The sequence below is a fragment of the Dipteris shenzhenensis genome, chromosome 14 (assembly GCF_047967505.1).
Source record: "Dipteris shenzhenensis isolate YYH24624 ecotype China chromosome 14, Dip_SZ_1.0, whole genome shotgun sequence".
NCBI lineage: Eukaryota > Viridiplantae > Streptophyta > Polypodiopsida > Gleicheniales > Dipteridaceae > Dipteris > Dipteris shenzhenensis.
Genome location: NC_141609.1, coordinates 27,099,197 through 27,171,285, shown reverse-complemented (window position 1 = coordinate 27,171,285; position 72,089 = coordinate 27,099,197). Strand labels below are relative to the sequence as shown.

General features: G+C 41.6%; 2 protein-coding genes across 2 annotated transcripts; both read right to left on the bottom strand.

Moving 5' to 3' along the window:
* Positions 1 to 37,013: 37,013 nt before the first annotated feature.
* Positions 37,014 to 38,323, bottom strand: LOC147894403 (transcription factor MYB15-like). The gene is made up of 3 exons (XM_087385304.1): positions 37,992 to 38,323; positions 37,783 to 37,912; positions 37,014 to 37,698 (listed from the first exon to the last, which is right to left on the bottom strand). Exons 1-3 carry the CDS (start codon positions 38,089 to 38,091, stop codon positions 37,014 to 37,016), a joined length of 915 nt encoding a protein of 304 aa, XP_087241430.1. The 5' UTR covers positions 38,092 to 38,323.
* A 26,333-nt stretch (positions 38,324 to 64,656) lies between these two features.
* On the bottom strand, positions 64,657 to 66,974 carry LOC147894402 (uncharacterized). Its single transcript, XM_087384828.1, has 7 exons — positions 66,757 to 66,974; positions 66,144 to 66,606; positions 65,875 to 65,974; positions 65,462 to 65,634; positions 65,346 to 65,373; positions 65,147 to 65,252; positions 64,657 to 65,016 (listed from the first exon to the last, which is right to left on the bottom strand). The coding sequence occupies exons 2-7, from the start codon at positions 66,405 to 66,407 to the stop codon at positions 64,935 to 64,937; spliced, it is 753 nt and encodes a 250-aa protein (XP_087240954.1). The 5' UTR covers positions 66,408 to 66,606; positions 66,757 to 66,974; the 3' UTR covers positions 64,657 to 64,934.
* Positions 66,975 to 72,089: the final 5,115 nt, after the last annotated feature.

Here is a 72,089-nt window from a genome sequence, read left to right as displayed (position 1 = left end):
ATCTCTAATATGTGAAGTTGAGACCTTCAGGCTAAACTAGCCCGGTAGTTGAAATTGTGACTGTCCTAAACCGTCTAATGGTTGAAATTGTGACTGTGTCCTAAACCAGCTCAGTGGTTGAAATTGTAGCGTGGTGGTTGAAATTGTTTTGTTTTGCTAGTAGCTTGATAGTTTAATTATTAGACTCATTATATGTGACTGTATTAAACCAGCCTAGGGGTTGAAATTGGTTTGTTTTCTCATAGGTTGATTGATTCAAATAGACTGCATTTTTGCATGTACTATGTTTTGTTTTGTTCTCCTCATAGTAGTACAAAAAGGGGGCTCATTGTACTATTGTTCCTATGTTGGGTCAGCAAACGAAGCTGTATCTCAAGTTTATGGAAAAGAATTCTAATATTTCAACTAGACAGAGGAGCTTTGAGCATTGTAAGCCCTGGTATGTCTGGATACTCAAAGACAAGAATGTTTGTTGTTGCAAAACTGGGCACACATAGACTTAGACCTAGCCTAGCAAGCTATGAATGACTTGATATCTGGTCGCATTGGAGCATTGCTCCATGGGGATCAATGCCCATGTCTTCCCAATGAATGTGCAATCTATAGGCCACCTGGATCCTCATCATGTGTTGCAAGGGAGACTAGGTTTGAGACTAGGCTTTGCAGCCAAAGGTCTCTATGGGAGCCAGTGGTTTGTCCAAAGGGAGATCGTGAGTGGCACTACATTGAATGCATGCGTGGCACATGCAAGCATTGTACTAAAGGTGAAGAAGAGGCAATTTCATGTCTGTCCAAATAAAATGAGGGAAGACAACCATGTTGCTCTAAAATGGAGGAGATTTGAAAATAACAATGTTGAAGGATTCGATAAAATGAGATGGCTACTATCATATAAGAGCACTCAGCCGAGGGATCTTATAGGTTAGTTGGTTCAATCCATCCCAAAATATGTGCTTCACAATTTCACGGCTAGCTGGTAGGATAAGCAGTTCAGGACATGCCTTGCCAATTTTCCCCATGACACTATTGTCTCTGTCATAGATTTTGCAGAAAATTATTCATTTCAAGAACAAGATGAGATACAAAGTGCTCACTGGTACCACAAGTAGATAACAATTCTGGTGCATATCACATACATCCATTTCCTTGATTCTTATACAACTGATGCTAATCTGCTTGTTGACTCATAGGAGTCTAGGTCAGTGCAATGCACATACCATTTCTATGTTTCAGATGATAGGGAACATGACACCTTATTTGTGTAGCATGCTTTTATACTGCATTGGGAATGGCTGGAAAAAGAAGATCCCCATGTATAAAATATAAAACAATATTGGGTGTGGTCAGATGGTACTACCTCTCAATTTAAATCAACCCATGGATTCTACTTTATCTCAAGGTTCAAATCCCTGACCAGTCTAGACATGATGTGGAATTTCTTTGGGTCTAGCCATGGCAAGGGTGAACATGATGGATGTGGTGCTATTATTAAGCAAGCTCTATTTAAACACCAATTAACATGCCCTCAAGAAAAGTTCAATGATTCCTGTGATGTTGTAACATGGCTTACAGCCAACCTCTCCGTAGGCACGTATTAAACATACAGTAAACAAAGCCTTAAGAATAGTGTAGTGCGCAGAGTGTTCCATGAAGTGAAAGTGGATGAAATGCAAAGGAGAAGCTGGCACAATTGCAATAAAATTAAAGGAGGTCGTAGTTTGCACAGCATATGGGGCTTTTCAAAAAACCACCTGATCAAAACAAGAAAACTTTCTTGTTTCTACACTCATGTATCATAGGGGATCATGAAAATTGTGAGAACATTGCAACTGTGAAGACATGGGAGCAAGTTCAAGTTTTTACTCTACATTCAGATGGAGTGACAAACAATGGACAAACAACCACCAATGACTCACCACACAGTTTGGGGAGAGTTTCAATGACCTCATTGACTGTCTAGAAGAGGGGGATAACTTTGCAATTGTCACTACCTCTGGGGAGAAGAAGGAACATGACCCATACTTTGTGTTGTAGTGCACAAAACCTAACCACAAGGTTGAGGAAGCATTTAAGGATCATTGGGGAACAACCTATGAAATGTGGAATGTAGTAGCTGGAGCTTTTTGGTACAAAAAAACATCCAAGAGAGGCCACAATTACACTCTATAACATAAGAGTCCTCAACTTTTGTGTGCTCTCATCTAGTAAGAGCTATTAAGTTCTTGATGCAACTTGTTCCACAATGAAACAAGGGCAAGAGTGTCTTCACATTGGATTTAGACACGCATGAGCACATCTTGGGGTGTCTTGGAGGTAGTGGATGAGGACGACTAAGATGGTACTAAGAAAATGTAGTCTCATTGCAAGGAAACAATATTCCACTTATCTTAGAAAATGAAAAATGTATTTGAGACTACACTTCTTTTAGTAAATCCCAAACTAACCACTGTGCTTGTTTTTGTAATTATTTTTATAAATCCCACGCTTGTTATCCCAAACAACGACCATGCTTGTTTTAGTAAATCCCATAACAAATCCACAAATCCTAAATGAATGAATTATATGCCATTCATCTTGTAATAATAGAAGCAAACCACCGTGCCGCAGTGGCAGTTAATATCCTAGTGTGCAACCAACCACCGTGCTGGCGATCACTTATCCTGCACTACTACCATGCTGCAACATCTACTTTCTCACTTCTGATAGCTATAGCAGGCTAGCAAATCCTGATAAATGCAAAGTTAATTTGCTACTTAAAACTCAAGTATTATTGAAAAAGCCGACTATATTAGAGAGGTGGTCAGTCCGTAAGAAAGAACGGGATAATATAAATCCAAGATTTACTGTTATACAAAAATTCGGAGTAGCCAAAGTTCCAAGAGACCAAGTTTAAGATCTTTGAAGAACTTGTGATGTGAACAAGGCTTCAGGAAATGCGCTCGACATAGAGCACAGTGGGAGCCTTCAGCAACATACTTCGCAAACTGTGGGTCCTTATAATATTGAAGGCCTTCCCACTGCAATCGATCCATCTTCCGAGTGACAATATCGGGTCAATGTTGTGGAACACTAAGTACCTCCTCCAATCAATCAATCTCATGTATGACAATCTCAGGTTGCCACGGGACCCATTGTGAAATGGCTTCATCTTTTGTAGGACAATAGGATGAAGAAATGTCATTGTTGCCGTGGCTTTCCATCTTTGCTCCTTCATTGTTCCTTCACTGGTTTTGTATTGAAGAGCATGCAACTGATTTGTATTGAAGAGCTTGCAACTTTCAACGATCTTTCTACAACATCACTTCAATCACTTTGGAAATATTTATAATATTGGATCACTTCGATCACGTTGGATCTTTTTACAATCACTTTGATCACTTAAAAAATATCTATAATATTGGATATATACAGACATGTAGATATGTGTAGATATTTGGAATCTTTCATTTGACATTATGGTCATTGGCTTGTCAAAGGATACCATCCAGACTTAGAGCATTCTCCTCCCGTACTAAGTGCTACCATCATCATAGCAACATCTCTTCCTCTCTCATTAGAATTATCCAACCACTTTATTTCAAATCTTCAACTCAGTTGAATCAAAATCTTTTGTCTCACATTATGGTCCTTAGCCTGTCAAAGAACACTATCTAGTCACATTGCTGAGAAAACATCACTTCAATCACTTTGGAAATATTTTAATATTGGATATCTGTATATACATATATTATTATATGTACATATATATATATATATCTTAACAACTGCACTTACATTGAGAAATAAAGCAAGATACATGGAGAAGTGTAAAGAATGAATTTACATTGACAAATATTGTACAATGTCAATCCTCTTGAATTCCCTTTTAAAATTGAGTGGAAGGTCTCCACACTCGTTGAGGAGGGGGTACCAAATCAGGAAGGGCATTGGCTGGGTGAATCTGAACTTTGTTGATGATATCATCAATGCACTTTTCTCTGAACACCTCCACATCTAGTTCAGAGTAGAATGTACAACATGTGCCTTAAACCATGTTTAAATGATTATCTGGATGGCACCACTAGGCCTCTAGTCATCACAGTGGTTCAAAATACTTTTGCCCTCATTTAGGATTTATTGCAACAAGGACTAAAATACCAATAAAGTAGGAAACATCCACTTATCTTGGAAAATGGAAAATGTATTTGAGACTATGTTCTTTTAGTAAATCCCAAACTAACCACTACTTTTTTGTAAATCCCAAATGATAAATCCTACGCTTGTTTTTAGTATATCCCAAACAACCACCATGCTTGTTTTAGTAAATCCCATACCTAATCCACAAATCCAAAAATCTTAAAGGAATGAATTGTGAGTGAATTTTATGCCATTCATCTTGTAATAATAGAAGTAAACCACCACGCTGGTGGCAGTCTATATCCTAGTGTGCAACTAGCCACCGCATTGGTGACCACTTATCATGCACTCCTGTCGTGCTATCCTAAAATTGTTGCAAAGTGCTATACTAAACAATCCCCTTTAGACTGGTTCTCTTTATCTATTGTCAGATTTGAGCCACCACGGAGTTGGTGACCACAAATCCTAAATGAATTAATTGTATGCCATTCATCTTGTAATAATAGAAGCAAACCATCACACTAGTGGCAATTAAGATCCTAGTGTGCAACCAACCTCCGAGATGCAACCAACCAGTGCTATACTAAAACAAATCGCATTGCTGCAAAGTGTTATCCTGAAATAGATACATTGCCCAAGTAAACTCTGGAGAACATTAATAATTCAATAGATTACATAGATTACATCTCAAAGACTCATTTCCTTCAGAGGGTTGGTTCCACATTGCTTTGAGCAGGTTGCCTTTTTTAGCTCCCTGACTGTAGGCTTGGCCCTCCTTGCTCCTTTTCGAAAGGAGGTTGGTTCCTCCCTTTAGGGGCTGGTTCCACATTGCTTTGAGTAGGTTGCCTATTTAAGATCCTTGATTGCAAGCTCAGCCCTCAGTCCTTATTCCTTTCCTGAAGGGGGCAGGTTCCTCCCTTCTGGGGCCCCGGCCCCTCCCTTCATGTTGCTTCCTCTTTCCTTGGTTTGAGCTCCTTGGTTGTAGGCTCGGACCTTCTTGCTCCTTTCTTGAAGGGGGTTGGTTCCTCCCTTCAGGCTCCTTTTCTTCACAATCTTGGGCTTCTTAAATTCAAGCTCCTTGTCTTTTGCGATTTTTGTCCAAATGGCAAATTGATTTGCAGCATCTATTTTCTCACTGTGGAGCAGGCAGGCGCATTTGATCAATCCATGACCTGGGCAGTGGCACATAACATGCTCTATATACCAAAGCCTGCATGTACAAACACCCCAAAGCAAAAGACATGCATAGGGTGGAAGCACGCAAGCCATCGGATCATGCACGCATCTATGATGGGGGTATGGCAGACCATGCATTTTGGACCCTGCTGCATAACATGATAGGCATCCGATCTAACTATTGCAGCCGTCAATACCACAGTCTGACTATGTACATGAAGAAGTTTCTTCTTGATTCCTTCCTCCCTCATCCTAAAGCTACAGATATTCTCCTTCAGCTCCTCCACTCTTTGCTCACTCCGTGCAACAACTTCATCTGATTCCCTCCGTGCAACAACTTCATTTGATTCCCTCAGCATCTCTTGAAGCTACTTAAATTGATCAATAGAGTCAAGATGGGCCATTTCTAAGACTTCCACTCTAGTTTGAAATCTCTCATGATGATGGACTACTTTTCAAAACTTTTGAAAGACACTCGAAGCTCGTGTGGAACCTTATCGTAATCTTGTTGTAGGGTCTTGTGCTGAACTTCCACTGTGGCTGCTACAACTTGCTCCATTGTGGCTACTCTCTACATACTTCTTAGTTTTTAAGTTAATAATGCATATTTTTATTAAAACTAAAATTTAATATCTAGTTAATAGCAGGAAGAATATTGTAGAGATTTTTCATATTAAGAACTACCTTACAAATACATTCACTAATTCTTCATTGTTTGAAGAATAAGTATTATATAAAGCACATATGCTAGAAGAACTCCCTTTCAAAAATATTTTCATGGTTATATTTTTTTAATTAATGTAATTATATAATATTTATATTAATTTATAAGATTTAATGCAAAAGATGGTTTTTTGAATTGTTGCATACATTAATAGTGTCATGAGAAGAGTTTTTGGAGAGATTTATGGTTAAATTTTGTTTTGAAGTTATTGCGTACACAATAGGTAGGGAGGTTTGAGTGGTTTTGAGGTTGAGAGATAAATTTATAATAGATTGTTTTTTAATTTATTTTAAAAAAAATTTATTGCGTGGCCAATAGGCTGAGAGAAATTTGTGACAATAGGTTGTGAGAGTTTGAGGTAAAGAGGGAAATTTGTGGGAAAAAAGATTTAATGCAAAAGATGGTTTTTTGAAGTTGTTGCGTACGCAACAGGTTTTTTAGAAAAGAATCAAATACAAAAACTTGATTCTTAGAAGTTCTTGTGTACGCTTGGAAATGAACTCACCTTTTGCAACATTTTGAAAATTTTGAGAATCCTGCAATAGGTTGATGAGAGGAGAGAAGCGTGGAGTGTGAAAGAATGAACTTTGAATGAAAGAGAGAATGAAGAACGTTCTACTTATAGTGAACCTAAAAGAACTAAAAAAACCTAAAAAACTAAAAAAAGATGACTTTACCTAAAAAAGCAGACTTGACCTAAAAGCTACCCATTTTTTATAAAACTCTACTTCTCCTCATTCTCTCTCACAACTTTCCTCGAGCTCCTCCACCACCTCCCCACCCAGGTACTCCCTGCCTCCCTTCCTTCCCCTCTCCTCCCTCCCCTCCCTCCCCTCCCTTTCCCTCTCCTCCCGCTCCTCTCCCTTCCCCTCTCCTCCCGCTTCCCCCTCCCCTCCCTCCTCTCGCTTCCCCCTTCCCCTCCCTTCCCCTCCCCTCTCCCTCCCTTCCCCTCCCCTCCCTTCCTCCCTCCCCTCTTCTTCTCCTGCTTGCCTCCTTCGATTGCGAATCCTCTCCTCCCTCCCATTACTCTTTGGTCCTTTTTTTTTGTCTTTTTTTTTTGGGAGCGGGGAGGGCGAGGAGCGAAGAGGCGGAGGGGCTTTTTTTTTTCTGGGGAGCAGGGAGGCGGGGACGGAGGAGGGGACATGAAGGCGGGGAGGCAAAGGAGAGGACGAAGGTGGGAGGCGAGAGGCGGGAGGAGGGGACGGAGGTGGGAGAGGTGAAGGCGAGGAGGCGAAGGAGAGGACGGAGGTGGGAGGCGGCGAGAGGGGGGAGGCGAAGGTAGGGAGGCAGGAGGCGGGAGGGGGGAGGCGAAAGCGGGGAGGGGGGTCAGAGGCAGGAGGGGGGAGGCGGGGAGGAGAGGAGGGAGGAGGGGGGATTAACCCCCCCTAACCTGTTACGCGCGCAACAGGTTAGGTTTTTAAATTTATCTTATTTATTTAAATTATTTTACTTTTAAATCTTTTTTTTAAAAAAAAAGGCCCAAAGGCCCCCCGAGTAAGGCCCCAAGGCCCTTAAAAAAAAATTTTCGTCCTTTTTTTTTTTTTTTTGGGTGGAGGCCCAAAGGGCCCCCTTAAGGGAGGATTAATCCCTTCCCCTAAGGCCCTCGCGGGCCCCTATTGCGCGCACAATAGGAGGCCCTTGGGGCCTTGGGGGGGATTAACCCCCCACCCCTAACCTGTTAATCCCCTCTCCTAAGGCCCTCGCGGGCCAGGTTAGGGGGGGTTAATCCCCCCTAAGGCCCCAAGGGCCTCCTGTTGCGGGTGCAATAGGGGCCCACGAGGGCCTTAGGGGAGGGGATTAACAGGTTAGGGGGGGTAAATCCCCCCCTGTAAGGCCCCAAGGGCCTCCTGTTGTACGTGCAATAGGGGCCCGCAAGGGCCTTAGGGGAGGGGATTAATCCTCCCTTAAGGGAGCCCTTTGGGCCTCCACAAAAAAAAAAAGACGAAAAAAAATATTTAAGGGCCTTGGGGCCTTACTCGAGGGGCCTTTGGGCCTTTTTTTTTTTTTTAAGATTAAAAATAAAATAATTTAAATAAATAGGATAAATTTAAAAATTAAATTAAATTTAAAAAATTAAATAATTAAAATTAAATAAATAAATAAAATTTTAAAAAATTAAAAAAAATGACAAAAAAATAAAACATATTAAATTTTAAATTAAATAAATTAAAAAAATAAATTAATTTAATTTAAATTAATTAAAAAATAAATTATATTATAATATATTCTATTAAATATAAATAAATAAATAAATAAAATTTTAAAAAATTAAATTAAAATTTTAATATATAAATATATATATATCTCAATTTAAATAAATAAAATAAAAATTTTTAAAATCAAATAAAATTTTAAAAAATTTAAATTAAATTTTCTTATCTATGTTTATAAAATATTTTGAATTAAATTATTTATGTAAAAAATAATTAGATTAAAAAATAGTATTTAGAAATATAAAAATATATTTTAAAAAATATATTTGAACTTTTGAAATTTCAATTAATTTTCAATTTTTAATAGTAATTTTTTTAATATTTTGAGTTTGAAAATCATTATAATTCTCATTTTTTGTTTTTTATTGCTTTGCAAAAAACTATGCTTTCGAGTTTTGGTTCTAAGGTGTCTTTCAAATATCTTGAACATGCTTGGTATTTTATGGAGCACAAATCAAAGTATTTTTTGGTGATCACAGCCAAGAATGTGTCAAGCGTGAAATATTCTCCAGAGGCAGTAAGAAATGGTGGCATGGTCTCAACCATCAACATTAAAGAATACAATTTGATAGAAGTTATGTGCAAAGGGAAGAATGACAATGTGGTCTACAAGTTATGAGTTACACACAAGCACTTCTTGAAGCCCTTACCAGATTCAATTGAGGGATCCCAAGAATTACTTAGTGCCTTGGAAGCATTGAAGAAAATGTGGGATGTATTTCCAAGTGGTGGTGTTTTACCTTCAACAGTAGTAAGTACACCATCTATAACATGTAGCCCTCAAGTTGTACCGCCAATATCTGTGGTGATAACTATGGTATCTCCGGCAAGAGTAACTACAATATCTGCGGCTACACCATCGACTACTGCAACTACAAGAACAAGGAGTGATCGTGGAGTAGATTCAAGTTTGACAGCTATTCCCAGAAAGAGAGCCAAAATAACTCCTACTCCACGTGCAGATCGTTCAAGTGCAGGTAATTTAAAACCAGGCAAAAAATTGGATAGTGATTATCAGGAGGATCCGCAAGAAGAAGATACAAGTCTCGCACACTTTTCTATAAGTGTGGCAGACTTACATCCTCCATAGGATAAGGGGTACATTTGGGGATTTTCACAATTCAGCATGGCCACAATGCTTATTGATCGAGCTTCGTTGTTCACAATCAAAGAAAGCTAGATAAGACATTTGCACGCAAATTGTATGAAGATACGAGGAAAACAAGAACTCTAGTTGCCACTAATATCACTCTTCATCCTATGGCATTTAAGAGACTTCAAAAAGATGATCCTACATTGCTTGATGTCACATTTCAAAAGCGTGTGGACTTTCTTGATGCTTTTGAGAACTTTAGAAGGAGTGACTTTGTTCGTGAAGAGGTTTTATACCAAAGCCGATATGGGGCTGACATCGAGAAGAGATACATGGTGGCAAAGAATAGATTCTTGGAAAGATGCAAGTTTGAGCCCATTGATGGGCAACACTTTTGTGAAGCTTGCAGGATCGCCCTTGATGAGGGAAGAAAAGGAAACTTGCCATAGATTGAGTGGATGGAAAAGTTTCAATGGGTCATTTGTCGTGTATGCATATTTAACGATGACTCGAAGTACATTCTATCAGAAAGGCTGAATTCTACTTCATTTAGGTTGAAAAAAAGCTCTTCTCTTTCTGAGATCCTGATAAAGGCAAGGGAGTTATGGGTGGGCTGTGGAAAGCCACAAACAGTGAAGGATAGGAGACCTACATCTGAGTATATGGCAAAGAGGACTCGGTTCTATAGATGCTTGAAAGGTGTTGTAAGCAATACACAAGGCATACCAAGTAATAAGGTTGAGGCAAAGGATTTGAACGCCACTGTTGCAAGATACAGGGATGTTACTTGCATTGTCTTCCGCGAGGACTCAGTGTTTCAGAGCATCGTGGATGTTTGCCAAGCATATGAAACAGGAAAGATATTCTTTGAGGCACCAAAGCACACTGCAACTCAGAGGAAAGAAATAATGAACCAATGTCTATTGTTTGGTGGAGAGCATTAAGGTTTGTTCCAGATGCAATAACAGAAGAAGTATGCAAGAAGATCCTAAGCGGTGACTGCTTCTTTGGAAAGAAGAGCAAGCATAGTAACTTGGATGAAGTCGCTACCCGAATGATTCAAAGTGAGGCTGCTCTCTCAGCACTATTGTGTTTATTGAAATCTAATGATGAGTTAGATGGCAAGTCAATTGATGTGGATAAGAAGAAAGCACTTAGCCTAGGTCAACTCCTTGATAAGACATGGGCTAGAAAGTGGTTGGCTTCAATGGATGCAGATGCCACACCAACAAAGGATCTAAAAGCTAAAATGCCAAAGGTTGTTGAGATAGAATATATGGACATCAAGAAAAAGGCCTTGCAGTCCACTGCCCAAGGTAGAGCAATTGCTGGTTTACATGATGGTTCTCCATTCAGCTTCTCCTATGATATCTTGCTATCGGAGAATGATACAAATTTTGCACACATTAATGGCATTGATACAGAGCATTTCATAACAATGAGCGGTCATGCTTGGGAGAAGCCATGTGTATTTTTCATAGATGAATTGCAAGACCTTGCAGTGTCATAGATAGTTGAACTTGTGCAGATTATCATAGAAGGTCCTATGGCAGATAAGAAAAGATCAACATTGGTCCTGTTCATGACAGAATCACAAAGAGATGCCTTGTATGCGAGTTTGACATCTGCATTTGGGTATTTACTTTCAAAAGTATACCATGGTATAGTCCTACGCAATCATATGACTGTCTTGGAAGGCACTGCCATTCAAGTCTTGCAGCCTTTCTTGATGTGCTTCTTATGCAGGGGTGGTGGCAATCTAATCAAAATTCCTTTAAGGACTCTCGAGCTTCATTACTTTGAGGACAATAAGGTTAAGCTTGATGCAGCAATGGTGGATTACATAAAGCCGATGCATTCTGATGAGATACTAGAGATGACAAAGAATTTACTGAATGATGGGTGGGAAGTAGCATTGTATCGAATGGGTTTTGCTGCCGAGAAATTGCTACGCCAAGGTAGAAATGTAAATGTCATTGATACCCCCCATCAAATTGAGTTCTTTGACACATATTACAGTCGCACTACTTTCTTTGAAGAGGAAAATGTCAAAGACGAGGGTAGTGAGGAAAATGTCGAAGACGAGGGTAGTGAGTCTGAGGGTGATGATGAGGATGAAAGCTCTAAATCCAATGACTTACACCAAGAAGAAATCTGCACAAAGAATAAGGGTGATCAATTGTCAACTAGAGTCAAGGAGGTTCCACTCATCATACGAGAAGGCCCGCGGCAACAAGAAGTAGTAGTACAACACGTCATAGGAAAAGGTAAGGCTAAAGAGGTGGAAGCACTTCCCTTGAAATTAAAAGTGAGGAAGGCACCCTTGATCTTGGGTGAAGGACATGCAAGTGGATCAAGCAAGGAAGCCTTACCGAAAGAAGGTATGGATGAGGCAAAGCATCACAAGGAGGACTTACCACGAGGCATAGATGGTTCTTCAACCATGACCTTATAGACTCCAGAGCAGCCTACTAGTCAGGTGCTTGGAACTGAAGAGCAAACTACTGAGGACCTTGCTACTAAGACTCTAGTCTTAGAGCAGCCTATTAGTCAGGACCTTGGTAGTCAAGGGTGCATTGAGGACATTGGTACTGTCTTAGAGTAGCCTATTATTCAGGACCCTGGTAGTCAAGGGCCTAGCATTGAGGACATTGGTATTGAGGAACATGATGGCTGACGGCTTTGTAATCACAAGTTTTGAACTTCGCAAGTTTTGAACTTCTATGTAAAGTGAATATTTAATAAAAAGTTAACTACTTTTTTTATTTCTTTACTCTCATTATTGTGTATAAAGATTGTTTATGAGGTTCATTTTATACTTAATGGTGCATTTTAAACTTTATGTCAATGTATTTTTTATAGTTAAGGGTGTTTTTAAATACCAAGTGAGGTGTATATGTACACCACTTACACATAAAAGGATTTATGTACACTACCTTTCTAAGGGGTTTATGTACACCACCTTTCTAAAAGAAATGGTCATAAAGGTGTGTGCACACCACTTATACATAAGGGTGTTTATTTACACCACCTTTTTAAGAGAATTGGTCATCTATTGATGTTCTTAGGTGATAGTAGCTCAATTCATAAGAAGTTATGAAGATGTTTATGTAGACCACCTTTGTAAGAGATTTGGTTATGCATTGATGTTCTTAGTACTTAATCACCAAATCATTTGTTTTGAGTTGTCAAATCTAGTTCAAAAAACAACATTACTAGTATATTCAAAAATTTTGGACTGTTTTTTAGTCCATTTCTCTAATTGGACTTTACACAAGTCCAAAAATTTTGAAAAGTGTATTGATCGTGGTATTTGGGCACGACACTCAGAGCACCCATGGCAATGGGCTGGCAAGACAAATACTTAGATCATGGTATTTTATACCTCAATCATGGTACTTCATACCTTGATCGTGGTGTGCATGGATGACACATCTTGCACCCGTGGTAGTGAGTTGGCATTCCAATTACCTCAAACAAGGTATGTTGATGTGGCATATCTTCAACATTTGGCGAGGCAAATCCTACGTGGTATTATTGCATGGTTTTTTCAAAAATTGATTTGTCACAAAAGTACCTCGATCGAGGTGTGTTGGCATGCTGAGTTGGCAGAAAAAACCTCGATCATGGTCATTTCATGGATCCTTCACATGCATAGGTGTTGCATGCATTAGGGGAGAATTGGGGTCTCAAAAGGGCCTCATAAAGAATGGATTAAGAAATGGATTAGTCCTAATGAAAGGGCCAAGGTAGGTCCCAAAAAGTCCTAACCCCCCCTCACCTAGGTGGGTTAAGCCCAAAAGTGACCCCACCTCTTACACCTCTTACACAACTCTTACTCCTAGGTGGGAACCAAAAAATTCATAATTCAAAATTCAAATTTTGAATTCCCTCCCTCCTTCTCTCTCCTCCCTCCTTCCCTCCCCCTCCCTCACTCCCCCTCCTCACTCCCTCCTCCCCCTCCCTCCTCCTCCCCCTTCCTCCCTCCCTCCCCCTCCCCTCTCCTCCCCTCCCCCTCCCCCTCCTCACTCCCTCCTCCCCCTTCCTCCTCCTCCCCCTCCCTCCCTCCCTCCTCCACGCCTGCTCCTCCTGCCCTCCCCCTCCCTCCCTCCTCCACGCCTGCTCCTGCTCCCCTCCCCCTCCCTCCTCCTCCATCGTTGCTCCTCCTCCCCCCTCCCTCCTGCTCCTCCCGCCTCCCTGCCTCCTCCTCCATGCCTACTCCTCCTCACCCTCCACACCTATTGGTCTGCCCCCTTTCCTCCTCTTCAACTACTGGTCCTCCCTCCCCCATCCCTCCTCCTCCTCGCCCTCCCTCCTCTTGCGTGCTGCTCCTTGAAGCCTGCATCTCCACACCTTCTCCTTCTCTAGACTCCTTTAGTCATGGCACCATTCGAGGACGTCTCCAACAAGTACCAGGTTCACTTAGAGTTGGAGGCTGAATATGCAAGCACACATAGTCTAGGATTGAGGGGAGCTTCCAAAATCCACAATCTTCGTTCGCAAGGAAAGAAGCATCTCGACCTTTGGGTAGAAGGATGCTTGTATCCTTTAGATCCTGCCAACCAAAAGAGCCCTCCTTTCCATACAATGCATGAACTAGTTCGGTTTGTTGGAAATGGACATGCGAGGTTGCTTGGTTATTCCAATCGGTTAAACAATGCTTAGTCAATGGCTATGCAAGCAAGCGAGATATGCAGAGCCCAAGCAGAGATGCTAGCACATTTAGGAAATAGCACCATTGTTGCAATGCATAACTCTATGCAGGATCTTCAAAGGAAGAACCAAGATCTTCATGATAAAGCCAAATCATTGGACTTGGAGTGACATAAATTAGAAGTCACTCTATAAGCTAGTTGAGTCCAAAAAAGGCTTGGAAAGATCTATATACAATCAAGTTCGACGAGTCGTAGAGAAGGAACGAGAGAAGGCAGAAGAACGAGTGCAAAAGATGAAAGAAACACCTTTGGGATTGAAGGAGAGGAAAAGAAGGTACTTACATAACATGGATACATTGGCACCCACTGGTGGTGCTAGAAAGAGGAGAGTCCGGGATACAAGGTTGGTTATCAAATGTTCCAATGAGATTACACTCTTTTGTGCTACACTATTTGTGACTAAGTTTTTATTGTGTTCTTCTTTAGGAACTTCATGGAAGATGTGATGGGAAGAACAGACGGGGACGATATTGACTGTTCATATGCTCTAGCTAGTTTATTGAAGTCAAGCGATGTCATTGGGATACTAAGGGACCTAAGACACAAGCGCCTACATGTGCAAGTTGCTGAAGAGGTGATGAAGGACTTCAAGGATATTGTGGATGCAAAGGAGATGCTTGCAGCTTGTGATACTGCCAATGTAAGTCATGAAGCTTACACATCTGTTTTCAAAAATTTCAAGTCTGCTATTTTGGGAAAGTATATGAAGTCTACAGTGCCCCTACCCACACCTTGGTCTATGAGATGTGCATGGTGAGAAACAAACCAATATGCAAGAGAAATGCTTGGAGGGTACCATTGCATAAGGGGCACAATGATTTGGAAGAGTAAAAAGAAATCTGGCTTGCAAACCTTTGAGATAAATGCTTTCAACAATGTCTACTTAGATGTTGAGAAACTGCAACAAGTAATGGTCAAATTCTATGGCATGAGAGAAGATGGTAAGAGGAAATTCTATATAGCATTGCACTTTACTTAGTTCATTTCCTATATCATGTTTATCCTAATGATTTTTCTCTTTTGTTGTATAGATTGCAATGGAAAGCTCATATTTGTCATCAAAATGGATGGAGCTCAATTGGTGAAAGAACACAAGTTAGAGAGAGTCATCATCTGCATTATGAACAAAGCCTTAGCCTTTGTTCAAGGGGACAAAGAAGTAGAGCAAGATTTCTCAGTGCAATCAAAGAAAGATATATGGTGGCTTGCAGCATTTGAGACTTCGAAAGAGTGCCATGAGACATTGAAGTGGGTTCTAGATAGAACAGGAATCCCATCGATGATCCGAAGACAAGAGGAAGGGCAAACTTTGACAGTCGATGGCCATGGAGCCTTTCAAGTTGAATGGCATCTTGCTGGTGATTTGAAAACCCTGAAGTGCTTACATGGTTGTGATACAGGGGCAAATGCAATGAACACATGCCTTTATTGCATGTGTTCGCAACATAAGCAAAAGGCTGGCTTACAATGGGAGAATGGCATTCTACTTTACAGCCAAACGCAAGCTCCCAATTGCGACAAGAAGGATCCAAAGTGGGATCCCATCTTGCCCATCCCACTTGAGAGAGTACACATATGTACTTTACACACAGAACTGCGTGTACTTGATAAGTTGTTGTATTTGCATCTTGTTTATGCTTGGAATTGAATTCCGCAAGATGTATCCACACGGTGCATTGCAAAAGCTAAGAAGTTACTATCAGATATGCGATTCCATGGAGGACATGTCAAACTTAAGGAGGATAAGAAAATGTCTAGGGCAACACAGAATCTTCTTGCAAAAATGTCCATGGGTGGAGGGAAGGCAAGGAGATTCCTATCGAACCCTCATCAAACCACAATCTCGACAAAGACAAACATACATTGTCTCAAAGTAGTTTGGGTTGGGAATATTGGAAAGCATTGTGTGAATGCACGAACAATAAGGCTTCTCATCCTCAAGTAGCAACTTTGAGAGCTAAAGTATGGACAAAGGTAGATGCATTGATAAAATTGCTTCGCCAGGTTCAAATCGATGAGATGTATTATGAAAGGTTCAGGATGGCTATGAAAGAGTTTATGCAATTAATGATGAAAGCATGAGGGGAGTCACACATTACACATTACATGGTAATCTTGGCATCATTGTAATATATAGCACTTGCTTTATAAATAGTTTTTGTTGTTGAAATGAGTCTCATCATGTTTGTAGCATATTCTCTATGCACACGGACCATGGTTTGTACAAAATTGGGGTCCTTTGTCCATTTGGAATACACAAGGCATGGAGAAGTTGCACTATAGAGCCAAGGTAGCCTACTTCAAGAACTCAAGGCATGGTGGTGGTGTCACTCATAGTAATGCATTGCATGAGATGTTCGATTGGTTTTTTAGATGTTTACTAGGAAGGACTTTGAAGTCTGAAAAGGCAAAGGCATCAGAACTTGCAAAAGCAGTTCAAATTGTATCAAAGAATAGAAGGCATAGTGCTTGGAAAGCATCCATAGGGAGTCAAGGAGTCACACATTGGTTGCAAGCTAGAGTGAGAGAAGGGAGCAGATGGGTCTAACCACCAACAGAAGCTATGGTGTAATTGTATACAAATATGAAATAAATATATTGCTTATTTTGACCACAATTTGTGTACTCACTCTTTAATATCTTGCTTATTTTGACCACAATTTTTGTACTCACACGACGTTGGGGACAGTGGGGACATGGTGAAGGATGGGGGAGAGAAGGGAGGGGCGTGGGGTGGGGCAAGGGGAGGGGTGGAGTGGTAGCAAGGGTGGGGTGAGGGGGGGATGGGGGACCACGATGGGTGTGGGCAGGGCAAGTAGGGGGAGGGCAATGGGGGGGGAGGGCGACGAGGGTGGGGGGGGTTAGAGGGCAGGGGTAGGTGGCACGATGAAACCCTAAATGTAAATGAAAGGGATGTCAAAACATGATGGGCCTAGATAAAACGTTAAAAAAACCCTAACTCTCATTATTCAATGGCAAGAGTGAAGAATAGTGCTAGACCCACTGGACACCACCTCCACCCTTCCTCCTCTAGCTCCACCACCTCCATGGCATTTGCACACATAGACCTATACGAGTCTGGTGGTGCCTCCCCCAACTCTCGTGAGCCCTCCCCCAACTCTCGTGAGCCCTCCCCCAACTCTCGTGAGGTCTCCCAGGACTCTCATGAGCCCTCCCCCAAGTCCCATGAGCCCACTCCCTAGCCCCAAGAGCATGAGCCTTCCCCTCAGCCTTCCCCCCAGCCTTCCCCTCAGCCTTCCCCTCGGCCTCAGCCTCAGCTTGATCCTCAACCTTCCCCTCAGCCTTCCCCTCAGCCCTGACCCTCAACCTTCCCCTCAGCCTTCCCCTCGGCCTTCCCCTCCCCATGAGAGCCCTCTCCCGATCGAACAAAATGTGTTCGATAACCTCTCGGACATAGAGAGGCTCCCTGAGGGCCAACAGACTGCTAGGAAGAGCACCATCTTCCCTTTCCTGGGGATACAGCCCATCGTAGAGATGATCCCTGTGCCCATGAAGAGGGTAAAGTAGACGCCGAGGAAGCCTCATCCCAAAGAAGGACAAAGCTCAAGACGTCCATGAGAGGAGGACTCGAAGGAGGATCAACACAGACAAGAGCAGCAAAAGAAATTCAAGGCAGACAAGAGGCCGTGGGATCATGTTCGGGTACCTGTAAAGCCTCCACCAAGAGTCAGGAAGCTATACAGAGCAAAGGCAGGAGTGCGGACCCTAAGGGAGATTAGGCAAATGCAGAAGACCATCGACAACCTGATCCCACATGCTCCCTTCCAATGTGTGGTACGGGAGATAGCACAAGGATACAAGGACGATGTGCGATTCAGCACAGGAGCTATGGGGGTGCTCCAAGAGGTTGCAGAGCAAGTGACCATCGCTCTGTTCGAGGATGCCAACTTGTGTGCCATCCATGCAAAGTGCATCACGGTCATGGATAAGGACATGGCTCTAACGAAGCGGCTATAGAGTGACCCAAGTTTGAAGCCCTAGATTCTCTTGCAGCCCACTCTTAGGACTTAGACCACCCCCTGCCCTTGAAGGCACTATCTTGTATCTAAGGCCCAAGGGCCAATCTTTTTTAATAAAATATATCAACATTATCTACACTATAGCATTGTTGTGTATTTTCCATTTCTATGACTGCAATAATAACTGATCATTTTAATGTAAGTTTTGAATTCTGTCAAATCCTAAAGGAATTTCACTGTCACGTAGAAGGGGAAAGTGTTTGGCACGTCGCTAGGACCCCAGAAAGCCCAAAACCCGCCACGATGTGAATTTGGGCATTCTGGCAAGTACGATGCGAATTTGGGCATTCTGGACTTGCCAGAATGCCCAAATTTGCACCGTGGCAGGTTTTGGGCTTTCTGGGGTCCTGGCGATGTGCCGGACACTTTTCCCTTCTGCACGACGGTGAAATTCCTTCAGGATTAGACAGAAATAAACTTTCGATACCCAGAATTGGTGAAAATGATACTAAATTGGCTAGAAATGTATTAAATTAACACAATTAAAATGATGGAGAAAATATATCATCAATGACTTAAACAAAATACAATGGAATTCATGACGAGCAATGATAACTTAAAACAAATAATAAAGACATGTAGTCATGTATCCAGTTAAATATATGTTTATATATACAAAAGGCCTCACAGGCTATCTTTCTTCTTAGCTAATTTGAGTACATCGAGAATAGGGGTCTTTGAATCTCCTAGTGGATTCCTAGATATAAATCTGGCTGCAACAGCACTAACATCCTCCTCTCCTACTGCAAATACATAGCCGTTGCCGTCAATGCCCTGCCATGAATGTTCAATCCAAAGGCATTAATAGCAATAGCCAGGCGGTGTACCAAAATGACTTTGTTCCGAGTAATGTTGGAGTATCTGATAGCGCGTGACAATGCCTTGCACTTCAGCAGCTCCGAAGGACCTCGAGGAGAAAATTTGCTGTGAAAGACCACGATATGCTCTGCGACTTTGCCAAGGTAATGGGCCAAAGAATGATCTCACCCAAATGCGCTGCGAACATTACCCCATCGAGATGAGAATTCATCAAGCTCAAATGCATCCTGCAACAATTCAACAACCATTAGAAGACCGACAAAACAAATTATACTGAAAGAACATCAAAATAAAAAATATTGTTCGAACTTACCACTACAACATCGTCGGCTTCTATCCTTTCCTGATTTGCAATGTTGATGGAACCAGGTGTTGTGTGATGTTCCATTTGGGAGGTGGATGCTTTCTCCTAACCTGTGTTGGAGGTGGAAGCTTCTGCATGAGAGGGTTGTGCATCGTATACGGACATTTCTGCATCCCTCATTAAAACCAATGTCATCAAGAGAAAGTCTCCCATTGTCTGGTCTTCGGTACCTAAAACCTCAGGATCTTTGACACTTGTGTCAACATCAAACCCCGATAGGACTCCGAGTGCCTCATCGTCTCATAGTCCAAAAAGAATCTCTATGTCATGGGGAAATACGTACTCTTCTCCATCGATGATGAGGGGGGACAAGGGCCATAATTTTGAGTTTGGGTCAGCGGTCTCTGATGCAGATTCTTACTCTACTGGGGGCTCTTAAAGTAGGCTCAATGCTTGAGCTGCTTCCATCTCCTCTGTTGGATCATCAAGACTCTCTTCCATGTAGATGTCCGAGTCTAGTCTAGGGATGACCAGATCAACAGTTCTACTAGAGGGGTGCTAGACGATGAGGCTTCTTCCTCTAAATTTCCTTCTTGGAGAAGGAAGATGAATGTCATCTCCCATGAAAGGAATTTGGTGCCTGTATTTCCTGTGATCCTCGTGTCTAGGATGTCTTGAACTTTGACTGTCCTAAACCCTTCATCTGTAAGGTTGTCACAAAAGCAGGCCAAGCGCTTTACAAACTTGGGTTCCTCTACGAATGGATACTTTATGTAATCTATGGGAACCCATCTCTTTGAAGAGTGGTCAAGTGTATAGGCAAAATTTGAGAAATTATCTTGCATGTAAAGAATGAGATCTGAGAAGTCATCCTTAGCTCGCATATATGTGCCTAGGACATCTAAAGTCCTATCAAACACTAAAAATAGCTCTTCCTCATGATCTGCAAATGCAGTTCGTGAGATGAAGTCATGGAACATAGTTCTAGTTGAATCCATGGCAAATAGTAGTTGATGGAGGGTGTAACTTCTGAGGATGGGAGTTTCTATGGCTCTCTGAATGTGAAAGTGAGAATGTGATGTAAAAAGGGCTCTTACCCCTTAATATATATCAAAACCCTAAAAATTAAAATTAATCATAAAATCCCAAATTTTTTTGAAAAACATTTACCATGAACTGAAAGGAGAAAACATTAAAAGAAATAACACTTTAATTTAATTGTCCATCATCTTTTGAAGCAATAACCAGGATTTGACAAACAAAAAATTAAATGCTACACTAGTCAAACACATTGTTAGCAATCTTCAAAGTTGTAGGAGGAATGAAATTGGGAATATGCATGCACTTCTCCACACGGCAGCTGATCTTACCACCATTTAAGGTAAAGTAGAAGGACTCTGACATGCTGTCCTCCATGACCAATAAGTGTTCTCGCACATCCCTTAGAGTCCATTGCGATGTGACATTCACATTCTTGACATCTCCCTCTTCAACATCAATAGACAAACTTACCCCCGTATTGTCTTCATCATTAGAGTCTAGGGGAAGCCACCGGCCATTTGTTTTCTTCCAGCGCCTGTACTGAAAAGCTAAATAAAACATTTGGCATGACAAATCGTATCAAATAACCACATTGTCTTTACATGTGTGACATTGAAACACATCACCCTTTTGGTCGCCTGACCTGGTTCCCCAATTCATCCCAAGTAAATCTTCAAGAGCATTTTCATCTACACGCTTGCAGGGCCACATAGTTTTTGTTCTATGCATATGTATATTCTGAAATAAAGAAGTAAAAATGTGCAGAGGCATAAACCAAGATAACCTTGCCCATTTGGATCCAAATGTAAACTTCATGGCCATGCCCACATCCTTTGCAATCTTGTCCTTATACGAATGCAATGTCCTCAAGTCCACATTGTTGCAATCCATGTCTTGAAGTTGTGGTGGTGAAATGGTTTGCAGCTTGATGATGTCGTTGGAGTGATGTATGTTGCATTATACCAATACACATTCTTCATTCGCAAGGAGGCCAACTTCTCCCCGGCATGCATTTGCTTACTTAAATCCTCATCAATTGCAGTGAACTTGCCTATGAATGATTCATGGACTCATTACACTTATAGGTGAAAAAAGTACATAGATAGAAAGGCTCACAGTGTGATGGTATCCTAGATTGATTCAATGATGGAGGAAGCCACATATATTTTCCCATGTAAACATGTTGCACTTTTGCAAGCCATTCTTTCTTCCCAAACTTGAACTTCAAGATGCGCCCCTTCCACTCATGCAAGATGTCACCTCTCTTGCTCTTGGGAAGCTTATGTGGACCTTTGGCTGATCCTTTCATCGCTATCCACAGTAATTTAAGCTGTAGGTGCAAGGGATCCACTCATCCAATGCATTTTTTATGTTGTGGAAGACACAAGAGGTCACAGCATTGCGTGGTCTTGTAGCCTTGCTCCTCACCATGCTTGTAGAGGTTGCAATAGCAAGAATGGGACTCCTACACAGGGCAATGCAGCTCCAACAGAGGCACAAAAGAGGGAGAAGGAGAGGGACAGGAGCAGCAGCAACAAAGGCACACGAGAGGGAGAAGGAGAGGGACAGAGCAGCTCCAACAGAGGCACAAAATAGGGAGAAGGAGAGGGATAGAACAACAGCAACAGAGGGACAAAGTAGCTCCAACAGAGGCACAGGAGAGGGAGAGGGGAGAGAGAGAGTGAGAGAGAGAGGAGCTACAGCAAGCAGGCCAAGAGCAGGAGGGAGCAGAGAAACAGGGGGAAGAGGGAAAATGCGTGGGATTTGGTTCAAATGGAGTGAATTGGCAGGCTGGACCAGAACAGTGGGGGGCAGAGGCCCTAGAAAGAGGGAAGAGAGAAGAAAAATTTGCCAGAAGGGCCCTACCATCCCATTGAAGGTAGTTTTGGGCTCATGTGGGGGAGGTGCACTTGGTAGGAGGGTCAAACATGGGTTCAGAGGGGGGGGGATGGTTTGGGTGGTCCCTAGTGTAAGGGGAGCAACCAATAGGGGCTCTCTGCAAGCCTGCCCACACTCCACCTCAACATACCATTGCCCCACACCTTCTAGCACTCTCATTGGTACACCTCAAATCACTCTCTAATCCCTTGAAATTAGGAAACACTAATTGGAGGCCCTTTTGAGACCCAAATTCACCCCTAATGAAAACCTCGATCAAGGTATGCTTCTTCATGCCTCACATGCATATGTGTGTGAAAGAAACCTCAATCGTGTATGTTCACACAACATCCCTCGCATGCATGGATGTCACATCAAATCCACTATCGAGGTATTGATTATATGGTATGCTGATTTGCCATGTCAATTACCATGATCAAGGTAATTGATTATGATAAGCCATTGTCATTACCATGGGGATGCTGACATGTGTCCGAAGTTTAGTCCAAAACCAGGATCGAGGTGGCAATTGCAAGTTTTCGACAGAAATCACTGATGGACATCCCGGACGGATATCTCGAACAGACATGGCGAGGGAGGTGATTCGGATGCAGGGTAGTGCGATGAGAGGAGGGGCAATGCGACGAGGGGAGGGGCACCTGAAGATTCTAGGTTGCTCGTCGTTTGTAATGTGTTTCAATATTCAATTTTGGGGGGGGCGAGTCGGAGGTAGCATGGTGGCCAAGGTGATTTAGAGCTTTCAAAGGTTTTGGCTCACTCGGTCAATGATATCATTGACCAAGCATATAGCTTGGTTGCATAAAGCATGCAAGGTAGAGCTTGGGTAGATGATATCATTGACTGAGCAATTGGGTTAGATATTTTGGTATATGCATTTCAATTGAGACAAGTAGGGCAATTGCCAAAGGCAACACAATACATAACATTATCTCGAAAGATTCCAAAGATATTGATTGGATGCAGTGCACAAGTTAAAGCCAAGACATGCCATGCAAGAAAGAGGGTGGCATCTCAACTTGGCTAGGCTTACTCAGAGAATGTTCTAGTGGATAGTTTGGAGGAGGAAGGTTCTTACAACTTTTACCCCACAAAGCTTTAGCTCTAGTTCATTTGAAGGTATAGGATCCGAGGATGAGTACTATTCTTTGTAGAATAAATGGCATGTATATTTGTGAAGCAATGTAATTTCCAGCATGTTAGACTTTTGAAATACGTCATGCCATGGCCCTTTTATTTTGCATTGGATGCATAGGTCCATATTGTAATGGTTTTGAGATGTTATTGTATTTCATGTGGATTTTGTATTCTAAGTAAAGGTTTTCATGCCTGTTTTCAGAAAAACTATTGTCGAATTTTTTTCAAAAAAGATGGTTTTTATGTCTTTTGTCAAAAGACATTGTGCAAAATGGCCATCTTTTTAAAAAATATGTAAAATTCACATGAAAAGAAGGGAATCTTAAAAGATTCCCCTATTGTTCTCATTTTGAGGTTACAGTTCTCAAATTAGATGTTATAATGTTTATTATGCATGAAAGGATTCGCAGACTTTCATTTGAAGTAGAAAAATGTAAAAATGAAAGAATTGTCAACAGACATTATGGAGAGATAGAAGAATAGTTACACTTGATGATAGTCATAAATAGAAACATGTAGAATACCCCAAAACATGTAGCAAAGACTTGGTCCTCTAGGAACGCCAATGTTGTTGTTATGGAGCACTAATTTGTGTTAGTGCTTGAATTATGGAGCTGAAGCCAAATCCATGTAGATCACCTTTGGGTTTTACACTTGAGCATGCATGTGTATGTGGGTAGACACATGCAAACGTACATATGCAACTTGAATTAGTGACTTTAGATGTATGTGTTTATTTGTGCAGACCTGACGTAGCTCCCGCCACTACACAGCAATAGATTGAGATTTTGAGAGTCGAGATGAGGACTCTGCAGGACACTGGGCCCCCCCTCACTTGGTCGTGAGTGTGGATGCAGCCATTGATGGTCTATGTCGACTAGGTGGTTACAAGGACCTTCAACAGACATTTCAATCATAGGAATAGGACAAAGTAGGAGGTCAGGGCATGGATTGGAGAGCCGTACATGCCCTATTTGAGCGTGATTCTCCTCATAGAGCAGCACTAGATCTAATTTTTTGGGATGGTCAGAGAGCATCCCACCGACCTCGTTCAAGACAGCCTTTTCACATATTGCGAGGTGTACGCACCCCATGATGGCAACGCATATCTATCTGAGGTATCTCATTGCCAATGGTGGTTAGTTGCCTCACAACTGCCAGATCCCTAGCTCATTTGTGATGCAGCTATATGCTGAGTTCATCCTCGGGCATAGGGTGGACTATCTCAGTGCACATCCTGGATCAAGAGCTAGACGTGGCAGGATGGGACACCAGCAGTAGACATCAGGTGTGCGATGTCAGCACGAGGCACCAGATCTTCATATTGTACCTGCACTAGCATTACTATCCATCAGGGGATGACTATATTTGGACATTCATTATGTAGCCACGTCCTTGCACGACATGGTCTCCACCCTGTCGAGATCTGTTGTATAGGTATAGATCATTATTCTTGATCCAGAAAATTTGCCATGTTTTTTTTCTTCGCAAAGTCACGTTAGAATGTTTTTTTCATGTGCACACTACAGATTCCACCTCTCGCAGATGACGATGACACACGTATTGCTAATTTGGAGGCGCGGTTGGCAAAGTCTACCAGGCAAGGTTAGTCGCTCATCAGTCTTTTACTATATTTTGGTGCTGCATGAGTTATTTATGTGCTACGCCCCTTTCTCACCTCATGATGTGTGTTTGTTTGGCAGATGGAGACTCGAGTATGACAGTTAGAGGCAGAGCTACAGGAGAAGAGGGTCTTGGCACACATTGCATACCATCAAGCTGAGCACTATTTGTATCAGCAGGCAGTTGAGGCATATCTTGTTGAGACTTCATGCTCAACATCATGTGATCATGTGTGCATAACACCATCATGTGATCATATGTGCATAGCACTAACCCGATAGAGTGCTATAAAGGAAAGGGTTAGATGCCCTAACCCTAACCCTAAATGGGTTTGTATATATTCTACATTTTCAACTAAATCTAGTGTATAGTTAGTTATTTGTCGTGTGCTCTCTAGCTGTGCCCTCTCTCCTCATCTCCGCTCTTCTCCTCTCCCCTCTTCATATTTTGTCATGATATCGGAGCTCCCTTGCCTTCCGCTAAGGCATTGTGATTCTTGAGAGTGTGAGAGAGATTGTGAGATTGAGAGTTCTCTTGAGTGATTGTGAGTTTCTTCCATTCACTTCCGTTGAGAGAATTTCCATCGATTCATTTGATTGAGAGAGAAAGTTTCGGTCCACTATTCTTTTTGTGAGAGAGAGTGGAGAGGGAGGTGCACTTTTGGGGACCACCAAGGACCTAGGGAGATGTACTTTTTTGTCCCCATATTAAGTGATGGGACCCTTTGTAGGCCTTATTAGTTCTTAATCCATTTTGCTAATCCACTCCTTATGAGGCCCTTTTTGAGTCCAAAATTCCCCTAATGCTAGCCCAATCAGGGGAGCATAAGCTGGACTACCCGGTGTACTTTGCAAGCTGCCAACTGAATGAGGCCAGATACATCATCTTGGCCATAGAGTACTTCACCAAGTGGGTAGAAGGGAGAGCCACCGTGAAGGTAGATGCGAGATCCATCACCAAATTCTTATATGAACAAGTCATCACGTGGCTTGGATGTCCCTTAGAGCTTGTCAGTGACGACCGAGGAACTCATTTTCTCAACAAAACGATAGCAATCCTGACTAGTGAATTCATGATCATACATAGGAAGTCAATGCCATACTATCCGAGGGCGAATGGCTTGGCTGAGAGCTCCAATAAAACTTGCTGTAAGATCATAACTTGTACAGTAGAGGCCAGTCATACCGACTGGGAGCATAAGCTCATTGCAGCATTATGGGCCTATAGAACATCCTACAAGGTGGCCACGCATTGTACCCCATTCAGCCTAGCCTTCGGGGTGGAGACGGTGATGCTAATGGAGTATGTAGTGCCTAGCCTCTGTCTTATTGTCAAATAAAGTCTTACAGAGAATGCATTGGCAAAACAGTTGGTTGACCTTGAAAGGTTTGAAGAAATAAGGTTTTGTGCAGCCTACTACCTCTAGGTGGAGAAGGCCCAATGCAAAAAGTGGTTCGACTGCAACCTCAAGAACAAAGACCTTGTAGAGGGAGATTTGGCACTCCTTTACTATTTTTGCAATACCAAGTGCAAGCTCAAGTACCAAGGTATGGGTCCCTACCATGTGGTTGAGATCACTCTACCGCGAATAGCCACCTTTGATGGAATAGAAATAGCTGGTGGCTACCTTAACGGGAGCAAATTAAAAAGATAATATTGACCACTCACACTGCCTACCCTTCAAGCCATCCATAGAGAAAGAGAACTCCAGGCTGAGGTAGCCAAGCCATCGAAGAAGCCATAGCATGTAACGCTAAGCTCAGACAGCATAATCAAATGACACTACTTAAGGCAATGCTTGAATAGTAGGGACTAGTGGATAAGCTAACGATGGAACCAGCTAGGTTGCATGTTCAACTACAGGGCCCGTGCATGCGCATCAGAGCACTCATGGATCCAGGACCAAGCCACAACTTCATCTCCCGTGAGGTATGGGAAAAGCTACAGGTACCCCTAAACCTCACCGTCGCTTCAGTAGGGGCTATCAATGGCCAACTCATAAGAACCTTGGGTTTTATGAACTTAAGTTTAACGGTTGTTCGCCAGGCAATAGAAATACGCTTTTATGTTCTCCCCGTAGAAGCAACTGATGAATAGATCATATTTCCAGGAAGGACCTGGTGTTATGCCGTGAACTGTCAAATCGACTGGCGCACCCAGATAGCTTCTCTCACAAATGGTGGTAGAACTGCGGTAGTCCCGTTGTGTGAACCAAGTCCTGCTCCTTCCGTTTCACCCTTGCCGGCCCAAGACAAAGAAGCTCTACAAGAGGGCGGACCTGAAGCCCCATCCACCTCCAACCCCCCAAAAAGAGTCTAACCCAGAAGGGAGTAGAAGGCCAACCGCAGTGGCAACCCAGTGCTATTGCCCATTTTATTGCCATTGCCGTCCCTAAGTCAAGAAAGCCGTGAACAAAAAGTACAAGAGGCTATTCTCTATGCTCAACACTACTTCAACCGGAACCGACGACTAGAGGGAATCCAAGTAGCACAGGAGTCCCTAATCGCTCTAGAGACATCTCTACCGAAACCATCCGTGCCAAGAAGAAGGACACGATGCCATCCCACACTTCCAACTCTAGGCTCCAATCCACCTCCTCAACCGCAGCATCCACCAAGCATTGGGTCCCCACCAAGCTCTTGGAAGACCAAGGCAGGCAAGTCGTCTGGGTGCCAAAGTTTAAGTTATGAACCACAGAGGTTCCAAAGGTAGCAACACAAGAACATGTGTCAACCCTAGATGTAGAACCACAAGAACCTACTGATGTACCAACCGTAGCAAACAATCCCCAGAATCTCGAATGTGCTCTATTACCATGAATCATCCAACTGAACACGGATATCGCCCAAGGCAACAAAGGAGCAACACAAGAACCGACCCCTACAATGCGAGATTTTACACAAGAACATCCCTCCAAATCCGAAGGCAAACCCTCAAAGGTAGTTGCGATCATACCATCTCCAACAGTGCCATTCGACTCATGAGAGAAAATATCTGCACCGAAGGCGGTCACACAAGAACCCGCTTCTCCCGCGACAAAGGACCATATTCCGCAAGGACTCATCATAAAGCCAGTGTATCTTTGGCATCCAAGGTAAGACACAAGCTGGACAAATGCTCTACATGGCTTTTAACACGCTATGTGGTAGCACGATGTCCGTCTACATCGCATTCCTCATGATCATTGAGTCTAGGTCTAGGTGAGTCAATACGGTAGGCATATCACCTGATGCACCCGCAGCCCACAAGTCACTGTCTTGCACATACACACACGCGCATCCATGGTCAGCACTAGGTGATTAGGGTCAATGCGTCCCTTTTGCATTTTTCTACAATTTTGCATTGACCTCACAATCCGCCCCACTCCTCATGTGTACACCCCACCCGTTCCTTTCTCTCTCCCACCTTCCCACTCCTTCCCACTTTTCCCCCTCTTTCCCTTTCCCTACTCTTATCACAGCAGACAGTATCCCGTCGACTGTCACCATTCACAGATCTCGCCGACCATTGCCATTCATTGATCCCGCCAATCATCGCCATTCACAGATCCCGTCGACTGTCGCCATTCACAGATCCCATTGACCGTTGCCATTCACATATCTTGTCAACTGTCACCATTCAGAGATCCCACCGATCATCACCATTCAAAGATCTCGTCGCCCGTCGACATAACGGTACCCTTTCGACCATCGCCTTATGCCATCCTGCTGACCGTGGAGGTAGCAAAATCTATATAAAGGAGCCCTATCTTGCCGGCTCATCGCCATAGCAGTTTCCCCTAGACTCTGCCAAAATTCTATCAGAATTGTCACAGCCCCCTACCCCCTTCCACACAACCATCCATCAATTAGTTTATGTCCTCAAACTCTTCATCTTCCATCAATTCCCTCATCACTTGATTACCCTCATTCTTCCCCATGGATCCAAAAAACAAATTCTTTGAGTTCGAGATGGTGGAGCCGGGAGTCCACCCCCAACCTCCTATTCCATAGGCCATCAGTCCCTCTGACTCACAAAGCACACCCTAGTCCACAATCCACATGCCCTCTAAATTTCCAATCGATGATTTGCAAGTAGAGGAGGAAGTGTCTATGAGAAAGACCGCCCAAGAGGGTCCGACAATAGCAAGCACGCCCCCCTTAAGGACATCAAGAAAGCGCACCTCGGCTCCCACACAAGGAGAGTACAAAGTCGTGCGCTCACAAACGCACTCGCCGTTCGGGGAGGCCTAACTCCAAGAACTAGATGCATGAGCCATTCAGTCTCGCTACGCCTATGAGGGGCATGATTATACCCTCCACTATCATACAGTAGTAGCTTATGCGGCACTAAAGGAGCCAGCAGTGCAAGACGCACTAGCAGTTACAGGCCTGGGCGTAGTGTGGCATATTGCCTTCCATGCCACTTGGACATGAGGCTCTTAGGAGAGTTCCTCCAGGCCTATAACTCCAATACAAATGTGGGCATCCTTTGAGACACAATGGGCCATCCCCATTGCTCTACCACCTCAATCAGGACATAGTATGAGCCACCCTAGGCCTGCCGGTTGTCAGCGACGATAAGTATGCAATGAAGAAGAGGATGGAGGCCCTCAGCAAAATTTGCCACTATGACCTCAAGAAAAGAAAAGGGCGCATCCAATTCCCAAAAATTATCCAACCAAAGGTGGAAAGACTGGCAAGGGCCCTGCAGTGGTTGACGCAAGTAAGGCACATCGACCACCACTAGGCAATCGTGCCGAATATCTTGTTATAGTAGCTAACAGACCCCCAGGTCACAAATTGGGCAGATTAGTTCTGCAATCAAATGAGGGATGACCTCAAAACATATGGAGAGGTTAGTGCAACTCGATGCTCTACATGCCAATTCTCTACCACATGCTGCAGCAGCATCCGCCTATCGATGGCTATAGGTTGGCCAAAAAGTCACCACCACAGGACCAGCACAAACAAAGTAAGAAGAAGCAAAGATCAAGCCCAAGTGAGCGAGAACAGAGACCAGTGCCACTCCGGTCAGTCGTCTTGCACAATCGGACACAAGTCAGTTGCTCACACACTACGAGGATCAACAAATGCAGGAATTCCTAAGTCGTCAACTATGACTCTAGCGAGCAGATCCTCAAGACAAGGGCAAAACAGTTCAACAAGAAGCATCTGAATTGATGACCTCCCAAGTGATGAAACGGTCACAATTGGCCTCCACCTAGGAGCCCAAGCTATTCCGGCAACCCCCCACTTCACCCCAAGTCTCAGCCTCAGCAACGGCCCATCCTCAAGAGACCACTTCCTTCATCACCGGCACCTCCTCCTCTCCATGGGCAAGCCTCACAAAGCTCTATAATTTTGCAGCGCGCCCCACTATCGGGCACCTCAAGTAGCTATAGCCACCACATGTCAGCCGAGCAGCTCTCTCGTGCCACCTAGATGGAGCAGAATTTATTCAAAGCAATGGCACAACTCCCACAGGCAGCATAAACAATTCTACAAAGGAGGCAAGAACAGGCCTCACAACTCTTAGCAACCCTCCTCTAGGCACAACTCTCTGCGCGACAGCCACACAATGATGGCGCCCAAGCCATAGGGCAAACAGCCCTAGACAAAGCAGAGGAGTATCAAATAAAGGCTGAAGAGCTAGAGCTGGCAATCACAAAGATCAAGGATGAGAGCTCTCTATGAGCATATCCCTGGTCCAAACACTCATGGACTAGGCTGACAAAGTAGAGGCCGGTATAAGAATAGCATTAGAGCAAAAGGCGCAGGCGGAGGCACATCACATCAAGACTCAAGAGAACTACGAATGCCAGATCCAAACATTACAGGATCTCTTGGCACAAGAACGGGCACTGATGGTGTCCCTTTAAGAGCAGAATGAGCTGCAGCACACCCCCAATCACCCAAAAGACTCAGGGTTGGAAGACCGTGAGCAACAAGAGTTCTAGATGTACAGGGAGGTCTCTGCACAACTAGACACTTACACACTCGCACCTCGCACTATCCCCCAAACACTCCAAATGCACTTCAATGCACTCCATGAACAAAACCTTATATTCCACCTAGATATCATTGCCCCACTCCCTCCTAACTCCCTCCAAACTATCCTCCGCCGTCATAACCCCAATCATTGCCGTCCCATTCTTGCCATGTCCTTTTTTTCATTAGATCTCTCTCTCTCTCTTCTCCGACCCTCTGACCTCCAAACTCTCTCCGCCCATCCCAATCTGCTCAATTTCCAAGCCTGGTGTCGCATCATCATGGATTCCACTAGTTATCTAGTGGACAATGATGTGATCCAATTAGCAAAGCTCGAGGAACTCAGCCCGTGGGTCTGCACCCCCAAAAGTCTGCAAGCCGACATTAATTGGATGCATACCTATGGCCGAGTCTCTACAATACAATCTCAAGGTCATCTTGCAGTGTACCAGTCCACACCTACAACCCCCTTGGCATTATAAGCCTCTTTAGTTGGGTGCTACAAGCTCTCCAAGACTCACTTGAGTCCTTGGTGAGCAATTTTGAAAAAATACATGTAGCATATCTTGAGAAATTAGTCGAGGAGGAAGGCCAAGAAGCCATCACAATATTTGATTCTACCTGTCGATATCCCAAGGCCAAGAAGCCATCACAATATTTGATTCTACCTGTCGATATCCCACAACCACCTCCTCTGGATCCCGCCTAGCCCACCCAACAAGCCACCCAACCTCTCTTACCTCCCCTTCCTTGCACCACTCTACCTGAATATTCTTCCAACACCTCTAACACCACCACCGCATAGCACGAGACCTCCCTATCCATCTCCTCTATGCCTCCGGTCAACATGCTGCTCAAGGCAACCAATTTTGTCCAGATGGCTGATGATACAATGCCAATAGGCACAGTAGAGGAGGAACCCATGACCATTGAAGATGACGAGGCTCTGCAAGCTCCTCCCTCCTCCTCACCCAAAAATGTACAGTGGCACCCTGACTTGCAGTCATTCTAAGAACTACCAGATAGGGCACTGATGTACCATTGGAAGCGCCAACTCGAGGGCTCCCACCTCCACCTCTATGAAATCTTGGAGGTGCACCCCCTCACACAATTCATCACCTAGTCTTTTGACGACTGGCAACGTGCACATCCAAAGTGCACAAGAGGAGGATACCACCTCACCCCCGATGCTCCAATCCCATGGACCAATGCAGATGTCGGTCTACAGCCTCTCTGGCGCATTCCCTTCCTCAAAATGGAGCAATTTTGGTAGTACTACCGCAGTGCCCATGTCGATCGTTAGATCCACCCCTTGTACATGCTAATGGAATGATGATGAACTTGGGTGAAATTCTGAGAGCTCCAGCAAAAGGACCCTAATATGTTGAACAATTTTCCAAAATACAACTTCCCCAAAGAAATGACAGCGGTCCACTTCAACTGCCTCCTCCTCTTACTCCTCTGCAACCTCCCCGCCCATAGTCACCCCATCGACGACTACCTCCACAATATGACCAATCAGATTGTCTTCAACCCCGACATCGGTCCTATGCAGTTTCAGGACCTCCTCCTCTACCTCCACATCCACAATCTCCACGACCACCACATCTGCACATACGAGGATATGCACACCACCCACTTTTGGAAGTATGTATCGTACCTAACTCGGCTCACTCCATGCCAGCTGTGGACCGCTATCTAGTCCTACAAATAGTCATCACCACACACCTCCTCCAGTGCAGTTGATTCAAGGGCGGCTCAGCAAGAAGAAGGGGGGCATGTTAACATCCACGGAGTACAGTCACCGAATGCAGGGTAATCAGTGATTAGAGGTGATTAGGCTTCATGATTTACTTCAACGGTTGTAGCCAGGGAAGGAGTATTGTACAAGGTCAGGGAGTTTGAGCCCCAAATACCCCCAGGTCAAAGATTGCAGGCAACGGGCACAGGTTGCAGGTTCCAGCAGCTACAATTAAGTGTCTCGTGGGAGTCAAGCCGCAAGTAACCCAAGATCGACCTCGCCACTCCAGGTTTTGAGCCTCATACAGGGGGTTTGAGCCCCAAAATTTAATATCTTAGGGCTTGGAGACACGAGGATAACACAAGAGCTATTTGGGAGCTGGTTTGGAGCACCTCCTAATGCGAGGCTTGTACCAAGTGCTCTTATATGGTTAAAGAAGGGAAGAGTGCTAAAAGGAAAGGGTTGGCCCTCCCTTCAAAAGGTGACATGTATAAAAGGCCAAATGGTTGACTTTGGTCCTCATTGTTGTATGCACAAGTTTGGAATACAAGCTCCCTCCTCTTCCAAGAGTGCCTTTGGGTGTTATCTTATCTCATTTGTAGTGCCCTTGTGTTTGCCACTCCATTCCCCTTCACTCTCGTCTTCCCTTCTCCTTCTCCTTCCCTTCTCCCCTCGCTTCTTTCCTCTCCCCCTTTCCCTCTTTCTCTTGTGGAAACACATTGCGACAATCCAAAAGCCGCTTGAGTGACACATGCAGATGGCTCATGCCTTGCATTTCTCTAACAAGGAGTAGCTTGGAGTGGATGCTCCATCGACATCTCTTCAACATCCCCACGACATGTGAGACAACACACACAACCAGTCAGAAAGCAGTCTCAAAGCATGCTCATCATTGCTCCACAACCAGTCAAAAAGTATTGAAAAAGCATGCTCAAAGCAATTCATCATGGCTCCAAACAATTAGAAAGCAATCTGAAAACACTCTCAGTGCAGTTCATCATGGATCCAATCAGTCACAAAGCAATTAATCATGGATCAATCTCACAAAGCATTCTCAAAGTAGCCTCAAATAGTCTGAAAGAAATTTATCATGGCTCCAGCCACAAAGCATTCTCAAATAAATCTCAAATAGCCTCAAAGCACTTTATCATGGCTCTTGCCATGAAGCATTCTCAAAGCACTCTCAAACAATCCCAAAAGTAGGTCTAGTTGGTGATTGGGGGAGTCTCCATGGCCCCTAGCTCGAGAGATTCCACATGACCCCAAGCACGTCCAAAGGAGACAAAAAGCACTAAGAATTGGTAGCTTTATTGCATGTGATCTTCATTATGGCCCCTAATAGCCACATGGCATTTTCAAAGCAGTCAAAAAGCACCTCAATCCAAAGCAATCCAAAAATCCACAGAATTCATGGGGGATAATGAATGTGTAAAGCACTATTGTGTCTATTGGAAGTGCCCAATAACAATCCCATGAAAGCTACAAAGTAGTAAGTGCAATGACCTAGGGTTCCTCGAGAAGATGGATAGGATGCTTCAGGAAGCTTTTTCTACCTAACCTCTTTCGACATACATCTTTTTGATTGGGGGGTCCCACCCTTGTTTCTTGATTCCAAAATGCAAAGACAATATCTTGAACCTCCTATGTAATGTTGTTACATCATCGTTGTTGTCTTTGACACATGGATAGCAACAACATTCCCTAATCTTCGATTACAAATGAGATTTTGCAGATTTAAACTTCCTTCTATGGACACCCAAAAGCTTCGAGGCTTTTGCAATGTCAAATTCCTAATATTTTGGTCCATTAGAAATCATCACCATCATCATGGTAGACCTTTTGAAGAACACTTCATCGAAGGTCATGGCTGCTTGTGACATAAGGTGTTGTGGATGTTGGATACAATTGCTCCCTACAACTAAAGTTCATAGTTGTGTAAATGCTTGACACGGGGATGAGAAATCATTTGTTCAAAGATATCCATTCTAGCTACTAAGTCCAGAATGACACATCCTCATTCTCTATCTTTTTTCTCTTGTCCATGTCAACTTCAACATTAGCCTGATCTATAATAGCTTGCTTCATCCTTGCTTTCTGTTGATGCTTTCTTTTCTTCGCAGCATCGTATTCTCTGACAGTGTTTACCTCTTGTTCTCCGCTGGTCACAGATGTGTTAGTATCCATGCATTGACATCCTCTGGTGCAAAAGTCAAGTATATTAGATGCACCTGCAAAAAAGAAACATAAAAGATCACTACCTGGATCACTAGTTTCATTCTAAAAGATCAACCAAGAACCAAATAGCCAATGTATTTCTTGCAGTGCAAGCACCTGCCATTTTGTTGACAAAGAAAGAAGTACAAGAAACACAGAGCTTGTAAGAAAAGACAATGCAGAGAGAGAGAGAGAGAGCTTGTAGCACTCTCAAAGTAGTGCCAAAGCAATGTGCTGGCAAAGAATTGCAACAAGATAGAGCGCGGAAGAGCAAACAACATAGAACACACACACACACACACACACAGCTATAGTAGTGGAAGAGACAAGCAAGCCAAGAGAGACAAGAGTGAGCGTGTAGGCTAGAAGACACGAGACAAAGCAAGGAGACACAATCAAGGGAGAGCCAGAGTAGCCAAAGATGAAGGTCAAGGGAGTAGAGGAAGTTACAACGTCATTATGATCCACGACATGGGATGTGGAATGTTAGTTTTTATCACTTACCACTTGCAAATCTACAGTTGCAAGGTGCTTTGATAAGCACTCAAAAAGCATTGTCCATGGACACTGCCTTTTAGTCTAGCCAAACATGCATACACCCTCATACTAATATTGACATTACAACGTTGATGCTTATAATAAATGTATGAACTCTCCCTTTAGAGAGATCCAACCTTTCGTTTCCAATTATGAGTGCTCCTTGGTAAATTATTATATGTGTACTCTCACTCTCACTCTCTCTCTCTCTCTCTCTCTCTCTCTCTATCTCTCTCTCTCTCTCTCTCTCTCTCTCCCCCGCTAATAAATGAGGCTTGTGAGGATGGATGTTTAAATGTTGTCAATGCTAGTTTTTTTAATAAAATAAGGGGTGCCGTCAATTTTAGTGTCAGTATTGGTATTAGTACAAGCATAAATTGCCGATGGTATTAACATCACAATCTTTTAACAGAAGATAACTTTAGATACAGAAGGTAGATTTTACTACAAATAAAGGTGTGTTTCAATTTGCAAAGAATCATTTGTAAACACTTTTAATAAGACTTTGGACAAATTATGGTAGCAACCATTCTAAGGATGGCCAAGCTCTTAGCATACTCTCATTCTCTAAGGATTTTGGGGTTTTAGATCAATAACAAATAAAATAAGGGATGCTAACAAAAAAGTAGCATATTAATACTTGTAGTGCACAAGTGTAAAAGACCATTCTAAAGGATCGCCAAGCTCTTTAGCATACTCTCATTCTCTAAGGATTTTGGGGTTTTAGATGAATAACAAATTAAATTTCCATCATATTGATGTATTGAAATATATATATATATATACATGTATATATACATATATATATATACATACAATATATGTGTGTGTGTGTGTGTGTGTATGTATATATATATATGTATATATACATGTATATATATATATATGTATGTATGTATATATACATGTATGTGTGTGTATATATATATAATATACATATACATACATGTATATATACATATACATATATATATATATATATATATATATATACTGAGAGAGAGAGAGAGAGAGAGAGAGAGAGAGAGAGAGGGAGAGAGGGAGGGAGGAGAAGAAGAAGAAGAAAAATGGGGCTAAAATTCTCTTATTTGAATGTCCTTATTGAGGAAAGACAGACATAGCTTTTTTATGTCCTCACACACTAGCTAAGTGAAATTTTTTGCATAACTTACCCATACTGCTTCTTCGTATCATAAGCAGAGTCCAGATTCAATGAGGGTAGGCCCACAAAGAAGGATATGTGTGAGAGGTTTCTCCCCATGGGTGGAAACCCCAAGGGCAACTATAGATGAGAGGAGGGTTCCCTCCATGGGGGCCTTGTTAGGGTACAACCATGAGCTGATCTTTGCTACAATTTTCATAGAAGCCTCAAGTGAAAGTGGGTGTCCGAAGGTGAGAAATGAAGACCCAAAAGCCAAATGAAAGAAGGGGCACACACATGCCTACATCACTGCCCCAAGTGGTTGAATAGAACTAGAGTTCATCCGCTTTCAAAGGGTCTTCAAAAAGAAACTTTGTAGTAAGGGGGCAATGCTAAAAATAAATCAAGACGCACGTTCCAGGCGACACTAGTTGTGCGTCCAAACAGAAAAACGTCCTGAAGACTTTTTCACCGAAAACTACATGCAACAAGAATCAAAACTCATGTGGAAGTCTTAAATTAAATGAGACCAGATAAGCTCATCGTGGCGGTCGAGACTACAAAGAACATCAACCCAGAATTTTTCTTGTTTTCCATTTTCCAAACGTAACCATCGATCCACCATCGCCTCCCAGCTTAATCTGTCTGCGTCGTTCTGGCCTTCATCGTTTTGATCGCCCATCAATCCTAGCTGCTCAGCCAATATATCGAGGCTGTGTGTCACCTTGCTAGTTGAGATCGAATCGGGACTGGCCGGTGTCCTGAGATCAGCTCTAAGGTCCAAACCTCGCCCCACAGACTCGTCGTATGAACATCCTCCACTCTCAACCTCCTGGAAATATCGTGAAGCAGCTTGCACATCGTGAGGCGTAGTAATTTCGCACCACTTTGATGTACACGTTGCTTCCAGCTGCTCGTTTTGGTCGGCACGATATAGAAAGAGTCGCTCGCGTGTCCCCGGGATTGAATGGTTGATATCTCCGCAACTGCGCTCAGCTTCAGCGTCTACGTCTGCACTGATATCATCTGCTCTTGATGATCCTGATAGTCCGTTTGCACTATTCGATTTAATCTCAGTACCAATTGTGTCTATCTTCTGTTTCCTTGATTCTGCAGCTTTCTTGTGTGTAAAGGCGTACCATAGGTTCTTGACATCGTTATCCGTTCTTCCTGGCATATGAGTGGCTATAGTAGACCATCTATACCACAAGGATTCGTGTCAATATAAATTACGGGAGAGGGCATCATTGCATGTTTGCCGGATCTCAAGATTTGGAACGCACCTGTTTCCTAGGACTTCACGCAGTTGGATAATGAGTTTTCTTTCCTCCTCAGAGAACTTTCCACGCTTCAAATGAGGTCTAAGATGGTTTGTCCAACGCCTCCGGCAACTTTTGCCACAACGCTGCAGGCCTAAAAGAAACTTATACCGCACAGAATCAGATTCGACACATAACTCAACAAGTGCAGGGAAGCGTAAGCGTATCCCTACCAGCTTTACGTCCTATCTCACACCAGGGGGAATCTGGATGCTCCTGGATGGCGCGCCTCAATCTTTCGTCCTCATCCGGCGACCACAAACCCTTCTTCATGTCCTCTTTCGTATTTATTGATACTGAGAACTATGAAGAATCATATGCGTGATGGTATTGAAATTGCTGGCTGCGCAGTAAGGAGCAACCAAATGGAGGGTAAATTTTCAGTGAGACGGGAATGGAGCGGAGGGATGCTTTAATAAGCAGGCTCAGGCACATCGACCTGTAGGACTAAACTCACGAGGGATCTCAACTTGTGCAGGTCGGCTATTATAATGGGAATGGGAGGTTATTCCGATCACCAGAGAGTTTGGGAAGACAAAGACTTTGTATGGGCTCTTCTAAGAGTTGCGGCAGCGAGCCGGAAAACCTCAGGGTTGCTGGATTAAGCAGACTGTTCTCTATGAAAGATTCTCGCTCCCTTATATCGTTTACAATTTCAAAGTACAGCCCGTGTTTACGATGGATAATTTTCTACATGCACTAAGACTTTTGTCGATGAGCGTTCTTTTTCTTCTCCTTTCATGGTCCGTGAGCAAGTAGTATTACATGATTTGAGACTCAAGAGGCACGTGAGGCTTGAGATCGGCATGCAAGCTTGCAGCGACTAAAATTCTCCTTTTTCTGATCCAAAATTCCAATATGATGCATAAAAATATATATATATATATTTGATTTTTTAAAACCCGTTTGCCTTTTTCCTTTCTCAAAATTGTTTAATGAGGAGAAAACATCCAATGACTATGATATCCTTGTTTGTACACTCTTGAGCCATGGGTACGGGTAAATAATATGTGATCTCAATTCCACAAATCACCATCCTCCTCTTTGGATTTCGTGCTAATAACTTTCCACTAACCTTGGAAATGAAACAAAGTGTACGTTTGTCATTTTCCCACTAAATTGCTAAAGTCAAAAATGGACTACCCTTGAGAAAACAAAGCCATGCTTGATATTTCATACATCTTGATTTGATAATGTACATTAAAAACAATGTGTAATACTAAATATTCTTGAAAATATCGTTGAACTTGTCACATTATGTCTAATTTTTAGGGCGGGTGGTCACTAAGAAAATATGTAAGATAGCATGTGCAATCAACGAAAGGGGTTTTACAATTACAGGTGCTATATGCAGCTTTTACACAGTGGCTCCCCCGGGTTTTTAAGGCTTCCTACATCTTGAATTTATCTACCCACCTTATGGAATTCCAGAAATGAAGACATCATACTCATCGAAAGAAAATTCACATATTTAAATAAGATAGATTAATCAAGTAAGTTTAATTGCATAAGAACTTAGGAGACATTTAACAACGATGTAAAAACAAGGCCACGATTCATGCAAGATTGGATAGGTATGGCATTCACATAACTTGTACTTAGTCTAAGTTTCCAATATTATAAAAGTGATGGGCCATTCGGACAAATTATGATAAGCTGAATTGCATGAGAACTTAGGACACAAGTAACAATGATGTCAAAACAAGGTCACGATTCATGAAAGATTGGATAGGTATGGCATCTAAATGACTAGTACTTAGTCTAAGTTTCCAATATTACAAAAGTGATAGACCATTGCGACAAAGCCATGATTTATAAGTTTTAACACAAAATCTATCAAGTTCTACATAATGTCAACCGTAACATGTGCATTTGTAATATCTTACAATTTTTTTATCATTAAGTCTTAAGATCATTTGAGCATGTCACATACATCATCATGTGTAACAAATCCAGTATATGCTAAAAGAATATTGGATTGCACCACACCTATGGATGGTATTCAAGTGGTGTTCTCGAACTCTTCACCATAACATGGCAATGTCATGATCACACCATGCTTTGACACTTCTTTTCCATGTACTATACATCATTGAATCGATGCTTACAATCTGGAAGTAATTTTCTTAGGATTCCCTTTACCTTGAAGGAAAATTAAAAAACACAGTATAAAAAGAACACTTTATTAATAATAATGGGTGTAGCCTTGCAAGTGCTTAAAGAGCAAAGAGTTCAAGTCAACAAACCAAAATATTAACTTAGCCAAAGCAAAGATTGGCAACTGCCAAGTCATCAAATTTCCTAGAAGGGTAGTAGCTACCAAGGAAAAAGGATGGCATTAAAGGCAATTTTTGTATATCATGGACTCTTTTCCACTCTTTAAGAACATACCAAGTGAATGTATCTAGAGTGTTGGAAGATGTCATCCATCATGCATAGTACTGTGTTCCTTATGCAATTATGCATCACCTATCAGGCATGCTACCATCTTCCCATTAGCAGAGATGTGAAATTGAAAAGGGCCTCATAAGGAGAAAATTCAGAGAATCGATCAATGACTTGATTATACATGAAAGTTCATGGCAATATGGGGATCTTAACTACTCATAAAGAAGAAGGGGGGTTATTACCTTCCATCTAATAGCCCAGAGGAGTCACTAAGAAATATGTAAGATAGCACAGGAAATCTATGGAATGAGTTTTATATTTTTATGGGATTATAAACAATATACATACATAAGGAATTTTTTAATTCAAAAAGTGAAAATGTTGATACATAAGGGATACTTTAATCATCTCAAGATTTACAGAAGGGGTGTACATAGCTTATAAAAGTGTAGGTAGGGATTCTTTTTAATAGCCCTTGATCGCACATGCTATATGGGGTTTTTACCTCATTTTTACATAATGGTAACCTTGGGTCTAATAGATTTCAGCATCCTAAATGCATGCCCATTCCAGTTAAAGATGGCCATTAGATCTCCAATTCAATTGGAGTCTACACACTGTTGGATCACGGTATTGCCTATGTGTTTATGTGTGCACCAAGAATGCATGCAACTTACTTGTGTCTACGATATGTGTGCTTGGGATGGTGGTTACAAGGCCAAGGAGTAGAGAATGATATAATCTTTTATGTAGGCATGAGTTGCCATGTAGAAAATTAAGAAATTCATGGAGATATTAGTGGATCTTGTGATGCTTCTTATGATCACATCTATGATGTATACATTGCAATTTGATTAGCCTATCAAGAGGCATTTCACATTTAAGAGTAACATTTTATTGCCTACATGTAGTCGATAATCATTGCAATGTTCTTCCATAATTTTCCTCCATAACTAGATCCTACATTCGATATCAAAGCCACATCTTTTGCAAACTTTGTTGAGCTATTTCCCTTATCACTTTTCACTTTTGCAGTGCATATACCCTATATTACATATAGCCACTACATCATGGGGGGGTCACCAAGAAATATGTAAGATAGATGATGTGCAATCAACAAAAGGGGTTTTATACGTTACATACATAAGGGTTTTTTTAATAAAAAATTTCATACATAAGGGATACTTCACTACTACACACAGGCCTTGTTCTGATGGTTAAGCGCCGACCTTACACCCATCTCTTGCATTGAATCCTATGTCAAGTCAACCAGTTACCCACTCAAAGATGATGCAACACCTCTCGTATAAAAGTGTTCTGCCATGTCAGCCATACTAGGCCCACATCCAGATATTATCCCTTTTAGATATGCATTATATTTCACTTTATAGGACTACAAGTGATAAGTCAACACCAGTTGCCTTGAACATAGAAATTTGGTCTGTGTCCAATGATTGCCCTCATGCTTGCATGCTTAGCCTTGAAACGATTGCTGTTGGGACAAAGACACCCAATTCATCCTATGAAACAAACCAAAAGTCACAATGAAATGCTCTTGTATCCACCAAGCCCACCATTTAGAAAATGTCCCTTTTGGAGATAGATTTTGCTTGACAATACTATTTTTGCAATATTTTTTGTATATGAGAACTCCTGTTTGACAATACTATTTTTTGTGATATTTTTTGTATATGAAAACTCTCTTGGATTCCACTTGTCTTAAGTAAATAAATGTCCTTTCATAGTCTTAAGTAGATAATTGTCCTTTCATAATTGTCTTAAGTAAATAATTGTCTTTTCATAGTTTTATTAAATTGAATTTGAGTTTGAAGCTATAAATTGTATTTTCGCCTCTTACCCACTCTTATGTTTGTTTTTGTTTTCGTGTTTGTGTCTGCATTTGTCCAATCCCCCCAAATTAGACGTGGCATCACGTCGCATGTTCTTTGAGTAATATGAAACCCCTCGTAGGAGGAGATGTCATGATCTGTACTCTCTAGAGGACTTTGATTCACCTCGGCCAACTCCTTAGGGGCCTACCCTATGCCCACCCTTGGGTTGACTCCTCTCAGGCCTAGCACTATGACTACCCCTCAGGGAACTCCTTTGCTAGCAGTCCATGGTTTCCTCAGGAGTCTCGAAGAGTTTGTCGCACAGATGAGCGATGCGGACGTAGCGAGATTCTTCTCTCTGCTATCCCAGAGGAGCTCAATTATTCCTAGGCCCCTCAGGGGTAGATCAAGGCCATCGATGGTTGGACCTACTCGACAATTGTCCCCTCTAGCCCCTTCAACCGAGGGTCATTACCTTGGCATACCCATCGTAAGGAAGGAAGAGTAGGAAGGGTCGAGGCTACTATGGTGACTCGAGGGATGTAGACAAGTCAGCACACTCACATCCCTACAGGTGTCCACTTGGTCATGAGACCTAGTAGCAGTCAGGTCCCTTGCCCTCTTCCACTCCCACTCCCTCTACTACTCCACACTCCGTAAGCACTCGCAATACCACCCCTCACTCTAGCTCTACTACTACTACTTCCACTGCCCCACCCCTGCCTAAGGACCTATAGTATGACCTCACTCGGGGTGGAGAGATCATAGAAAATAAAAAGGGCAAAGAAGTGTTGGCCACCATGAGGCGGTTGATGAGCCACCATTTCAAGAGCGGCATAACAAAAGAATGGTGGCACTAGGATGATGAAAAGAAGAAGGCAATCATCAACGAATTGAAAAGATGATACCCTGACCCCTCTAATTGGGAGCTCGATTACATGCGAGAGCGCATGTGTTCTGTCTTGAAGCATGATTGTCTGGTCTAGTAGCTATCATAGCATACATAAGACTCCCAACTGCTGATGCATAAGGAACCTTGGCCATCATGGCCCTTTCCTCATCTGATTTGGGACTATCTGTATGACTCAGTTTCACATATGGAGGCAATGGAGTACTCACTGCCTTCCCCCCCTCCATATTGAAACGCTGCAATACTTTTGTAACATACTCTTTTTGTGAAAGCCAAAGGAGTTTCCTACTCCGATCACGCGTGATGCGCATACCAAGAATATGACCTGCAAGTCCCAAATCCTTCATATCAAAGGCCTCATGCAACTTGGCCTTTAATGCATCTAGCTCATAAGTATTCTTGCTAGCCACCAATAGCATATCATCCACATATAGTGCCAGGATTATCAGGCTACTATCCTTAGCCCTTTTAGTGTAGAGGCAGTGATCAATTTCACTCCTTCTAAAACCCTGGGACCGAATGAAAGCATCAAACTTCTGATACCATTCTCTAGGTGCTTGCTTAAGACCATAGAGACTCTTTTTCAGCTTGCAAACTAAATGCTCTTTGCCCTTTTCTTCAAAGCCTTCCGGCTGCACCATGTAGATGTCCTCATGCAAATCCCCATGCAAGAAAGCTGTCTTGACATCCATTTGCATAAGCTCCATATCCTCTACTGCCACTAGTCCAAGCATGCATCTAAGTGTGGTCATCTTCACAACCGGAGAGAATATCTCATCAAAGTCCACACCCTTATCTTGCTTGAACCCTTTAGCAACCAAACGGGCCTTGTATCTAGGCACATCATCACCTGTGACCTTCATTTTGTAGTCCCATTTACATGGCAATGCTTTCTTTCCATGTGGCAAAGAAACCAAGTCCCAAGTCTTATTCTTCATAAGTGAACTCATCTCTGATTGCATAGCATACTCCCACTTGCGTTGATCCTCACGCATCATAGCCTCTCTGTAGCAAGAAGGCTCCCCGCAATCAGTAAGCATCACATAGTCTACCCCTGGAACAAACCTATCAGGCGGTCTAGACACTCTAGATGATCTTCTCAAGGGCATTTCAGCTTGCTGTCCCACTTGCATATCAGCCACATTTGGCTCATCATTTCCACCAATAGATGATCCATCATCTACCCTTGATTGTATACCTGTGGGAGTACTTGGTTGTACCATTTCTTGCACATTTGGTGCATGGACAGCTTGCTGCCTATCAACATATGCAGGTGGATTCACATCCTGGAAAGTGATTCTCCTCATTTCCACATCCCTCATGGGTGCCTTATGCATCTTCTTCTCATTGAAGACCACATCATGGCTGCGTATGATCTTCTTTGCTTCTGGATCCCAGAGACGATAGCCCATCTCTCCACTTTCACCATAACCTAGAAAGATGCATTTCCTAGACTTAGGATCTAGCTTCTTTCGAAGCTCTTTTGGCACATGTGCATATGCCTCACACCCAAATATACGCAAATGAGAGTAAGAGGGCTTCTTGCCACTCCATGCCTCTTCAGGAATACCACCATCCAAACTCTTACTAGGTGATCTATTGATCACATGCACTGCAGTCTTCATTGCCTCAGCCCAAAAACCACCAGAAAGACTTGCATTGGAAAGCATGCATTGCAACCTTTCTTGAATGGTACGATTCATCTTTTCTGCAACTGGATTCTGCTCTGGAGTACGAGGGGATGTGAGCTCCCTCTTAATCCCACGTGTATCACAGAAATGCTGAAAGTCATGAGAGAGATACTCTCCACCATTGTCAGTCCGTAGGCATTTAAGCGTTCTAGCTGACTGATTCTCAACCAAGGCCAGCCATTTCTGAAATACCTGGAACACATCACTCTTCCGAGCTATAGCATAAGCCCACACTTTCCTAGTTGCATCATCAATGAATGTCACATAGTATTCAGCCCCGCCTAATGACCGTGTAGGCATGGGACCACATACATCTGAATGCACCAAATCAAGCATTTCAAACTCTTTCTTTCCCCTTCTTTTATGGGCTGATTTAGTCTGCTTCCCATAGAGACAGTGCTCACAAAATTCAAAATCAGAGAAACTCAAATGCGGTACATAACCCAAACGGCATAAGAGTTTCATTCCATTCTGGCTCATGTGCCCCAACCTGCAATGCCACAAAGAAGTGCTTGGCCGCTCGGTTATTGCAACAACATGATCAAATACCCCTGATACATGTAAGCGATACAAAGTCCCACACTTGGCACCCCTGGCCAAAAGCATAGAGCCCTTCTGAATTTTCCAACTCTGAAAGCCAAAAGTGGTGTGAAAACCAGCATCATCTAGCTGACCCACTGAAATAAGACTCTTGGTCAGCTTAGGCACATGTCTCACATGTTTCAAAACAAATGCAGACCCATTTGCAAAAGAAAACTTTATGTCACCTGCTCCCACTATGTCACATGCATAGTCATTTCCAAGATGCACACAATCTGTCTTTCCACTATCATAAGTGGAGAACCATTCCCTATGGGGAGTAACGTGGAATGAAGCACCAGAATCCAAAATCCAATCCTGGGAATATGCATCATCTGAAGTGGTAAGCAACTCTGCAGATAAACTAGACATGAAGAGAACATCATTGTCACTATCACGTGTGACTGCATTGATCTCCACGATCTTCACTTTTCCTTTGTCCTCCCTTGGACTCTCTTCCTTTTGATTTGCACCCCAATTTGCATTCTTTTTCTTATCCTTTTGCTCTCTTTTCAGCTTGTAGCAATCCTTTTTCATATGGCCCTTCTTGCCACAATGGTAACATTCAATGTTCCGTGCCCTGGATTTGCTACGAGACTTCCCTCTTTCTTGGGACTTCCCCCTGAACTGTGATCTGCCCCTTTGCACATTTAAGGCTGCATCCTGCTTGTTGCCATCCATAGACTTCCGTCTAATCTCCTCGGCCAACAAGCTACCCACAACATCATCAAATTTCAGTACTCCACCAGGTGCAGAGTTACTGACAGCTGTACGGAAGGTATCCCATGAGGATGGCAATGAACATAAGAGAAATATTGCCTTAGTCTCCGCATCAAAATTCATTTTCTGAGCCTGAAGCTGGCTGAAAATAATATTGAATTCATTCAAATGAGAAGCAATGGAGACCCCTTCCTTCATCTGCAGCTCAAACAACCTCTTCATGAGGTAAACTTTATTAGAGGCAGTTTCCTTCTCATAAGTGGCACACAGTTTCTTCCACAAATCTTCCGTAGTCTGCTCATTCACTACTGTGAAATAAACTGACTCTGCAAGATGAAGTCTAATAGTAGACTTTGCTAATGCATCCAACTCATTCCAATCATCCTCAGACATATCCGCAGGCTTAGCTTCAATCCCTGCCAAGGGTTTAATCTGCTTCTTTTGAATAAGCACATCCCTTATTTGTTCTTTCCACAAAGAAAAGTTTGTCCCATCAAACTTTTTAATGCTGAAAAAATCCTTTTCAGACATGGAAGAGGATGCCATGATGCAAATGAAACAAAATCCCAAATGCTAGTGCCTGCAAGAGAGAATCACACCAAATACTAGGTGCACCCAAATGTGTATGCCACAATAGGGTGAAATATCACCAAAACTCAAAGCTCAAAGCATCAAAAGATGCATCTGACTCATGTGCATATACTATGCATCCATATGAGCAAATCTGGCCCAAAAGAAAATGCCAATAAGTGCCAAATGACTCAAGCATAAACACTGTCCACTAGCATATGCATCAATTATATCTCATCCAAGAGAGCATAGCACTATCAGTGCATCACCTGCAATGTTTCAAAGCTGTCCCTCAGCATAAAATAGCATCCATGTGCAAAGCGTCCATAAAAAATAGCATCCCACAAGGCAATTTGGGCCTATCAGCGCATCCAACAAGGACCGCAATGCATCCAAATGGCCTATAAATCATCCATTGCAACCCAATGCATACCACGAATGAGCGCACACTGCTCAAACTGCAACCAGAGTGATCTGCATAAGGTATGCTCAAGAAATCATAGTCCCACGGTAATGAGCGCTACTGAAAATAGAACCTGAGATGCCTCAAAACATGGGCGCCATGGCATAATCGGACTCAGCAAGAAAATCTGCAAATATCTCTCTTCTGCCAGAACTCCAAAATCCCAACCGATGAATGAGAAATGGGAGTCAACACTTATCCACTGCCATGTGGCATAAATCTAAGGTTTCAAAACCTTAGCATGAAAAATGCATAACAGAGAGACGAAATCGAATACACAGAGATTTATAACTCTGAAAATCCTCCACCGAATCACGCAAGAACTGATAGGTAGGGGTTTTTGGGCATCCGGAACGCAATGGGACAGACGGTTTTGGAAACCGTGGCCTCAATCACTGGGTCCAACACACGGACTGAAAAACGTTTTTGGAAACAGAGCTATCTGTAAACTCCACCGGAGTGCGAATGATGAGCAACATAGAAGTTTTAGGACCTCCTGAGTCCACCGGAACTGACAGATCTGCAAATGGTTGCTCCAAACTTGAGTTCCAACACCCAGGCAAAAAACGCAGGAATTGACACAGTGAGTCAAAAATCCACTGAAATGATCTCAGATTCAAGAATGAAGGTGTTTCCAAGCTCCTGAAGTAATGTGGACACCAAAAGCAAGCAATAGTTGCCTCCACAAGTCAATACGGAGTCTCTGTCATCGAATGGAACAGGGAAAAGCTCAAAAAACGACTTTTTCTTTGAAAGCTCTTAACAGGCTCTCAAAACCACTTCGTAAAGCCAAAGTGACTTTTCCAAAGGTTCCTCCAAGGTCTCTGCACACTCGGATGCAAGTAAAGTCACCCACAAAGCTTCCCACAAAGCTTTTCCTTCCTCCCACAGAGCTGCTGAGCATCCAGCACTCACGCACGCTCAGCTAGATCACCCGGGCTCTGATACCAGTTGAGAGTGCTCTCAACGGAAGCAAGAACGGAAGAAGGAGAGAGAGAGATAGAGAGCCACACAAGTTTGGTGGGTGCAGAACCACCCTAATCTTCTTTTTCATTCATTTATATATGTGTTTGAGTATTGTACATAACTGGGGTTAAGGCACAGTGACCTTTAACCCCCACATGTACTTTGTCCTTCCTGCAAAGATGGGATGTGTTGTTCGGTAAAGTTGGTGAATTCCAACAGAAAATCTTCAGGTTTGTTAAAAATGATACTATTTCTTTTGTCTTTGTCTGGCCAATATGCCATTAGATGGACAACTATAGTTGATACTATTGGCTTCTTTCCATCGACCAAAGCCTTGTAAAGCTGTTCAGCATAGACTAGGTCTAATGTCCTACTATTTGTGAAGATGCCTGCTCTAAGCACGCTCTGTGAATTTACAACATATGTCTCTTGGCCCTAAATATAGCCCGGGGCATCATCTTTCATTCCCTCGTTGAGACAAAGATTTAGGTTCTTCATTGACATCATTTCATCTTCTAAATATGAACCTATTTCATCACCTTCCTCTTCTTCATGCTCTTGCTCTTCCTTTTTTCATTTCTTTATAGATGAACAACCTCTTTTTTGAGTACTTGTAGCAATACTAGAACTTGGTATCACAGCTCGCGAAGTACTTACCTTCAACATTTGGCATCATGGTTTACTTTTTAGAGGCTCTATCAAAACTGCTTTAGACTGCCCTGCTTGTTCCTCTATTTCCTGCATTTCAAGTGTACTTAAGGGTTGTACTTGTTCTTGCATCCCATTACCTTCTTGAGTTACATCATCCAAGTGAGCATCCATGTGTGTGACACCCTCATCGAAGGCTACCGCATGTGTCTCAGCGACTCCACTTCCTCTCGCATCTGTATGACCCTAAACCAAGGTTGTATGTTGTGCCTCATCCCATGCAATTTCTACCTCATGTGTAGATCCTTTTACCTTAGGTCCCTATACGATGGCACTTTGGAAGTATCCTCGAAGTATTCAAGTATTATCTTTGACTGATTCCACAATGGGAAATTGCTCCCATACAAGTTTGAGGATCTCCAATGCAGGCATCAATTCAAGAAATGGGTTTGTTTTTGGAGGCATCATCACAAAGTGCTTTGCATCTTTCTTGGATAGAACAAACTGTTTATTGCCAATTCTAGACGTGGTGTAAATTGTGACTAAATTTTTGTCCTTCCTTACTGTGATTCTAAGCACAATGCCCACTTGAAGCATATTGCGTTTTCCAAAAGTTGCACCCCATGGCTCCTCATGTTCCTCGAAATCACCTCTTTTTCATCACTAAGAACAACTTCTCTCTTTTTTTCGACCAAGAACCAATCTCTCATACTGGTCTTAAGTACACTCCATTGTGGGAAGTCCTTTGGGGCATAATCTTTTCCATCATGTGTCAAGGTCATATCATTGACAAATATTGAAACATCAACATCCATGACAATCTTGGCATGCTCCATGATTCCTATATACAAAAACAATAAGGATAAGTCATTTTATATAGAACAATAAAATATTTTTTAACAAAAGTACAATGTGTGCCACTGACAATCTAACAATGATACAACTATCACAATCTACCCAATGATAATACTGTCACAACCTACCCAATGATACAACTGTCCTCGTAGTCTGCCCAATGATACAACTGTCACCATCTAAGAATAGCTTAGAAGGAATAGCCTAGAAGATGTTATAAGGATCAAATATATACATAAATGATTTAAAAAATAATGCGGATAGCTAGAAAGCTTTACAAAGATTAATTATGTGCATAAATGTATAAAAAAACATCAATCATTGATGGCATTTTTAATCTATTAGTGATAAAACTGTATCTACTCTTCAACCGCCCTACACACTGATAAAACTATAATCTACTTTACGTAGTGATTTCAATTTCAACTGCCCTGTACAATGATACATATAGCTGCCAATATTGAACTGTGCTCATCGCTTGAGGGTTGTTGTGAGTGAAACCACATGTGAGTGAAAGGACTATAGGAACTAGTCGAGAAAATTTGAGCATGGCTTTGATTGGCAACTTGGAAACTTGTGTCTCCTTTAAGGCAAACTAATCTAGACTACACCAACTGTCGAAGCAAATAAAAGCAAGAAATAATTTATTTTCTAAAGTTCTTTTTAGTTTGCTTAGGTTATAAGTGCACATAAAAAGTAAATTTAAAATAATTTCAAGTTTGAAGACAACTATTCTCTAACTACTAAATTTATAACCTAAATAAATTTAAATTTAACTTTTTAAAAAGGAGAGAAAAAAATATAAAGTTAAAATTTATATTAATTTCATTTGGAAAAATAAATCTCTAAGTACTAAATTTACAATGCAAATAAAATTAAATTTAACTTATTAAAAATATAAATAAATTTCCATTTAAATTCTAGCTAGCAAATTTTGAACTTAAATAAAATCAAATTAACACTTGAAGTGTAAATAAAAATATCTTTTTTTTTAAAGTACAAGCAACTTAAATTTTTACATTGTTACTAATTTAATAATTATCTAACTACTAAATTCAAATTTTAAATAAAATAAAATTTTAACTTTAAAAAAATTTATTTCTAAATTTAAATTTTAAATTCTTTTCACTTCTTTTTTTAATATACTCAGTTCTTATAATTCTTACTTAGGTATGGTTTTAAAAAATATAAACTAAATTTTATAAAAGTGGGATGATTTTAAATTTTTTAAAGGTTGCTTCAAAATTCAAAATTTAAATTCTGAGATACTCTTCTCTCTACGATTTTAAATGTTTAAAAATGTTGTTTCAAAAAAACAGGGAGGGAGGGTTGGGGGGAGGGGGTGTGCACATGGCGAGAGAGGGGGTGTGCATGGTGAGGTGGGGGGGGGGGGGGGGGCACATGGCAGGATGAGGGAGAGGGGGAAATTCAAATTTTGGATTCTGAGGTTCTCATGATTTCATTCCTCTTGTTGTACAATTCATTTATTTATTTCTTCTTATCTTCTCCTCATTTCCATTCAACTTCTCCTCATTTTCCACTTGGTACAATTTCATACGACTCACTTCTCAACTTCTCCTCATTTTCATTCTTACTTCGTACAACTTCATATGACTCACTCCTCAACTTCTTACGGCTCACTTATCTTCAAAAGAGGTATGATTTCATTTCTTAACTATTTGAAATCTTTTCACATTCCCTTTCTTTGACTTTTTTTTAGATTTTTGCTTTTGTCTTATCCACTCCTCTCCCAGCGACTTCCCTCACTGAGAGATCTCGCTCACCGCCGTGGCAACCTCCCTCCACTCCTCTCCCTCATTGCTGTGACACTCCATTCCTCTGCCTCCACTCCCGTACTCTCTCTGCTTTCATTCCCTCACTCTACCGCGGCACTCTACTCCTGTTGTCTCGTTGTCCACTCACTACTCTCTACTTCTCTCTCGCTATTTTCTAACTCCACTCCCTCATTCCTCATTCTCGTTGCCATGGCGACAACTACCGCCTCGACTCCCTCACACTACACTCCACTCCACTCCCTCACACTCTCTCACTCCTTACTCTCGCTATCATGGTAGCAACCATGGCCACTCCACTCCCTCACACTACACTCCACTCCCTCCACTCCTCACTCCTCACTCTCGCTGTTGCGGCCACTCCACTCTCTCACTAAAAAGTTATGGAGTGTGCCCTCAAATGGGTATGCATCACTTTAGCACAACATTGGATGATTACTTGGTTGCATGTATATATAGAACAAAATTTTGATGTTTTTGAATAAATTGTTATATCCTATAGTCTTAAGGATGCATGCTTCACATGCAACATAGCACTTATAATGCTTTAACGGTCTTGTTACAAATCCTTTATTCATAATTTTTTGCTCTCATGTTCAAGTTTGGAATGTGTACTAGAACTTGAAGACGAAGTTTGCCGAATTCCGTTGAGCAATGGTTATGGGTCATGCAAGATACCTGTATATAGAAAAGTCCCTAAACCTCACAAAAATGGCTACACCCAAGCAAACAATGACCCACATTGTGCCACATAGGCACACTTTTGTAATTGGCATGTGACCTCAGCTTGCCACATGACCATAGGCCACATCACCATTTTGATCACCCTCTTGGGATAAAAGTTTTGCCATCCTTCTGGGAGACATAACCTTTGATCCTGGTGGAACTCCTGACTCTCACTGTCACAACAATGGCCATGGCCACTCCACTCCCTCAGTCTTCATTCTCGCTCTACCACAGAAGCGGTTGTGGCCACCCCACTCCCTCACACTCTCTCACTCTTATCGTGGCAAGAGTTGCAGCCACTCCACGCCCTCACACTACACTCCACTTCATCCACTCCTCACTCTTGCTGCCATGGCAACGGCCGTGGCCACTCCACTCCCTCACAATTTCTCACTCTTGCTACCATGGTGGTAGCGGTTGTGGCCACTCTACTTCATCACAGTCCACTCCCTCACACTCTCACTCCTCACTCTCACTGCCATGGCAGCAGCCGTGGCCACTTTACTCCCTCACACTACACTCCACTCCCTCACTCCTCACTCTCGCCAGCGGTGACAGCGACCACTCCCTCCCACACACTCTCTCACTCCTCACTCTCACTGCCACAACAGCAACAGTAGCCATGGCCACTCCCTCACTCTCTCCCTCACTTCACTCCACTCACTTCTCACTCTCACTGTTGCAGCGGTGGTCATGGCGACTCTCTCACTCCACTTCTCTCCTCTCTCTCTTTCTCTCTCTAAACTTTTCTCTCTCTCTCTATAATTTTTTTCCTTAATTACTTTAAAGGAAGATCATAAATTTGAAAGTGAACTTGAAAAAGAATTACCTGGAAAAGTATTTGAGTGGAGAAGGATTTGAGTCTGGAGAAGAATGTTTTTCCTCCTCTTGCTCTTCCTTGTTGGAATGGAGAATGAATGAGAGAAAGAGAGAATATATAGGAAAAACTAGGGTTTTCTCCCATTGGATCTCTCCATATTTCTCTTTTTGTCATCGGCCCCCAATCCCTTATCTTGGTCTCTCATTCCCTCCCATGCTCCTCTCATCCCCTCCCACCTTTCCCACGTCCCCATTTTCCCTCCACACTCCTCTCCCTCTCTCCCGTGACCTCATCCCACTCTTCCCTCCCCACTCCCACTTCCACTTTTCACTAATTCCTCGCTCTCCTATCCCACGTTCTTCTTCCATTCCCTCTCTGATGTATTGAATTATATATAATATAATATATTTCTCCCTCTCTCTCTCTCTCATACACACACACATATACATATAACTATGTGTGTATATATTACATACATATTTCCTGTTTTCAAATAAGATTCTTCTAACACGTGCGCATACATATATATATATATATATATATATATATATATATATATGTATGTATGTATGTATGTATGTATGTATGTATGTATGTATGTATGTATGTATGTATGTATGTATGTATGTATGTGTGTGTGTGTGTGTGTGTGTGTGTGTGTGTGTGTGTGTGTGTGTGTGTGTGTGTGTGTGTAGATAGATAGATAGATAGATATATAGATATGTGTATATGTATATGTATGTATGTATGTATGTATGTATGTATGTATATGTATATGTATATGTATATGTATATAAGCTTATCTTCCATCCCTATAATACTCTAGACATGCCTTCAACTTATCTAATCTAAGATCCCTATAATACTTTAGACACGCCTTCATCTTATCTGGTGTAAGATTTGTGCAAATTTTCATAACCATTGCATATAATTTGCATGTATTAGAGTCCTAGAAAGTTTCATCTTGTTTAGACTATCGGTGCCTAACATGGCTATGAAAAATCAACGTTGTCGACTCACACATGTTCTAGTATGTGTGATGGGTTTTCTTTGAAAAAACAACATGTATATACCTATTTATGGGACAAGATTTGGTACGACTCTTGGGTCCACTGTGACTTAAAGGAATACCAAGTCTCGGTCCATTATGAGATATAAAGCCATGGATTTGACCTTACCAACTTAGAAATGTTTCACCTCAAGGTGCTACAAAGAAATGTTATCTGTCCTAAAACAAGACACTATGCTACTCCAAATCCAATACCTCCTAACCACAAAATTGATGCCATCATTTATTACAATCCTACCAAGTTCATCTTGTTTCGACCATGGATGCCCAACATGGTTATGAAAAATTAACGGTGACGACCCACATATGTTCCAGTGTGTGCAACATAGTTCCTTTTTAAAAAAGGACATGTATATACCTATTTATGGGACAAGATTCAATATAAAGCTTGGGCATGATGTGACTTAGAGGCATACCAATTCTCAGTCCATTAGGAGGTATAAAGCCATGGATTTGATCTTACCCTAACTAGTGGGTAGAATGTTACTGAGAGTCATACTAATTCTTGTTCCATTATGAGATATAGAGAAAAGAATTTCAACTTACCCTATCAAAAATGTTTGAGCTCATGGTGTGTCAAAAGAAGAGTTGTCTATGATAAACCAATATGCTACGCTACTCAAAATGAAATAAAACCTAAACAATCTCTATTCCATCATGTATTAGAATCATACCAAGTTGCATCTTGTTTTGACTATTGGTGTCTAACACAGTTATGAGAAACTGACGTTGGTGACCCACATGTGTTCTATGTGTGCGATGAGGTTTTTCAAACCAAAAATCCATGTATAGACCTATTTATGGGACAAGATATTATACGATGTTTGGTATAATATGAATGAGAATAATACCAAGTCTCGATCAATTACAAGATATAGAGCCAAGGATCTGCCCTTACCCTAGCATAAATATTTCTCATCGAATTGTGACAAAGAAAGGGTTCTCTACACCAAAACAATATGCTATGCTACTTGAAATGCAATAAATCCTAGCCATAATCTTTATTCCATCATGCATTAGATTCTTACAAAGTTTTTTCTTCTTCTAACCACATCGATGCCGAACATGGTTATGACAAACCAATGTTGGTGACCCTCACATGTTGTAGTGTGCACGACAGGGATTTGTAAAATAGAAAGGCATGTATAGACCTATTTATGGGTCAAGATTTGATATGGGTAACAAGTGGTGGGGGTGGGCTTACTGTGCCAATCGGCGGAATAACAAGATAGCAACGATCGGTGGTATAGCTCTATGGCCACGAGTCAATGGCTGTCAAATCGACAGGATAATTAAGTCTAACACACATTTAATCAAGGTGGTGGTGAGTTAGGCCATGGTCATAGGTTAGGTCGGTGGGATTCGGCTAATGCACCAGGTCAAAAAAGTTTAACTGATGGGGTACAGCTAGCACACCAGTCGACGGGATAGTTGTAATGTGCCAACTCGTGGGGATAGTGGAACACTACATCGTCGACTGGTTTTTGTGGAATTTTGGGGGATTTTAAGTTTCTACTCTGACTTTTTTATGCTAGGGGGGTGCCACATTACCTAGTCTACCTACACAATGAAAAAAACTTGGAAGAAAAATAATTTTTGTAAGCCAAAATGCAAGATTTCTTGAGGGGTGAGTTCTACCACATAAAACAACTTCGAAAATCAGCAAGAATCATCATTTTTTATTTTTTTGGATATTTGAACATCATACACTCCTTAGCAATCTTACCAACTAAGTTCCTATCAACTCAAAACACTAAAAAGCATCAAAAACAAGCTTCTAAATGATCCAAAATGTAAGGCACGAGTCAAATGCAAGGCACGAGCCGTCTGCAAGTGTCACTCAAGTGGCCTCTAGATTGTTGCAATGTGTTTCCACAAGAGAAAGAGGGAAGGGGGAGAGGGGAGAAGAGAGGCGAGAAGGGAGGGAGAAGGAGAAGGGAAGAGGAGAGTGAAGGGGGATGGAGTGGCAAACACAAGGGCACTACAATGGAAACAAGGGAACACCTAAAACACTCTCTTGGAAGAGAAGAGGGAGCTTGTATTAAAACTTGTGCAAACAACAATGAAGACCAAAGTCAACACTTGGCCTTTTATACATGTCACCTTTTGAAGGGAGGGCCAACCCTTTCCTTTTAGCACTCTTCCTCTCTTTACAATAAAAGGCTCTTGGGCCTGCTGTAGGGTGCCAAGGCATATTGCTATTCTTTCCATCTCTCCCTACTAGCGAAAATAGCGCTTGTGTTAACCATATAAGAGCGCTTGGGACAAACCCGGCATTCGGAGGTGTTCCTAATCGGTCCCCAAATAGCGCTTGTGTTAGCCTCGTGCCTCCAAGGTTTAGGCTATTTGGGGCTCAAACTCCTTGAGCGCCCTAAAGCCTTAAGCCATTTGTGGTTCGAACCCCATGTACAAGGCTCAAAACCTGGAGTGGTGAGGCTTAACTCCCTCGAGACACTCAACCGTAGCTTATAGCTGGAACATACAACCTGGGCATGTTGCCTGCACTCTTTGGCCTTGGGGTATTAGCTAGAACATGTAATCTCTGCACGTTGCCTAGAATCTTTGGCCTTGGGGTATTTGGGGCTCAAACTCCCTAAGCTTGTACTGTACTCCTTCCATGGTTTTGCACGTTGCCTGCAAGCTTTGGCCTTGGGGTATTTGGGGCTCAAACTCACTGAGCTTGTACTGTACTCCTTCTATGGTTGCAACCATTGAAGTAAATTATGAAGCCTAATCACCTCTAATCACTTATTACCTTGCATTCGGCAACTGTACTCTATGGATGTTAATAGGAGGTCACCAAGTACCCAATGGTGGCAGTAGACGAGTATTGAGAGTAGGAGAAGAAGGGGGTGTTGAGAGGTTTGTTAGGGGGTACATAAGGCAAGGGGGGTTTAAATAGATGGATAGCGAGTCGAAAAGTCAAACATGTGAGTAGATGGAGCAACCATTCCGAGGGGATTTAGACAATCAAGGAAGAGTGTCATGAGAGTGAAGATCAATGGTCGAAAACCCTGGCAGAAATCGCACGAGAGTTGGGGGCCTGGGGGGGGGGGAAGGGGAATTGTCAAATGGGTTTCAATTTACAAAATAAACATTAAATAAAGGGAATCAAACTAATAAATTAGGGAAAAAATTAGAAGTAAATTAGGAAACAACAGAAAAATAAAAGGAAAGGAAACTAACAGGGAAGAAACAAGGAGTAAATTAGGAAAATTTTGAAAAAAGACAAGGGGTAAGGAATTGGGAATACAATAAAAAGAAACTAGTATGGAAAATAAAAAATTATACAGAATAAGAAAAAAGAAGATGAGAAATAAAGGAAATTTTATTTAGGAAATTTTTAAGGAAATAAAGAGGATATTTAAAAAAAGGAAAAAATGGGAGGGAAAGGAAATTTTAATAAAGGAATTTAAGGAAATAAAGAGGAATTTTAGAAAAAATAAAAAAGGGAGGGAAAAAGGAAAAATTAATAAAGGGAATTAAGGATTATAAGAAAAGAGTAAAAAATAAAAAAATAGGAAAAAATGTAAAAATATGGGAAATTTTAAGGAAATAAGGAAAATTTAAGGAAGAAAGGAAAAAATTCAGGGGAGTAAGGAAATTTAAAGTAGGGGGGGGTAGGAAGTACAAAATAGGGGGTAATTTAGGAAAAAATGGAAAATTAGGGAAAATAAAAAATGAAAGAAATAGGGACAAAATTAGAAGCAATAGGGAAAATTAGAAAATTTGGGAAGAATTAGAGAATATAGAAAGGCTTTAATGGAATTAGGAAAAACTGAAAGCAATATGGAGAAATATAGAACAACTAGGGGGAAATAGGAAATTAGGATAAGAATTAAGAAAAAAGGGAGAAATTGGGAGAGTAGGAAAAAACTAGGAAATTTCTAGAAAAAATTAGAGAAAAAAAAAGAAAAAATAGGGAGAAATAGGGAACAATTACGAAAAAATAGGAAATTAGGATAAAATTAAAGAAATTAGGAAAAAGGGGGAGGGAAAGCAAAACTTAGGGAAAATAGGGAGAGAGAGGAAAAATAGGGAGAGGAGAAGTTTGAGAGAGTTAAACTTAGGGAATTTAGGGAAAATAAGAGAGAGAGAGAGAGAGAGAGAGAGAGAGAGAGAGAGAGAGAGAGAGAGAGAGAGAGAGAGAGAGAGAGAGAGGAAACATAGAGAAATATTAAAAAATGAAATTAGACAAAAAGGGTGAAAAAACAATAGGAAAATTTTAGAAAAAATGGAAAATTAGGAAAATATTAGGAGAAAAAAATATTTTTATTTAAAAACAGGGTTTAGATTAGGAAGAAAAAGGGGGGGAAAGTTGAGAAAGGGTGTGAGGGAAATTAGAAGTAAGAAAGGGGAAGGTAAGAGAGTGTGCGAGGAAGTTTTATTTGGAGAGAGAGGGGAGAGGTAGTGTAAAAAGTTTTGCCAAAGGGGTAACAAGGGAAAGAATGTAAGTTGTATGGAAAAAATGAAGAAAAGGATTACGTGTGTGAGAGAGAGAAAGAGAGACGGGGGGGGGGGGGGGGGGAGGAGGGGGGGGGGATTGGAGACAAAAGCATTTTGAGTTGGAGAGAGAGAGAGAGAGGCAAGCATTTTGACATGTTACCTATGATTTCTTAGCGATTATGCTTAGCTATCGCATAGGCATATTTCCTTCCTCTAAAATCAAAATCCATGCCTTAAAATTTTCCATAGGAACATTTCAACTCGTCATTTATAACCAAGAGGTGTGCTTTTAAGTTTGTTCAATTTGGCAACTAATACATAAGGGGATGCTTGAGAGAATTTCTTATAACAAGCCTACCAAGACTGTCTTGTGTAGTGAGTCCATCCAAACAATGTTAAAAAGTGCTTTGAGTCCTTCCACATCTTTCTAATTCTTTGCTTTGCTTGCTAAGTATGTCTTCCTTTTGTTTTTCAAAAAAAATTAGAGAAATTAAAAGGTTTATATAGACAAGAGACATGGAAGACTCTTTTGTACTCAAAAAAATAGCAATAGCTATGCTTGCAATTTTACATTATCATAAGTTTACAAAAAATATTGCTTTGGATGAGTCTTTGTACAAAGGAGTCCATCACGGACTTTTCAATAATTTAATTCTACATTTACAATGAGTTAAGTACAAATGGGAGATCCTAACATTTGCTTGTTTGAATGTCTAATTTGTCGTCACTTGTCGCTTGAGTGCTATCTTGATTCTCTCTCCTCTGACCACTGTCACCTTTAGTCTTTATTGATGCTTGAATGGTGTTATCATGAGCATTCTTTATTTATTTTATCTCCTTCTACTTCCTCCTTAGCGAGAATCTCTAAGAACTCTGTAATGTGCGAAATGATTCATTGCAGTATTTTTATTTTTTCTTCTACATCATACCCCATGTGCTTCTTTGTTTTCTTCATTTTTTATTTCTAGGATACTATGATTGTCTTTGTGGAAAGCTTTGAAATTGCTTCGTGGCTTGGAACCCATTCCTTTTTTAGACAACTAGTATACAATGTATTGTTATCCTGGTTCTCCTTCCTACCCCGTAGTTCATATCATACCGGTGTAAATGTTGTAGCTCTTCCCCGGTCATCCATTCTCACATCCACCACTTTTGCAACCCATAACGTCACGTTCTCATGTTCATTGTTTGATGACTGAACTGCAACAAAACAATGGATGTCTATGTCTATTTGTGGCATAAACCCTCTCTTCTTTGGTCCACAATATGGGCATGGTAGCAGTGATTCAAACTCATTTTTAAATAGACCACAAGCTGGGCGCAAGTCGTTACCAACATTTGGCCAAAATAAAGGTCGTTCTCTCTTAACATCATCTTCTCACATTTTCTCAAGGTCCTTTATCAATTGGTAGGTCTTCCTAATTACAACATCAGTATGTTCCTTCCAAGAGAGTTCCAATCAAGAAATCTCTTCAACATTTCCTCTTTGTATGTAATAAAATGTTTTTTTAAGCCTCCTATTTCACCTTTGGATTTCTCATTGAATTCTTTTATAGGAGCCGATGTTGGATGCATTTCTGATCTTGGAATTGAAGTTAAGAGATTGTAAGGTTCTTAAGGTTCCCATGTTGTAGCATGAGAATAGTGTTGCCATGCCATCACTAGTTTTTCATCCTTTAAGAAAAAGTGAAAGTAGTGTGGAACGCTATGACCTATCAGGGCATCACCACCTTTTTGTATGAAAGGTAGAATAAAGCTCTTCCAATCATTACATCCTTTCAACCATGGAGCATGCTGTACCTTCCTTGTGGCCACCAACTCGCCTCCCACATTTTCTTATCAAGTCATCCATCATCTCCATGTCCTTGTGTTTGAGCTCTCTTGAGACTGTGCTAAATACCTGATTGATATCATCATGTGTGTGCCCAACCCACAAAAACACAAATTCAATCTCATTGAGATTCAATGAGCAATTAGCATTGAGAAAAATGCAAAGAAGAGTACATTCTTAATCTCTCGTCTACAATTGTCTGTCTGTATTCTCAAATTTGTAGGTAGGCGATCTTTTTCTACATGTACACTGTGAATTGCCTTCATAATGGATGTCACAACTTGATTGCTATAGTGTAGATGCAAGTAATCAATCCATATGTTTACAAAAAACTTATATCCATGCATTAACACTCCACATAATTTTGTCTTCAAAAAGTACTTTGCTTGTAGCGCTTAGGCAGAGCTTGGGGGGGTCACTCACAAATATGTTAGCATAGCACGTGGGTTCAACAGAAGGGATTTTAAAACTATTCTTTTTGCATATTTTTTACAGACAAAAGGGTACCATTTAAAGGGGGTATTCACATATAGAATAGAAAAAGAGTCTGTTTTATTCATGAAATTTTCATAGATAAGGGACTTTCAAATTATGCCTTGAACACATGTGATATTGAGGATTTACATGTAGTGAACCCCCCGAGAGGTGGAGTGTTAAAAAATCTAGGTAATGTTGTTGTATTCTTATCCATACCATATACAATAACACACATGTACTCATTTGGATGAGAAATAGCTTGCTCCTTCCAAAACTCATATTTTACTCTAGAATGCCGAACAAGTCCATGATGAAATTCTCATTTTTTGCCTCTTTGGTATTTTAACATGTCTAAAGCTCTTCTTCCAGAGAGTATACAAATTGTTAAAAGATGTCAAAGCATGCCCTCTTTGCCTCTATGTTTCTCTAATGGACTTAAATACTTTTTTTTTTGTCAAACCTATCGGAAGATGCATTTCAGATAGATGGGGTTAAGGTAAAGCATTTTCATGAATGTAGTCTTTGAAAATTGATGTTGCCGAGACCATTGAGGCTCTTGTTTTGGGCCTTCCTGTGTTTCCACAAATGTTAAATTTTACTCCATACTTTGGTTTATTAGCCAAATCCCAGTATGTGCCATGTGATAATCCTCTAATAATGCGATATGAATTATTGCAAATACTTTAAGAGGCTTTATATGTTGTCTAGAACTTTGCTTTTCATACATGTATGTTCATTTTTTGTTTCTTTTGTACATCCTAATTTGAATTTGTACACTTCACCCTGTTAAATTTATTTGTCAATTTGTTTTCATGGGATGTTGTATCCTTGATCTTATCACAGTCAAAGTCAAATACCAAATAGTCCTTTGTTGATTTCATTCTTGTCTTTGAAGCAATCATAGAACCATTTGAATCAATATCCATGTTATCCATGTTTGATAAGCCAACAATTTCTAACTCTTTGCCCTTGTCAATGTGTGTGAATTCATCCACTCTAAATAAGACATCACTTCTGAAACCTTTTGCTTTCTTGGGACCGATGAACTCATCCTCTCTTGATAAGATATCACTTCTATAGTTAAGTGCATTGAAATCATCCAAGTTTGAGGGGACAACACTGATAATATCTTTATCCTTCTCGGCGTGCATGAATTCATCGACTCTAGATAAGACATCGCTTCTGAAATCTTTTGCATTCTTGATACCATTGAACTCATCCACTTCTAATAATATATCACTTCCATAGATGATTGCATTTAAATCATCTAATTCTCAAGGGACAACACTTTTGATGTCTTTGCCTTTCTCAAAATGCATGCATTCATCCACTCGAAAGAAGGCATTGCTTTTGATTTCTTTATCTTTCTCGGTACTAATGAACTTATCCACTTTTAATAGAATGTCATTTCTATACTTGAGTCCATTGAAATCATCCACGCCTAAATGGACAAATCTTGGCTCATTGGCATATTCTTTAAGTCCTTTTAAATTATACTATACCTTATCTTTATCATTGAAAACCACATGTACTTTTTTAATCTTCAAATTTGCATGCTCCATCTCAAATCTTCTCCTTCCTCATAATAGGAACCATCCAATGATGCTGTGTTATCATCCATAACATCATTAGTAACTTTAACAATCCTCATCTGTGCAAATGACCACTGATCCACTTGTTCAAATCCCAAGACTTGACCTTCCACTATGTTCTTATTTGCAAATGATACCACTTGCAAAATATCTCCCACACTAAAATTTCCTAATGATATGTGTTGGATAAGTCTCATCTCTATCCCATGCAATAAATGATTTGTGGAAAACATTATAAGACATAACATCTCCAAGTATTCCATATCTTGACACTTATGCTTTAGCTCAACATGTGCACTAAGAATATTTGATACAATAACTGCCACCTTATCTTCGGCAAGTCTTTTAAAGTGAAAGAGAATTTGAATCACTATTATGGATTGTAGCAAATGCAACTACTTCTCTTTTGCTACATAAAATCACCTCCATCCCTGGAACAAAATCTATAGCCATCTCCTTTATGAGAATCCTTTGCAAGCAAGCGCTGCAGCAGCAACAATTACATTAATATTAGTCTCTTTTCAATAATCTACTTATTAATTATAGTTTTTTATTATTAGTACTTTAGGTAAGATGAAGGTTTTATGGTTTAGCATTTATGACTTAAGATTTAGAATTTAAAATTGATAGCATAGGCTTTCTACATATGTTGGGCAACGATGATCGAAACAAAATGAAACATAGTAGGACTCTTAAGACATCATGGCATAAAGATTTTGACTCGGTGTTATTGCATCTAAGTAAATTGACATGGGTACCTTTAATTTGGTGTATGGTGATTAGCTGAAAGACCTGTGATGGCTTTAGTGGATGGTGGATGCACTTTGATAGGCTCCAAGTGACTAATTTTAACTTTGGGAAGGCTAGGTTAAGAAGTAGTAGGCACCTTTTAATGTGGACCTTTGATCTAGATCAAGATCAATGACTAAGATGAAGACACATATAGCTTTTTTTTCTTCTCTTTCGTTTTCTCTTATAATTTCTTTGTAAATTTTTGGACTTTAGAAAAACAAAAAATATAAATTTGCATGATTAGTCTTGCGAAGGTATATCTTTCTAACTTTATAAAAACAAAAAATCTAAATTTGTACAATTGGATATATTCTAGTCTTACAAAGGTATAACTTTCTAATCCTTTAAAAACTACCAAAAAAAGTACTTTATTTAAAAAAATCTTGTGCACTTGAGTCATTTTCCAACCCTTAAATCCTTTCTTCTTAATGGGGTATTGCCACGTTCTAGTCTCAAATCATTTATAACTCATCTTTTCTTTTCAATCTATTTGCCATGTTTTAGTTTCATATCTTATTTTTCAACCTTAAATCTATTTCTTATATTATCTCATGGCTCTATTTGAGGATGTTGCACCCAAGTATGCTACACATCATGAAATGAAAAGAATGGTTGTGGAGAGTAGAAGCAAGGCATATTGGGCTATCAAACGGCTCCTTCGATGGGTGTATCTCATGTATCAAGTTTAATTCAATACATGCATGGTTTTCAAGGATCACTTCATCTAAATGATCTATAAGTCGATTTCTATAATGCAAGAAGCTCTTCATACCTAGCTTGAAGATGAGATTCATAAATATACTAATGCTAAGGAATTGGCATAAGAGGTCAGTACAAGATTGGACACTCGTAGTGAGAGAAGAGGGATAACTTTTACAAGCTCTTTGGAGGATAGTCGAAACCTCTAAAGCCCAAGTTGGTACACTTTCTGAGCGAATGATGAGATCCGCTCTAAAAACCTTAATTCATTTTCTTAATCCATTCCTATGATACCCGTTTTTAGTCCAAATCTGCCCTAACACCAATAACTCGTTGACTTGTTAAAAAGTCACACTCTGCCTTTGTCATTTGCTGCTAGTACAACCCTGCACTAGCTTAATGGCTCCTCAGATGCATCATGCACTAGTAAATGCAAGTCTTCCACACTCATGAATCGAGGATCACAAATGGATGTGAAGCCTATGCTAGTCTGGTTATGCCACTGCATCCACATGGTAATGATGCATGTGTCATCTGTTCTTTGGTATTGTGCCCAGGTGGGCAGATTCCCTACACATACTAGATGTAATTTTGAAAACTGTATATACCTTCATAAGTATCACATGAAAGGGAGTTTCTAAGCAAATTTAGACAAAATTATGAGTGAACAAGAAAAATAGAAAATAATAACAACTTGGTAAGCAAAGCTACGCTTATGTTCGCATCGAAGGAAAGTATTTCTGAACTTCAACCAAAGAAAATAATGCACAAAAAAGCGACTGCCTGCCTTGCTAATGGTGCACGTCCACACGAAGGAAACACAACTCCTCCATGGGCGATTATTCAGCAGCTTTTGCCATTGCATATCTACCCATGCCCATGGCCATCAAGAACAAAAGTAGCAGCTTTCAAATGGAAAGCATCTAGGGAAACAAAAAGGGTGAAGAAAAGCTTCAAAACTGATTCCAATGGAAAACAACAATATAGTTTTTCCCTTGCCCGTTGTCACAATAATGATTTACACATTCGGAAATGATCAGCACTGAGCTTCTTTGAAGCTTGCATTGTTCAATATGGCCACAATTCCAGAACCAAAAATGCCCTGAAACCATGGACCTAAACAATCCTTTACACAATTGAAATGTTGATCACAGACCACAACGAAATGTTTCCTTTAATTCAACATGATCAACAATCGTCACAACAAATCTGTGGCCATGTTGAAGGAGCTTCAACTGAAATGCAAATGCTACACATATTTTGTGACAACCCGAAGCGATGTCCAGAATGCAACTGAAGCAGCTTGGACCAAGGCTGGATTATTGTACAGACTGCATTCCAAAAACAAGGTCAAAATTGACACCCAGTCACAATACTGATGTGACTCTCATTTCTGGCACATTATCAAAATAAAAAGGAAGGATGTGCCTGTACAGTAGATCTAAGATGATAGCCAATTACCTAACTGCTGTTGCTCCCCAGGAAGCAGCAGTATAAAGAGCTTTACTGCCACTCCAGAGCCTCCGAAGCCTGCCCTTCTTAGGAACACGAAAAGCCTTCTTGAGAGCTGTTAAAAGAACAATGAGCTTCAAATAGCAATAAGAGAATACAGCAAGAAGGCAGATTTCAAACAAATTATGCGGACTAAATGCCTGCTCACCGTTTTGAAGCTGTTTAGGGGTCATTTCCTGCACACATCAACAAAACAGGAACTAAGGAAAATATGTATTTCCAAGCCAGACTTGAGAATTTAAAGGCTAAGGAAATGCATGTCACCTTTGCTTGGGGAAGAGAGGAGACGTATCTGGCCATAAAACAAGCCATCCCCTCAATAATATCTTCTTGATTCACCATGACATAGGTTTCAGGATCCAGACAGTTACGTGAATCCTTCAGGTCAGCGCTAATCAAATCCACGTCGGTTATCACGTCCCATGAGCCTTGTTCATCTGAAGTTCACATGTGAAATATAGTTTTACACAGCCTAATCTACCAGCGAAGACATTATGCTCTCCAGTACATAATCAAATCCATTCGGTTATCACGTCCCATGAGCCTTGTTCATCTGAAGTTCACAAGTGAAATATAGTTTTACACAGCCTAATCTACCAGCGAAGACATTATGTTCTCCAGTACATACTGGGGCCATCTTGCAAGGGTCCCTGACTCCCTATGAATACGAGACTTACCTTGACCATCAGGTACAGCCTTGACAGCAAGGTCGTGTGTACTTTCCAGCTTCTCAAGAAAATCAGGCGATGCAATTTTGGCTTCCAGCTTGTCATATAACTGCCAAAATTTCAAGCGATAAGCATCTGTGAGTAGATTCCAGCAAAAAAAAGGGAGAGAACCAGAGTGCAGAACAGCATATCATGCGAGTTTGTTACATCTATGTATGGGAAGGCATGACAAAGCTTCAGACAAAATCCTTCTAAAAAGCAAAGTGCTCTGATGGTACTTTATCATCATCGCTCGTGTGGAACTGCTTGCCGAAAGACTTCTCCGACGCGAACATCCTCAAGTCCTCCAGAGCTCGCTCATAGTGGTCCAAGACAGCGCGCAACCGATCCCTTTCCATCGTAAAACCGCTTGCAGATCTCTCCGCAACCTGTTCTTGCCCCGTTGCAATTTCACTGTTAATCTCAGAGTCTTCCTCCGTGAAATTACTAAGAAGCTCCGGATGATCAATCTCCACCGCCGGCGGGTCAAACTTAGCCGCCATAGTCACCAAAAACAGGACTGGATCTCCACCTGCCTAACTTATCACCCAGCCATGAACCAGGCCGCAGATCGAGACCAAATCAGCTGACACCAAATGAATCCTTCCCATTCAGGTCCCAAAGATGAGGAAACCACTGCGTGTTTGCTTCCTTTCCTCGATTCTTCATGTAAAATTTTGCAAGGTGCGTGATGATCGCGCTCTGCGAACAAGTTTCTCAAATCAGATGGCGATCTAAAACGCGGCCCTCAGAAATCCCCGCGTCTCACACTGGGCCGCAGCCCGGTAATTCGAGCGCTGAACAAATCTTCTCACAAAAAAAGGAAAAGAGCAAAGATCTGCAACCCTATACCTGGAGTGACGAATTTGATAATTGCTATGGAGACGCAAAAGTAAAGCAAGAAACTCCAAGAACCTCAGATTCTTTCGATCAACAACAAGATTGGCGCGATCCTCTGCGGAGACGGACACAAAAAAGAAGAACAAGAACCTTTGTTCTAATTGGGAGAAGTGCTATTTTCAAATCTGGGAGATTCCAATTATGAGTGTAAAAAAGTGAACTTTTTTTGGCCTGTCCCTTAGAAAGGGGAGGCCTTTAGTAAGTCTCCCTAGAAAAAGGGGAGGCCTTTTAGTAACGAAACCAGGCTTTGCTGGCTAGCGTTGATTGGTTTTGGGACGCATGTTTCACTTAGTTCCCGGTTGTGAGTTGGCCTATTGGCACGACGTAGGCTAGAGTGACTGTCGTGGTGAGGGAGTTTCCCAAAATGCAACAGGCCAAGTATGCCACGCTTCCAATTTTTTTAGCTATGCCTGGAGAAATAAAGGAACGTCGGAGGCTGTGCATGAACGACCATCTGCTCGACCTTGCTTTTGCTTGCGAACTCAACCTTCCTTTTGCTTGCAAGTTTATTTGTTGGCTCGGAGACATGGCTGCTTTTGGTGCTCTAGAGATAGTTGATGCTGCCTGCCCTGCCGACTCCATGGACATGGGCAGTGGGAACTTTGCCTGATGTGCCCGGCAATGCTGAAGTGGAGTCTTTCTTTGTCTACGTTAATGCGTTGTTCATTTTTTGCCCTCTCTTTTTCTCACAAAGTGACAATAGGATGGTTGAAATTGTTTGTTCTTAGAGCGCTTCGTGTTTTTTAGAGTTGGAGAAGTTTGGCAAGCCCAGGGTCGACCCGTGCACAGAGGAAGTCACCTCTGCCAAGGTTGTTGGTAGCGAAGCTGGTGGCGATGCAGCCGGTGTGGTCTCACGCTCAGCTGGTTGCGTTATCGAGCTTCTTGCACCCCAAAGAACAATTGCAATCCCGGTGGATCCATCATGGGTGAAGGGTCGCGCTAAGGAGAGTTCTCTATCTAGCAAGTCTGGTATCCACAAAGCACCACGAAAGAACTTGAAGACAGCCTTCGAAGCTGTGGCGTCTCAAGTGTGCGCTCAAGGTTAACTGTGTTTCATACGTGTGCTTGCTCTCTATGCCCATCTCTGCTTGCTTCAGTTGTTGCTCCCAAGCTTTGTTTCATTCACGATCATTGTAGCTCACCTGCTATGCGTGCAATAACAATACGGAATATTATATGTAGCAAAGGTACACCTCATACTTTGTAGTGCTGAATCTCGTTTTACGTTGGGCCTCCTTTGTGAGGATGACAAACGTTTGATTAATCTTCCATAAGCACGAATGCTTTGCGCAACGCAGGTGTTGAATAAGTTGGGCATGCAGTCCTTTTTTCCCCTAGCGTCCAAGCTAGGCTTCAGTCGCTTCACCTTCTTGTAGTGTTCGATTCAACTGTTTTAATATTCTTCCGGGCTAGCGATCAGAAATTTTGAGATCATTTTGTGCGTTGTAGTATTGGGCCGTGAACAAAGCATACGCCTGAATGCTTTCGCAGATGAAGCAAATTCAGTGATATTTTTGCACTAAAGCTTTGCAATTAGACGATAGGGAGAGTGCAGCAGGACGAGCCATGAAACAAGTGGATCTTCAAGAGCGAGTGACAAAGGCAGACAGTCTATGTGTGTACACTTTGAAGACCTTCTTGGATGTGTTGACACCAAGTCAAGCTGCTACGTGCATCTAGACCAGCTTAAATGTGTTGTTTGCTTTGAGGCATGAAGAATCATCTTCCACACTCTTTCTTTCCAACGAGCAAATATGAAAACCCTCGGATATCAGGCAAGGTGGAAGATGCAAAACGTATCAACGATGACTCCTACTTTCTATGATACATTTGAAGTGAATGAAATCGGTCACATAAAAACAATAGTAAATGCCATTTGTAACGTATCGCCCCCCTCCCTGTAGTAAGAGCAAGAGCATGTTTTTGTTTCATCGCTCATAAGAGCTAGGTTATTCTGCAATACATGGCAAGTATCCCCGAATACATGATGTCTTCGTGTCTCTTAGCTACAAGAGCTGAGGAAATTTGTAGGAAGCATTGCTTTTCTAAGGATGGATCGTGTAATATGATATGTCCATCCTCACCTCTTAAGGTTTAATCTCTTTGCTCATCATATATGCTTCAGTTCCCATTGTTTGTTTTAAGCGCCTTAAAAAACATAGGCACCTTTCAATTTCTCTGAAAACCATAGCTCAAAGTGGCATTCCAAGCAAGCAATATTATTCCCAATGTAACAAATCCTTTTGATGATATCCAGCGAGCCCAACACTAGCGGCAACCAACGAGGTGGTATTCAAGAACAACGATGCCCCTGAAAATTCAACCCTACAAGCACCACCTACCTCAAGGGCACTGGTACCAGCTAACCACCAAGTTGGCCACTCGAATGCACTTCCCATTTTGAAAATAGTGGAACTGTCAGAGTATGTGAATCATCGCTTCGCATTTGAGGGCCGCGTGGTCGCCAAGTATGGAACTTATAAAGCACGAGATGCAACCTACCCTACTTATATGCGAGTACATCTCACTGACTCTGATTGCTACGAGACAATCACTTTGCATGTTCTCCACAACTACCTTTTCCAATTATGGGATATTTTTGAGGTGGAGAAATTTTATAGGATCGAGGGCACTTTGATAGCAAAAAAAAACATCGGAGAAGGCAGAACATGCAATGTTCCCCTACGTGTTAATGCAACGACCAGTGTTTTGAAAGCTGAGCCTTTCATTGGGACCCTCCATCTCGTGCCATAGAAGACTATCAGTACATACATACCATAGGTGGTGTAGCAGATGCAGAATGGAAGAACTCCTTTCATATCAGTCATGGAAACAATTGCCTTTGTAGTAGTGAAAATCGACCAAGACATCTCTTCATCTGAGCAAATTGTTATAGTGGACGGCGGGCCCAATCTTGAAGACCGTGCGACCGTAAGCCCTCCCTTTTCACATGTTTCCTATTGCAAAGTGCTTGTGCTTTAACTAATAATGTATGCTTCCCTGTAGTTATCCTATGTGGCCGATCGATGCGGCATTTTCTCACGCTTAATCTAGGAGTTTGTCGGTGGGAACATTGTGATGTATGCAGCAAGCAACATTTCTACATCTTTCATGCTTTTTTGTTGGAACAATGGAAACCCTATTGAAAGTGTCGAGATTGGATGCCAAAATGTGCCGCCAGTGCACAACCTGTTTGTAAACAACCACACCTCCCCTCCTTCCATTACTCCACTACTTCCAATCGTGAGAAAGAGGAGGTATACCACTTGGAGAAAAGACGATGAGGCTGAATTGTTGCAAATACTGCACAAGTTTCCCGAGCTCATTGCGGCAGCTGTAGCAGCAAAAGTATCTATCTTAACAAAAACCCTCATGGTTGATACACCCTACGCGCGATTCGTGACAAGATTTACACACTATGGGCATTGAGCTTCCAAGCTTTTGTTCCTGAGCACTCCGAGCCACAGCAAAACAAAGCAGCCAGAACACCGCTTCTCTTGGCAGGGCAGCCAGAAGAAGCAACTAATAACACTACACAATGCCTTAAGGGAACAAGAAAAGAAAGAGACCGATTGCAGTTCAACAATCCTTATATGAGAAAAGGGTCAACAACACTTCCGCCTTCCCATGCACATGCTGCCGCACTTTTACATTCTATAATGCGAAGCTCAAAAAATTAACTCCTCGCACCAAGGTTTTGTTCCAAAGCATCGATATCCAACTCAGCGAGACATTATGAAATGAGCTCTGCATCTGCAACAACTGTATGAACCAAGCATGGAAGCAGAAAAGGCCAAAGTTCTGGTCAAAGAACATGCCCTTATCTCCAACAGCAAAACACACATCCACATTGAATCGAATCGAGGAGTGTCTAGTCGCAGTAAGGATACCATTCGCCCAAATATGAGAACTAACATATGAAGGTCAATACGGCATGCATGGGAGTGTCGTGAATGTCTTCGCAGACACTGACAGGGCACAACGTGTCTTGCTAAGGTTCCTTTTCGACACTGCAACAGTTCTTGTTTCAATCAAACGTAAGTTGTAGAACTCACACAGCTACATGAGTGGCTTTGCTCGGCCTGCAACAACGATGCGCGCAATGCATGAGCTTGTGTAGACACAGCTTTATCATGACAACAACGTGAAGATCAATCCACTATGGGGAGCACACATCTGTGCCTTGCAACAAAAGGACACATCGGAGGCAGACGACTACCATACAATGTCAACACCTGCCCAAGGAGACGACATAGATACATACATTCTACCCCATGGCTTGTACATGACCCAACAAGTCATCGACTTCCAAGACAAGCAAATAGTCATCGCACCGTCTAAAGGGTTCTCCCCATTGAGCATTTTCAAAGACAAGCACTGTGAAGAATTATCATTCCCAAAACTGTTCTACGAGCACCCACGTGCATATATAACTTTAGAGCATTCTTGTTACCAAGACATTGCAAAGTGGGAGCTAATGAATGAGGATGGGCATTTTGCTCTATCCATTGAGAACATGTTCTTCAAGATAATGAAAATTCTCGTCCGACAAGTTCTCTCATCGACGTGGGATCGAATGTGCAAAGGGCAATTATGAGGGCTAACACTGCAAGCCAAAGATGCATTGCTTGACATAAACATTGAAAGGCTACTGATGTCAAATATCGGTTACCGTGACTTCACATGCTTTGCACACGTCTGTAGGTTACAAGCACGGCCTCAAGAGGGAATTATTCGCAATGGTGTGGCAAATCGGGCCACCGACTTTCTTCGTCACATTCTGGGATGTAGAGAGGCTATGGGAACCCCTACTACGCTGCTTAACAAGCCTACGGGGCCATCGAGAAGAACACTCACATGGAGAGGGACAGAACAAGGTGCGCGACATGATACGATTGGACCCCATTACAACAGCTAGATACTACGTGCATAGATTCCAAGCCATGAAACATTTACTAAAAAGGACCCAAGCATCTTGGGACCGATTGTTGACTGCTTCTTTGTTACATAATTTCAAAATCGAGGCCATGGATGTTTTTATCGAAGCTATGCTTATATACTAATATAAAATCTTGGCGAAAGTTTATCAAGGTCATTTTTTAAGTTTCACAATATTGATGGAATGTAGTGGACTTTTATATTTTTTCTTTTTAATTTTGAGGTGAAAAATGTAAATCCTAGCAAAACGTTCCTTTTTTTTGCATAAAAGTTTCAAATCCTAGCGAATGTTTCAAATGTTTATTTCTATTAGGGCATACAAACTTTCGATGCCAATATAAAAGTTT

What these genes read in the sequence shown, in the direction of transcription:
- LOC147894403 (XM_087385304.1), bottom strand. Translation starts at nt 38,091, where the DNA reads ATGAAGAAGGGTTTGTGGTCGCCGGATGAGGACGAAAGATTGAGGCGC. An exon ending in TGAGATAGGACGTAAAGCTG is followed by an intron (nt 37,913 to 37,991) that starts GTAGGGATACGC and finishes AGTTTCTTTTAG; the next exon opens with GCCTGCAGCGTTGTGGCAAA. An exon ending in CGTGAAGTCCTAGGAAACAG is followed by an intron (nt 37,699 to 37,782) that starts GTGCGTTCCAAA and finishes CTTGTGGTATAG; the next exon opens with ATGGTCTACTATAGCCACTC.
- LOC147894402 (XM_087384828.1), bottom strand. Translation starts at nt 66,407, where the DNA reads ATGGCGGCTAAGTTTGACCCGCCGGCGGTGGAGATTGATCATCCGGAG. An exon ending in GGCTGTACCTGATGGTCAAG is followed by an intron (nt 65,635 to 65,874) that starts GTAAGTCTCGTA and finishes TGTGAACTTCAG; the next exon opens with ATGAACAAGGCTCATGGGAC. An exon ending in CCCTAAACAGCTTCAAAACG is followed by an intron (nt 65,253 to 65,345) that starts GTGAGCAGGCAT and finishes TTCTTTTAACAG; the next exon opens with CTCTCAAGAAGGCTTTTCGT.